We start from the raw sequence: 63,126 nt of genomic DNA, 5'->3' as shown, positions 1-63,126 counted from the left end.
ATATATATATATATATATATATATGGGTAAAACACATGAGTAATTTACATGAATAAGATACAAATTTTACCATATAAGAAGAATACAGCAATGATGAGGAAAGTGAATAGACTTTTTGAAATTTTGGATCGAAGCGTATGTTGGTTGCACCCACGCCCACCTTTATAAATAATATGCCAAAACCCTTTTCTTGTTATAATAACATGTAAATCATGCATTAAAAAGTTGTACGTATTTAATAATGTCCGTTTTTCGTAAAGAATATCAATCATTTGCTTCTCTTTAACTTTGTTCTTCACTTGATCACTTCATTTTAAAGATAAAGTGGCCCAAAATTCTTTTCTTACCCACCAATTCTCTCGTTTTTTTACTGATTTTATTTTATCATAAACTAGATAAAAAAAAAGTAAACAGTGGTTTTTTTGCCTGTGGTATTATGTTTTTGATTTTCGTTTTCATCTCTTAATTTTGTTTATTTCATAAAACTTGTGGTTCGATTATTGACACTTTTTTGTATATGTTGTGATCTCTACCGTTAAGGATCGTTATGCACCACTAGTTTAGTAGCATCACACACGGGTAAACATGTAATTTTACCATTTCTCTCTCTTTAATCATCTTTTTTTCATCTGTATCTAGATTTGCTTTTATCTGTTTTTGCACCAAGAAATAATCAAACTCCAACTGATTGTATTTTAATGAATTAACATTAGTTGTAATCTATACTATATTATAAAGCATTTCACAATAACTCTTAAAAACCATTTTTATGCATGAAATACTGTTTATTGATCTATATTAATTAAAATTCAATATTACAATTAAATTGTGCATTGAGTACAACTTATTAAAACTCTATGTTTGAATTGTATAACTAATTGCGGATAAACATAATTAAATATAGGATAAACATCTCATTTTAAAATATAAAAAATCKAAAATATAATTAGGATAATTATCGAGTTGTAACAAAATACTTAATTATTATCTTTATAAAAAATATATTAAAAACCTAAATTAAGTTACTTAAATTATAATAAAAAATTTAAATTAAAAAGTATATACGAATAAAAACTATTAAATAGTTAATTTGATACTAATATTAATATATTTTTATCAAAAATTTATATATTATTTAAAAATAAAAACATTATCGTTTTTTTTTTAACCACATAATATCAAAATTTTGCAACATGTATAAAAAAAATTAAACAAAACATTGTAATGAAAATATGTTTCTATGTATAACACGTTGTAGTTTAATATATTAGTTGGGATTATATTTTGAAATCAGTTTGTTGTGTAGTGGGGCCTACCATATACGTGTCTTATTGTTATTGATCCTTTAATTCGGTGGGTCAAAGATGTGTGTCCCACTTGTACTTTTGTCAACGTGGGAGGAATTGTAGTGAAAATACGAATCACTTGTGCAAATACATGAAAAAGTGGTCATTTCCTTAAATACATCATAATATTTTGGTCATTTATGTAATTTTTCCTTTATTTTTTCAGTAAATTTATGAGTTTTGTATTTTGATTAAAAGTGTTTTTTTATTTTATTTTAAATACATTTGTTTTTGGATTTATGATTTTTTTTAATGAAATTTACCTATAAAAAACCACGTGCGAAAACAAGAAAAACACTTTGACTGGATTTGATGGGCTTTTTTAGTTTTTAGGCTTTCACTTTAATGGGCTGTTTAGTTGGGTAACTATGATGGGCTTATTGTTTTCTTCCATGTTCCAACTTAGGACCTGTTTATCTAAACACTTACCCGGTAAGCATTTAGCGATAAATTCAACACTATCGTTTACTTACCGGATAAGATTTTATTTACTAAAACGCGTCGTATGCAAAAAATTATCTCGGTAAGCGCTAACCATGGTAAGAGTCCTCGTTCTCACTTACCGGGTAAGACTCTCGATTCTTGTCTTCGCTCTTACCGGGTAAGATTATTATCCCTTGCCATATTCATCCAGTAAAGTAAAGTGACTTGGTAAGCGCTTACCCGGGTAAGCGTTTGGTAAACGGCATCTTAGATTGTCAAAAATTCGTTCCGACTCAGGCCAAATATAAATTGGTCCCACCCAAACACTATTCTCGTAACCGGTTTTGATTTGGTCCCGATTAAAAACTCAAAGCCCGATTAAGGTACTTTGTAATTGGTTATGTATTTTTCTAAATTCGACTTTTTACATAATTCTTTTTTATTTTTTTAAAATACAAAAGTGTTATTCTAGTACACTTGAAAATTTGTAACTAGGTCAATTAAATACACTTAAAAAATACTTTCTTTGAGAGTATATGAGTCAAAATCACAAATTATAGCAAAAATTATGAACGCTTATGAGTTAATATCTTCCTCCATACACCTATGACTTGTGTATAGTTAATAGACGGTAAATGGGACAAAAAAATAGTCATATGGTTGTTGGGCATCAGAAATAAAACGATAATATTTTACAAAAATCGGGCCAGACCTACTTTTTTGACAAAAATGGTAACTGGTCACAAACCGGCTGTTCCAAAACGGTCCCAATCCTTTGCTGGTCTCGGGTCGGGCGGGCACATTTGGCCATCTCTACCTGGTATTTTACTTTCAACCATAATCCATACATACATTTAAATTTCTGAATAACTTAGTTTTACTAAAAAAAAAATATTGCTTGAATTAAATTTATAGCATTAGAAAAATATACATCAATCATTCATCATGCTTAATTATGGAACCGAAGGTATTTGATACATAATTGATGTAACCGAAAGGATTTTAAAGTTCGTCCCGACTCGAAGCAGACGAAAACGAAGGAAACTCGACTTTATTCCCGCAAGCTCGTCCATGAGGGAAAACCGGGCATTCGATGAAATTGGTAGCCGATGCATCGACACACTGGTACACTTGGTATACTTGGTGGTACCCTGAGGAGTCCACATTGCACTCTATATATGGGGCATAACCCACACCCTTTGTAATTGCATCTTTGATTTGCTCCATTTTGTGGAATTTTCCGTCAGCAGGTCTAATTCCTGCATTCATAATGAATACCATATTGATTTTAGTTTATGTGTTATACTTTATGCATTAATACTTGTACATTACTAATGGCATCTTTTTGAATTTTAGGGATTTGAGAAAAAGTTTGCTTTAACAGCTATGCTAAAATCTCTTTCAGCAAGGGAGAAAAATAGGGAGAGAACAGATAAATCTTTAAATTTGAAAGAAAATAAAAAATATAACATACATGTTGGAGATGCTATCGAGTTTCATTCACATGTTATACTTTATGTATTGGTACTTTACCTTATGCAAGATCAGTTGTACTTTTTTGTGATAGATATATATCATATATGTAGTTGTACTTTGTGCATAAATAGTTGTACCTGCATGCTCGAGAGCCCGAAGAAGGTTCGCCTTTTTCTTGAGAGAAAGTGCGGCCTCGAAGTAACCACGCTCGTCGAAAATAGATTCCGCACAAGTCCCGTGTTTCTCCCATTCGTGACGCCAAAATTTCAAGCCGTCGCCACTTGGGCACGCAAGTGTTGGCCATTCCTTTTGTAAGACGCTTTCAAGATCCGAAACCTATACGTATAGACATAATATGTGTCATATTTATTCCATTTTTTCAGTGACAGGCCGGTTTTTTCTTAAAGATCGTGGAAAGTTTCGGGATTTTGGTACCTTTGAATCATCAAACGAGTTGGTGGAATCGCAATTTGATGGATAGGTACCGTCGTTATAATTAGGCCAAAGCCCGTGGATGCTGAAATCTTCTGCTGGCTTCCCGGTTTTCGGGTAGCAACAACCCCGTCTTGAATCACAATAAGATGCTGGCCACTGTAAATCATCAAATATGCAAATTTAGTTGATATATCGTATTAAAGTTAGGTTCACGTGAGACAATATTGTTTTCGTGAGAACACAAAATAACACTAAAGCTTCATAACAAAACATTATGAAGGTACAAAAAATACTAAATCTTCACAGTGTTTTACCATGAATGTTCAGTGTTATTTATGTGGTTTTACTGGTCTCAAGAAAGCAGTTTATTCACACGATCCCAAGTGTATTGTATTATGCGAAACCGAAACATCTAATAATTAATGCGATAGTTAGATGTTGAAATTTGATCACGCATAGCAACCCACATATAGCATATACGACAGGCGATTGTCGCTAAAAGGTCCTAATATTTTGGGCATGAAACTAGACAACAATCGGTTATTAGCAACGAGGAAAGTGTCGCTAAAGTATAACCAATTTATCGGCTACAAAATATCTGCACAACCATATTTAGCAACAGAGTTGGGAACTATTTGTCGCCATGAATAACTTCATGTTTATCGCGACGAGCAACACATCTCCATTTTAGCATTTACATTGAAGTAGTTGTAAATTTCCGTCACACCGTGTGTATATACATACATTAAAGTAGTTGTTAAAAACATTGTGACGGTTGGCAAGCGTCGCGAAAAAGAAAAGGTAATGAAAACATACCTGTTGAACAAAGTAAAAGAAATCAAAATCTTTAGCAACGGTTAGAATTGTAACACATTGTATGACCAAAAATATGATCAAAAATCCCTTCCCATTCAATTTCATCTCTCTCTCTCTCTCTCTAGATTTAGTTGTAGTTGAAAGAAGACTTGGATGGGATGTACAAAATAAGATGTTTCTTGATATATATATATATATATATATATATAGAGAGAGAGAGAGAGAGAGAGAGAGAGAATATGCCTTACAAGCATTCTCTTATCCTAACGTTGCTTGTTGATATTGGAGATTGCTTCAAATATATGTGTCCTACATATACTGATATACATTGGTATCATGTGAAACCAGACTGTATTCGTGAGATTTTTGTTGAAGTCTTAAATTGGCTAGACTTGGATCAGGAGAAGTTCTCCTGTAAATATGTTGGAACCTCTCATTTCTCCTCAAGAACTCTTTTAGAGAGTGATGTGAGGGTTCCACATAGAGAGTGTTTTGTTGTAAAGTTTCGGTGTTATTTTGTGGTTTTATAGGTCTCACGTAAACCCAACCCTATATACAAATATGTAATATATGTATATGTATATGTATTCAACAAGTAATAAAGATACTCATTATGAATAAAAGTATTAAAGTATGTCCATTCACAATTGTTTTGGATGTCAACGTTTCTTTTAAGATAGGGTAATCAAGGTGTATGTTTATGTGACAAAAGCAAAGGCCAAAAGATGGTGAGGTACGTTGCGTACACTCGTTTAGAATTAATAATTACATGAAAGTGACACTTTCCTAATTGGGAAACAATTCATTATTGTTTTAAATTTATTAATTTCTCGTATACTTTTTATTTATTTTATCATTTTTTTCTTAGCCGTTAAACAGGACTTGATAGCAACGGTTTTCTAGAAGCCTTCAACAACAATTTTCATGTGAATAACCATATATATTCGCTCGTGCCAATAACAAATTAACGGCCTCGTTTGACATATCAAAACCAAAAAGGAATGTGATCATTGGCAAGTCGGGAGACAACTAAGGAACCATACGCCGAACGGGCATCTACTTGTGAACTAGGCCACAGGCTAGACGGTCGATGGTTGGATTGGTTACACGTGAAGGAGGGAAGGTCAAAAATGAAGAACGTCATGTGGGTGAAGGGGTGGGGGCCGTTTAGGTACATAACTTCAATAATAATTAAATCTAAAACGAGTTATTGATTTTCATTAAAATCTCATTTAAGTTTATATACTTAAGAACGCAACAGCCGAAGGGGATATGAGGACTTAGGTGAGGGCATTTAAGTGGTTGTACATTATGTATGACATATTTGTACATTTAAAAAAATAATAAAAATATGCCCTAAGGGGCATATGACCTCACTTACGGGTGTTCTTAACGGTCGTTAAAAAAATGTAAAATTGATATGGATGTATTTAGCGAAATCTGAGGGACGAGAAATAGAGATTTAGTAAACCACAGGGACGAAAAATGTATCTCACTCTAAACCCATATAAGACCATAACTAAGAGCTTGCTTATTAGCAGTTTAACGAGACTCACAACTTATTTGGTCAGTTATATATGACTGGTTAATATTGACTTAATAATAACCAAGCTTCTAGGAAGTAGCTTTATGTAAAAAACCAAATTTTTTCAAACCTGTCACTCCCAACTAAAAAACATGTCTTTTTATGTATGAAAAAAAACCTTTTAAACAAAAGAATTCTCAATTTATAGAGACAGACTAATCCATACAGAGTACAAACAACTTTATCCATACATGACTTAATGAAAATCAACCAAATGACCCTTAAATTTCCTAATAACTAGCTACTTTTTAGAAACAACACTTTATATACACAATTCATTTCAAATGTTAGATGAATACCACAAATGATCCCTTGACCACTGTTAGTGTTCTATGATCCAACATGAATGGTATATAAATTCTCATCCTCATTCGCTATCTAATCAGCAAGGTGGCGGCAGCGGCAGGTGGCGGCCGCAAGAGGCGGCAAAGACGATCAATTATGTGTTGGTGGTCGAGGTTTAGGAGGTATGTATAGAGAATCACCAGAGTCGATTGGGGTATGCATAAGCGGATTCCACCTATCGAATATTATTCTTCCACCTCTACCAATCCTACCATGAGAGTTATACGAGCGTGATGATGTCGCACTAGCGGTTGGTGGTACAATCCCTGCAGCGGCCAACTTTGCTGCATCCAGAGGCTTCGTGAAAAGTAGTACCGGCTCAAGTGGGTCCTGCAGAAATAACGGAACTTGAAAAATTAGAAGTTATTTCGTCGTTAGTTTGGGGAAGCACCAATTCAAGTTAGAGTATCGGCATGTATAGCGGGTGTGAACTGCATCCAATCCTCCAATGTGTCGGATGTGTTGTCGGATTTGGATAGTAAAGCCAACTCCGTAACAACAAAAAAGAAAAAGTTTTTGTTTTGCAAGCCAGACATTTTCACAAAAACAGTCTTTTTAGTTTTTATCCCTTGGGGGTAGAGACAAGATCTCTGCATACATCCCTACCCTTCTACCCCGACCCTATCTCTGCGTGCGATATATTGGAATAGTTTTTATTTTCTTCTTATAAAGGGGGCGGCTTCCTTCAACATTTAAAACTATAGCAACAAGGATAGATGTAGGCAAATTGTTGAACCGCATAAATACCATATTCAACCATTTCTGGGAAATTAACAAAAGTAGCCATTTTGGCCGACCAAATTCATCTCTTAGCCATTTCTCTCTCACATTTTCAACAAAATCACTACCCTATGCAAGTAATCATTCCTGAACTTGAAGATGGGGCATTTTTCTAAAAAAACTCAACTTAAGTGCCACTAAAGTTCCAAAGGTCAAAAGTGCCTGATTGGTTTGAGCTTGGGCCCCAAAGGTCAAAGTACCTGGAGGTCCCAGGTTCAAATCCAAGGAGGAATAAAAATCCCCTTGTGGGCTGTGGCCACAGAGGTTCAAATGCAGTGACTCAGGGCTACCCACAAAGCAGGTGGTCGTCCTAGGATTAGTCGGCTCGCATAGCGGGTTGGATATCCAGATTAATCAAAAAAAAAGTTCCAAACTTGCGAAGGAGGGCAAGCAACTTGCGGAGGTCTCAACATATTTACTTTCGTAGGTGCTCATCTTAATTTTTCATTTCCGGGAAGTTTGGGCATGTGCCATTTTATTAATGAGCCATATGATTCAAAACTCAAGATTATCTTCTTCTTCTTTTTGAAAAATTGGCCCCTCCGCAAGTTGCAACCCAGGCACTTGAGAAAGTAGTATTTTTTGGTGAGTGGGAGAGGAGTGGCTAAGAGGTGAATTGTTTCGTGGGAAATGACTATTTCAGTCAATTTCCCACTATTGTTCCATAGCAGCATTCAAGTAATGCCCTTTGATTTCACCTGATATCAAATGGGCTACATCAAACTCGCAATCTATGTCTTATTTCTTTTTAAATGATTGTGATTACTAGTCTATCTATGTACATTATCTCGTTTGTCACAATATACACACATGCGCCACGCCCAAATTTTGGTATTATTAAGAGCAAAATGCAACAAGTTTGGTTTAGTTCCTCTTTAGTGTAACGAAGAATTTATTTTCTCAATTGATGTAACAAAATTTCAAATTTTCCTTCTTGTATCAATTTTAACCGCTAGCCCATTGATCTTGTAACATTTGATCACGTAAGTAACCGTTAACAAAAGGTTTACAAAATACTTGAGAAAGGGTTATGGCCAAGTAGATGATAAACTTGACATCCACATCATCAATTGTTACAAGATTAATAGATTATCGGTCAAAATGGGTAAAAATGAGGAATTTTTGAGATTTTTGTTACATTAGTTGAGAGAGAGAATTCTTTGTTACAATGAATTGGAACTATAGGCTTGTTTGTTAACGGCTCAAAAAGCTTAATGGGACTCACAGCTTGTTCGATCAGCTATACATGACTGTTTGGTAGTGGCTTAATGATATAGAAAGTGGGTTTTTTGGTAAGCTTCTAGGGGGAGTTTTATGTAGAAAGCCAAGTTTTTCCGAACCTACCCCTCCCAATTAGAAAACATGCTCCCTCAATCTATGAAAAAACCGTACCAAACAAAACCCTCCCAATCTATACGGACAAAGTAATTCACACAGTCATCGTTATCCATATACGACTTAATGAAAACCCAACCAAACAGCCCCTAAGGCAAACATCGTTGAATTTTGATACATTTTGCCCATTTTTATGCCAAACCTAAGAACCCATTGGCATGCTTCCTAGATGCCGCTAGATTATCATCTTAATCACAATATTTTCCCCTAAATTCATCATCTTAAAAATGGATATGCAAACAAATATGAGATGTAGTAGCAATAAGAATGTGAAATAAAGAGGTTATCAGATTTACCAATTTATGGAGCCAAGTATATGGGAGAGGCCGACGTCTGAACTCTCGTTTCACGCCACCCCCAGAGGGCATTACGAATCTCGAGTCCATCAAAGCCTGATTCTGTACAGTATAAGGCTGAGGAGCTACACGATTGTGTTGGATATCATCTGAATCTACAAATTCGTCCTCGCTTGAAGCAAACTTGGACAAGAAAGATGGCAGTCCTGGTAGGGCTAAACTGTCTTCAAGAAGCTCTGATTCATTCTGAATATCCAGAATGTGACGAATCAGAATCCATTAATTACACTCCAAAGTTCCATGCAAATCAGTAACGGAAGTGCATTACGATGGTTTACCTTGTACTTCATTTGGATCCTTTGAAGGGTGACTTCACTCTCGATGACTTCTCTCTTTTTCTCTTCTCTCTGTACCAGATGATGTTAGACTCGTGAGTATTAGTAGTGAAAACCAATAAAACAACAAAAAATAAATGTTAGTAGAGAGATAATAGTGATACCTTGATTAGAGCATCGAGCAAGTTCTTCGCTTGCTCAAGGTTGCGTCTAACCTGAAGATGGCAGATTAAAGTACAACGTAAGAACATAGAGCACATTAACATGAAAGCATGGCATGAAGGTACATGGGTAAGGGAGATGAAGTTAGATGTAGGTATATACACACACACACACATATATACATACAGACGAAGGTTCAGGAAAAACCCCCCAAAATGTGAAAAACTGAGGAACACCTTGGTAACCATGTATCTGGACAATATGCATATGTGCATAATTGCATATAAGAAATTGAAGTTGTTTCTTGGTTTTATGCACATGTGTATACAAGAAAAATTACTTACAAATTATTTGTATGCACATGTGTTACCGTTCAAATGAATAATTACCAGGGTGTTCCTTGGTTTTACGTTTTTTGCGGTTTTCCCGTGAACCTAACCCTATATATATATGTGTGTGTATATATATAGGGAAGGGTTCAAACGAGAACACTTCCATTTTACTAAAACACAAGAACACCCTTTTACTATAGTGAATCACGTGATGCTATAGTCCATCACATGTGATAATGAATCAGATGCGAGCAACCTTTGGCGCAACCCTAGATCACACGCCAAGTAGCGAGTACACCACCAGAGTATTATCACTACATGTGATATTCAATGGTAAAAGAGTGTTCTCGCGTTTTCRTAAAATGAAGGTGTTCTTGTTTGAACATCCACCTATATATGTATGTATGTGTGTGTATAAGAAATAGAGTGAATGCTCTATCTTAAAACTCATAATATCAACCTAGAAAAAGAACAGAAAATTTAGTCACCTACGATATCCTAATAGACATTTGAAGATGGTAAATTCAACAAGACCTATATGTCGACTGTGAGAATATGTGGAACCCCATTAGATTACTCTCTAAAAGAGCCCTTGAGAAGAGAAGGGGGTTCCAACATGTATTGAAGAGAGTGTCCGAGACTAGCCGATGTGGGACTCTTAACATGCCCCCTCCAACTGAGTGTCGAGTCCCGGGCAAAGATGTCCCATATGGTAGACCTTGGCTCTGATCCCATGTGAGAATATATGAAACCCCATCAGATTAATCTCCAAAAGAGCTCGTATAAAGAGCTGAGAGGTTTCTATATATATACATTTTTTTATGTTTTGTGTCTAGACGATGTGGGACTCTAACACACAACAAGCGCCATGCAAACTATAACGGACAATTACAGAAAAGATGAAGGATGCCACAGGTGTCTGTTTTGTGTATTAATCTGTATTACAAAAAGATGCGAAATTATGAACCACATAAACATATGAACATGGATCAAGAATCATAAGCCATAAGGTGGTTGCAGTGCTTACTTGACGAAGCTTTTCAAATGACTGCACATTGTTTTCCCGTCTTTGCATCTGAACATGAAAAAACAAAAGACCAGATGCAGACAGATCAATTCTAGTAAGTATCAAGATAGTACACTCTGATCATCAAAGGGAAAGGTTCAAACCAAGAATGAGCACGTTAGGCACTTACTCTTCTCGTGTGAAGTCTGTGAGCTTTTTCCCTTGGTCTAAATACATTGTATGGATTGGTATCGTTGACTGGTGGAGGAGGCTGTAGCCCAAATTAACAAGATGAACATTAACTTCCCCAAAGAGGGAGTGGGAGAGAGTGCCAGCAGATTTGATGCAGTTCAAAAAACAAAATGACAAATAGATTTCCGTGGATCAGAAAGTTAACAAACTGTGTCTTTATGTGCATGAATTAGCAAAACATGTCCTTTTAGATATCCAAAAGCTAAACCCTTGTGTTAAGGGTAATTTTATAGTTGATAATCGCTCTGATCTGATATGCATATGGATGCCTGTGGACACTGGACATTCAAAAGAATTGTCGGTGAGAAAACTTTGAAGCATCTAGGCATGTGATTACTCTAGTAAGAAAGTAGAATCTCTTAAGGATGAAAAACGGAAAGATGATAACCTTGGTCTAAACTTATGCAACTAAAATGAGAACGCTTCTTTAACAATAATCAAAAACTAACCTGCAAACGGCGCAAAACAGGTTTTTGCCATCTTTCCCGCTGACAGAAAAAAGAAAAGGAAAGACAAAAGTACGCATTATTGATTATACCATCATAACGGAAATGGAAAAATCAAGGTTATTTTCACCTCAAGAATAATGATTTTTCCTAGCCACTATACTATGAGTAACAATAACAAAATAGAGCATTGTTCAAAATAAAGAAAAGGTTTGGGGAATCTGGATGCATGCAAGAAAAGCAGCATTTAACTCCTGCAATAACAAAGCAACCACATGCACGAGAACGGATATCACTAAATTTACAGGTGCGCAGATAAACAATAATAAGACCCTTCTAACACACTCGCTCACTCTTCAGGATATGCTTCTCATTCAGGGAAGGTTTTTATGGAATATTGATGAAGGATGTACAAAAGAAAAACTGGTAGGAAAATAGAAACTGGAAGTTTAATAGCTTACAGACATCAGATTGGTTACTAAAAGACTCGCTATTGGATCTAAAAGATATTGAATATTTGATTGAGATGCATCAAAAACAGATACATTCTAAAACCACGAGTATTCATGATAATCCAAAAGAATACATATTTTCCACCTAAAAAGTACGCAGGGTCAACCAGTACTTATCAATTCTTTGGTAAATAGAAATGCCATACAAATTTTCCAACAAACACTATCGTATGACATACACCAAAAGTTTGTCAAAATCTTAACACGGAGGTTGGTTATCTTTTACTATTATGTGCTACCAAAAAGGTGCTTACCTTTTCTTTCCAGTAATTGTAGATGGATTGGAACACTCCATATTTTACGTTCAGAGCTTGAAGTGCCTAATAAGTTGACAAAATAAGATATAATCAACATCTATGTTCCTCCAAGAATGAATAAAAGAAAATTTGCAGAGTTACAGATAAAAGTGTCAGCAGGAGCAGAATGCTTCAATATGTGACTCTCCAGAAAAAGTAAACTTTGTTTGCAACAACCCTGAATAAGATACACCAAAGAGCTAGTTGCAACTAGCAAATGATGTATAACTGAAGATATCAGCATAGTAACTTTGGATGTGAAAATGAAAGCCATCGCCATACACCTAGTATATCCATAAAAGGTAGCCCTGGTAATTACAAGCAATCAATGACATCTTCATGTAAGCAACTAGGAATAATTCTAACCTCAGCGGCAGCATCAAATGTCAAAAGTACAGGTATAGGTGCGCCAAGTGTAGGAGTTATAACTCCTGCTCTTTCTCGAGTTTTATGATCTAATACCTCCAACTTAAAGAAAATAGTTTCAAACCTGCCCCAATGATCAAATTAGCATGAGAAAGGTAGTGGATTTTTCATTGGTATGAATCTCCTTAAGATTGGTATGAGAAAACCTTGCACATGACCTTAGACCACTTAATTAAGACTTGAACTTACATTTCAGCTGGAAGAATCTTTCTTTCCCTGTTGAACTCCTCAAGCCAATCTTCATCCTCATTGTCGAGATCATACTCAACAAACTCTCCAATCTCAGCCCGCACTGCAATTATTCTTATATTATTAATAAAAAAATATCAATCAAGTTCTAAAATCAACAGTCCCAGTCGTTCACACACCTCCCCTTGCACGAAGATAAGATGTCGGTTGATTGAAAGTGGGGGAGTAATCTCTTTCATATGTATCCACAATAACATATTCAGGAGTAGGTATCTCAGAAACCGTTTTCTTACTAGCAACTTGATGTACCTACAGATTAGATAAATACAGATTCTCAACATGAGTCCAGCAATTTTTAGGTACTGCAGAATATCACATGCTCACTCCTTGACTAAGCAAGATGTTGATACTATTTAAACAATGTCTAGATCAAGCAATTCAATTATGGGGGTACCAGATAACAAAGCTCTACCATCCAAACCCCCCTGGTCTTTCTTTTTCTGCCTCAACTTTTGTCAAGCATAGATTAAAAGCATGGCAGCTTTACATCTTATCAACCATTCTTATTATATAGTGATGCACAATCATTTGTATAAGACAACATACATACAAACAAACATACACAGTTCTGTTGGATTAGACACTCTGTGATAAACTCATACAAGCAAGAGAGGAAGAAAGAACCTAATGACAAGCCATGCTGATGTTTTTTGCTATATATTTGTTCCTGGTAAAGTGGAACTTCTTTTTCCATGCTATTTTTGCTAATCTTCATTTAGACCATCTATGGAGCCTGGGTAAATATTTTACACTGCAGGCACATATTTTCTGTTATCTTTCATGAAGTACTTACTGAACATTAGAAACTCCAGTAGGAATGGTATATGTCCTTAGGGTGTTAACATAAAGAGTTTAGAAAAAGCAAAAGGTTGCAAGTGGGCAGCCAGTTTTGAAGCCAGAAATCTATTTTGCGGCTTATTTTGAAGACTTTAAACATGCATCTTTTTAATCTTTTGCACTTTGTTGATCAATTCATCCTAATTTGAGTTGTCCTTGTAATTCTTGACACCATTGACAAAATACATAGGTCAACTCTTGCTGATAGATGTAGAGATTAAATTTATTTTAAATCTGCCACGGATCACCGTAAAGGATTAACACATTTTTTGGCATTTCTTGGTGATACTATCTGAAGCACGTAGCCACTGTGACAAAGTAATGCCCATCAGATATTTTAAATCAAATGCATTAAATAATTGGTAAGCTTTATAGCATCATATGGCAAATACAATAGTAACTGGTTGTAAAAATTCTAAAAAGGGAGCAAACATATTTGTTGCTACCAGTCAAAGAGTCTGGCACCGAAGGCCATTGAGAAGAGTCGATTCTTTTTTTTGTAAAACAACTCTATGCCATTCAATGTAGACATTATTTCAGGCTCCATATACCGTTGCTCTGTGGTGAATTTTTGCATCTTAGTATCACTCTGAGGTTCTATCATAAGATTTGAATCTAATATCCCGCAGCAAGGTAGAGCCCCATGTGCCCTGAGTTTGACATACCAACAGCACCAGGTAACCCCAAACCCCCAAGAACCTAGTCAATCATCAAAGTCTGGTAGCATGGCTTTCTCTTAAAAAGGTGCCAAACAATCAATATTGGATAGATAGACCAAAGGGCATTTGGCCCAGTGGCATCTGGTATCCCAACCTTTCTAGAGGTCAAGGGTTCCAACCTCACCAAATGTGAGACATGTGTGTGACTTTCAATCGGTATATAAATTGTATATACTTAAAAAAAATAGATAGATAGACAATTCATGGACATGAGCGCTTAATGAGATTTACTGGGATAACTAGCCAACTAGGTCCATGGCAACGAGTACTGCCTAAACCACTTCTTGTGAAACAGCATACATCTTTGGGAACTAATTTGTAGTGGACACGGGGAAAAATGAAGATCCAAATGAACAAGACAAGAATCAATGTAAAACCAAAATGCAAGCTGAACCTGTGTCTCGTTATCAGCTTCAGCCACAAGACGAAGCATCTTAGTCCGGGTAGAAGTTGGAGTATCGTCATCTTCAAAATCTTTGATCGATTTCAATATAGGTAACTTCTTGTGAAAATCTAGAGGACGTGGCCTAAACGAAAGTCTACTCATATCAGCAGCCCATCTCCAAATTAATATCAACTATCTGCTTCCTCAGTTCTCTGCTTTCACTTCACTATAAACAACCATATACTACACATCATTCATTTATAAAAAAGCAAGTATGCTATTTATTCTTTCAATGTCAAACCTCACACTGTGCAAAACTGGAAATGCAAATTACAACGAATCTTTTTTGCAATTTTTTCTATAGTTTTATCTATTTGCAATTTTATCACGTATGATCGTTTGAAAAACAACTTTTTAAGCATCCTAAACCAAAGAGCAATTCCTTCAACAGAGGAGGCAATGATCATCATTCCAATTCAACTTTTACATATCAAACAAACCCTCAGAATTAAAAGATATTCCATTTACACGACGCTTCTATCCAGTGGCATTTGATTATAGAAATTTAAGCAAGTAACAAGCATTGAAAGCTTTTGGAAAGTAAAAAATTAGCAAAAATTTGGAAAAGTTTAATTTTTGCCCTAATTTTTTACAAGTGCAGTAACACAATTTTGCCCTAGAGTCGGGAAAAGAATTAGCATTGAAGTAAGACATCATATATACCGGAGACTTCGACTCCGGTCAGAAGAAGTGCCAATTTCCGGTGGCTGGTGGTGGTTCGAGGGCTCTTTTCAATTTTCGTCGTCCGTCGTCGTGGCCTTCCGGTTCAGTTGCCTGAGAGTTTGGTTGAACGATTGACCCGACTCGAGTGAAGTCGGGCCGGGAATTTTATTCTGCTATAGGTCTAGCCGTTGTGATCCGGACCCGAATATTCCAGCTTGGAACAAAACAAAAAATTTGTAATTTGTTTGCGGGAACAAACAAAAAAAATGTTTTTTTAATATAAAACTAGTATCGGAATCGCACGTTGTGCAGTAGCATGAGTATTTTGATTAATAATTTGAATATTGTCTATATAAATATATTAGTTGTTAATAAATCATCAATAAATAATATTCAAATAATTCGAAAAGTTAAATAAAATATAAATATATACATATATATATATATATATACCCATTAAGCAAACTCCATGAATCGACACAAATGCACCAATCCATTTTCCACCTCATCATTGCAATGTTTTAAATTTTATAATTCTCATGGTGTCACCTCATCATCCCAAGGTTTTACTTTTATATATATAAAAATATAATATAATTAATTTTGCATTATAATTTCTACCATTTGGTTTGATTGGTTTTCAACCATGGTTATAAATTTTAAAGAAGGTCATCCAAATAAAGACAACCCTATGAAACAAACTTCATATTAGACACAAATGCATCCAATCCATCTTTCTTATACACTTCATATTGTTTAAAATTTTCAATTCTTCACCAATGTGAGATATCTCAAACTCAACCACAATTCACCAACACCTCAATACTCAATTCTCATGATGTCACTTCAATACTATTGGTTCTTCCTTTAATAACCCCATATTTGACACAAAAGCATCAAATCCACATTTCTTATACACTTCATATTGTTCAAAGTTTTAAATTATTCACCAATGTGAGATATCTCAAACTCAAACACAATTCATCAACAGCTCAATACTCTTGTTTCTTACTTTAATATGTATATAGATATAATATTATATATATATATATAGATATAATAATATTATATAATTAATTTTGCACTATAATTTTTATCATTTTGTTTGATTGGTTTCTAACCATGGTTATAAATTTCAAAGAGGGTCGTCCAAATAAAGACAACCCTATGATGCAAAACCCATATTTGACATAAATGCATCCAATCCATCTTTCTTATACACTTCATATTGTTCAAAGTTTTCAAATTTTCACCAATGTGGGATATCTCAAACTCAACCACAATTCACCAACACCTTAATACTCAATTCTCGTTATGTCACCTCAATACTCTTGGTTCTTCCCTTAATATATATATATATATATATATATATAAAGATATGATATTATATAATTAATTTTGCACTATAATTTCTACCATTTGGGGTTTGATTGGTTTCCAACCATGGTTATAAATTTCAAAGAAAGTCATCAAAAGAAAGACAACCCTATGAGGCAAACCCCATATTTGACACAAAGGCATCCAATCCACCTTTCTTATACACTTTATATTGTTCAAAATTTTCAATTATTTACCAAAGTGGGATATCATAAACTCAACCACAATTCACCAACACTTCAATACTAAATTCTCATGATGTCACCTTAATACTCTTGGTTCTTCCTTTAATATATATATATATATTATATCATTTCCAGTGTTTTTTCGTTAACATGGATATCCAACTGTTTTACGGGAGTCCGGAATCACTGCATTTGAACCTCTGTGACAACGAGGGGATTTTTATTTCTCCTTTAATTTGAATCTAAAACATCCAAATACTTTGACCTTTAGGGTACGTTTGATAAACAAAATAAGATGGAACAGGACAGAACACATTTATTCCATATTTGGTGTGGCCCTTATGTGAGACTAACTATAGAGCAAGTATACGACCCTAAGTAGAACAGAAAATATTTTAAATATCTATCCTCTCTTAACCTTATACGCAACACACCCTTCTCCCCCTTCACAACGTCGCCTCCGTCGCTTCCACCATCTCCTTCATCGATCGGCGGCATATTTCAATCGACGTCGTTCTGGACAGAATCGTTTCCCTTCACAAAAGCGACGCCTCTCCTTCATCAATCGTTTAGAAGAACTTGACAGCACGAATCGTTTCATAGTCTGTCGATTCGACATTCTCCTTTCTCCATACTCTCAGGTAATCGATCTCTCTTCTCCTTCATAGTCCGAGTGTTGTTTCTACTCGATTTTGCGTAACTCGATTTAGAAGAACTCGACAGCACCCTTTCTCCATACCCTTATGTTTGCTGTTTCTACTCGATTTTGCATTCTGTATGCTATTTCTACTCGATTTTGCATTTTGTATGTTGTTTCTACTCGATTTTGCTACTAATTTATGTTTGCTGTTTTGGCCCTTTACTTTCTGTACTTATGCTGCCCTCGTCTGATAGAGCTACACATAATTGGGAGATCTCATAATCTGGGGCCAATGCATTTCTTTTACTATTCCACTATCAAACATACATTTTTATAACTATTCCACTATCAATATTCCACTATCAAGCTAGTGATTTATGTTTGCTGTTATTGTTTGCTATACTGATTTATGTTTGTTGTTTGCTATACTGATTTATGTAACATACATTGGTATTTTTAAATAGTATTTGTAAACATTTATATTGATTATTTAATGAAAAAACACTAAACAACTCACTGAGGGTAAATTGGTCATTTTAACTAGTTCTATCTTGTCCTGACAGGTCTTACCAAACGCTGAATAGCTGTCATGTCCTGTCCTGTCTGCGCACCAAACGCACCCTTAGAGTCTAAGTTCAAACCAACCAAGCACCATTCTTGTGGTTATATATGCTTGCATGAGATCTGTTATACTGCATATCTAACAATTATGTTATTTTATGATGCATTTCGTATTCTGATATGATATAATAGTTGTTTAGCGTTTGATAAGATATATTAAAACAAGAGAAGACTCGTGAAATAACCAATTTATCTTTGATGGGTTATTTATATATTTTTATTAATTTATTATTTATGTAATTTATTAAGTTATAATAAAATAAATAATTTTTAAAACAAAATAGGTTACAATAACTTTGAATGGAAAACAAAATACTGCCAAGAACTTCAAAGTCCCCCACGAATTGAATTTGATCTTCAATTCGGACTCCTAAAAAGACCCAATTCAAGGGTTGATTTCGAAACCAAATCCTCCACATCTCCTGAATTAAACCCACCAACAATTGTTTATTTCAATCATACAAACACTACAAATCAACTCATTGGTGCCACCGATATATACCCTCTTTTGTAAACTCAAATCGATGTATAAACTTTAACTTTCGCATTTTTTTACATTTCTTCTGGGGCACCGCCTCTTGTTAGGGTTTTCCACCACACTTGCTAGATGTGCTGATGGGTTATGAGATACCCGATTTGAGCTCGTTCGTGGCACCGTGGCATGAATTGGTACTTGAACGGATCGTTTGGGGATTTTTCAGTGTGTTTTTAGTGGCTGAAAAGGTATTTTCTGTTAACGTTTGTTTTCATATTTTGCTTAATCTATTGATGTTTTTAAGGGGTTCTGTCACCATGAAAGAAATAAAAACATGTATGATAAAGATCATGCCAAACCTCAGATTCTATTGGGGAAGTCTGGAGTCATATGACAAGTATAATACATATCCTCCATTTGGATTATGGGTTTCTTGTTCTTGAAGATGGCGTTTAAAAAAGGATGGATTTGAGACGAGAAGAAGAGGTAGGATGAGGTGGAAGTGGATGGAAACTGCAATGAGAATGGGGCTGTTTGATTGGTTTTTCATTAAGTTAATTCTCTATGGATAAAGCCGCCTGTGTGGATTAATATGTCTGTATAGATCGCAACGTTTTTGTTTGGGAGGGTTTTTTTCGTAGATGGTAGCAGTTTTTTGGAGGCGTATGTTTGGAAAAACTTGGCTTTCTGCATAAAGCTATCCCTAAAAGCTCACTGAAATAAGTCACTTTCTGTATCATTAAGCTACTACCAAACGGTCATGTATAACTGACTGGATAAGCAGAGTCCCATTAAGCTACGGTAACAAACATACCCTAACATTGACTGGTTTATGTTGATTAATAGACAACTATTCTTGAAAAAAGTCAATAACTTTTGCATATGCCAAACCAAACAAACCTAATTCGTCCAAATGTAAAGTTGGTAGGGTTAGATGAGATGCATGTAGACATGTTGTCTGCCCTAGAGGATAGAGCGACTGTTTTCGTGAAGACTCCTGACTGCTTTAGTTAACTTTTTCTGCATATGTTTTGCCTACTTATGTACATAATTTACAATGTCATAATCTAGAAGTGTCAATAAGAATGAATCATAAAGTGCTTGTTTGCATGTTTAGATTGCATGCTGATAACATTCCAAGGTAAATATACCATCAAATGGTTTAGATGGTGGAATTTAAACTCTCAATTATCACAAGGTTATATCTTAATCTTGATGTGGCCAAAATTTGTTTTCAATAATTACATGCTTGACGATGAGGATGTTAGAAACTCCACACTTGATTTGACACCCCCCCAGGGTGAGGTCGAGGATGACGTAACACATTGCATCAAGGTGGGGTGACTAAAGTGGAGAGTTGCCATAGGGGTGTTGTGAAGGTCCAACTAAAATTGAACTTGCAATTTTTTTATAGTGTGGTCATCAAACCAACTATGTTGTATGGAACGGAGTGCCGGGAGATAAGGAAGGCACATGAGAGGAAGATGGAAGTTGCTGAAATGAGGATGCTTAGATTGACCTGTGGTAGAACCATGTTTAACTAGATACTGAACAAGGTCTTCCAAACGATGTTGCGAGTTGCAGCCATCGTGTATAAGTTGAGGGAGGGGTGATTCAAGTGGTTTGGCCACGTTTGTTGGAGACAAATGGCGGCTCCATTAGTAAGGAGGATAGAAAGTGCGACGGTCGAGGGGACGGGAGGACATGGAATGAGCAACTGAAGTTAGACATGAAGCCTTAGGCATTTATGAGGACATACCTTTTACAGGAACTCTTGGAACCTAGGATTAGGGTAGCGAACTAGAGGTGGGGACTTGTAGCTAGAGTAGGAGGTAGGGAGCTGCAGAGGTAGAGGGTGGGAGATAGGGTTGGTAAGTTAGACCAGGGGTACATGGTTTTCTTAAATTGGTTATGCTTCTTTTATACCGACTCTATTTGTATGTTTTTGCTTTCTCTTGACCAGTTTTTCAAATCTTCATATTGTATCTCTTTGGCACACTTTTCACAAGTCGGGGATCTTGTTAGGTTAGGTCTACGTACATCTTACCCTCTCCAGATCCCCACCTCAGGTGGGATGGGTTCGTTTGCCCAAAATTTATGAGGACATTGTAAAACGCATTTTTAATTTAATTTAATTGAAATAGTGAGCTAATACTTTACTTGAATAATTAACATTTCAGAATTTTCATTTTCATAATAATAATCTCATTTGGAGTTGAACATATGTGGACTCTTGAATATACGACGAATTCGCCATGTTATTTCCTGATTAATTTTGTTTATTTGTCTTCAAACTCAAATGGGATTCGTTTCGTCTGATGGTTTTACATGTAGGGGCTGATTGGTTGGTTTTTCATCAAATCCTGTACAAATAAAGCTGTTTGTGTGGACTAATTTGTCTGTATGGATTGAGAAGGTTTTTGTTTGGGATGATTTTTTCACATACTGAAGGAGCGTGCTTTGTAATTAGGAAGGTCAAGTATGGAAAAAAACTTGGCTTTCTGCATAAATCTCACCCTTAGAAGCTTATTGAATAAGCCACTTTCTATATCATTAAGCCACTACCACACAGTCATGTATAGCGGACCAAAAGCTCATTAAGCTGCTAACAAATAGGCCCGTAATCCTTCCCTAACACGTTATCATTATCTCATTTGATTATTTCACACTCAGGACTTGCTTCAATTCTGTAAAGTTTGATCATAAAGATTGAGGTTTGTTCAGTGACATTCCATTTGTAAAGACCGGGAGACTTGTTTTATGATTTTTGTGTTTTATTGGTCCATTATTATGGCAGAAGTATGCATTGTAAAAGTAGTAGGAGGATCTTGACTAAAGTTGGTCTACATCACTCACAAGAAACCCATCAACACTTTCTTGTTTTATCAGAAAAATTAGCAAATGTTTATTAATTTCGTTCACATAAGGTTTAAAGTTATTTTTTTCCTTGGTTTTATGCTTAAAACAATTTTCTTTCGTAATGTTATGTGAAAGGACGAGGACTGATTATAGTAGGGTTAGGTTCAAAGGAAACCACAAAAAATGGAAAATGAGGAACATCATAATAACTATTCATTTGTCTTGTATGCACATGTGCATAAAAGTAATTTATCTGGTATGCACATGTGCATAGAAACTAGGAAATGTTTTCAATTACTTTTATGCACATGTGCATATGGCACAAATGAAGGGTTATCAGGGTGTTCCTCAATTTTCTATTTTTTTGTGGTTTCCTTTAACGTGAGTTGACTTTAGTATATGCATATATACATACATGTACTATATAGAGGGTGGTTCAAGGGAAAACCACCAAAAAATGAAAAACTGGGGAACTCTTCGGTAATCATTCATCTGGACGGTATGCACATATGCATACAAGTGATTGAAGTTGTTTCTTGGTTTGTATGCATGTGTGCATTTATGCCCATGTGCTTATGGACAAATTACTTGTATGCACATGTGCATACCATCCAGATGAAAGCGGGTTACTAGGGTGTTCCCCAGGTTTTTTTTTTTTTTTTTTTTTGCGGTTTTCCCAGAACCTGACCCTATATATATACATTTTGCCCCATTAGTTCTCATTCCAGCATTTCATATTGTTTTCATGGGACGTATTTTAGTTCATGAAAGAGGGAGAAACTAAAATATGGTTGGTGATGTGGTGAACTGTAGGCAAACCAATAAGCAGGTGAAGCTATGAATCGACATTTAGCCGATGTTATTGATGAACGAAGCGACAAAGATGGCCTAATTGTTGCTTCTCCTGGACGAGATGTTACAACTGTTGAAGGGGATAAAGATTTTGAGCTTCATGACGGTATTGAATTCGAATCTCACGAGGCAGCTTATTCATTTTATCAAGAATACGCTAAATCCATGGGATTCACCACGTCAATTAAAAACAGCCGTCGGTCAAAGAAGTCGAAAGAATTCATCGATGCTAAATTTGCATGTTCTAGATACGGAGTCACCCCAGAATCAGACGGTGGTAGCACTAGGCGTCCCAGTGTCAAGAAAACCGACTGCAAAGCAAGCATGCATGTTAAAAGAAGAAAGGACGGAAAATGGTATATTCACGAGTTCATAAAGGATCACAATCACGAACTCTTACCAGCCTTAGCTTATCATTTTCGAATTCATAAGAACGTAAAGTTAGCCGAGAAGAACAATATGGATATTTTGCATGCGGTTAGTGAACGAACAAAGAAAATGTATGTCCAGATGTCGAGACAATCTGGAGGGTATAGTAGCGTTGGCTCTTTAAGAGATGACTTAAATTACCAATTCGACCGAGGCCGTTACTTGGCTCTCGAAGAAGGGGATGGTCAAGTTATGCTCGAGTATTTTATGCATATCAAGAAAGAGAACCCGAATTTCTTCTATGCAATCGATTTGAATGAAGACCAACGTCTAAGAAATTTGTTTTGGATTGATGCCAAAAGCAGAAACGACTATACGAGCTTTAGCGACGTTGTTTCTTTTGATATCAGTTACGTTAGAAACAGCGATAAAATGCCGTTTGCTCTTTTTATCGGGGTGAACCATCATTTTCAAGCGATTTTGCTCGGATGTGCGTTGGTTGCAGACGAGTCCAAGACAACGTGTGTTTGGTTGATGAAAATGTGGCTCAGAGCGATGGGAGGAAAAGCTCCGAAAGTTATTATTACCGATCAAGGAAAAGCATTGGAGGCAGCCACGATGGAGGTTTTTCCGCTTTCACGGCATTGCTTTTCGCTCTGGAGTATCCTCGAAAAAATTCCCGAAAGTCTTGCTCATGTAATACGACGGCATGACAAATTCATGAGTAAATTTAGCAAGTGCATTTTTAAGTCGTTGAACGATGAAGAGTTTGATATGAGATGGTGGAAGCTCGTTGGTCGATTTGAGCTTCAAGAAAATGAATGGTTTCATTCTTTATACGAAGATCGAAAAAAATGGGTGCCTACTTATATGAAGGATACTTTTTTAGCCGGGATGTCGACGCCCCAACGTGCCGAAAGTGTAAATTCTTTCTTTGACAAATATATCCACAAGAAAGTTACGTTAAAAGAGTTCATTCGACAATATGGTACGATTCTTCAAAACCGGTATGAAGAGGAAGCCATTGCCGACTTCGATACTTGGCACAAACAACCAGCCTTAAAATCCCCGTCACCATGGGAAAAACAAATGTCATCGGAATATACTCACACAATTTTCAAAAAGTTCCAAGTCGAGGTTTTGGGAGTCGTTGGTTGTCATCCAAAACGAGAACGGGAAGACGGGTCTATCACGATATACACCGTGGACGATTGCGAAAAAGCCGAAAGTTTCATGGTTACATGGAACGGGATGAAATCAGAGGTTTGGTGTTCGTGTTTGCTGTTTGAGTACAGAGGTTATCTTTGCAGACATGCGATGATCGTTCTTCAGATTTGTGGGTTTTCAAACATTCCGTCTTGTTATATTTTAAAAAGGTGGACAAAAGATGCAAAGAACAATCAGTCAACGACCGAAGGAATGGAACGGATGCAAACCCGGGTACAACTATATAACGATCTATGCAAACACGCCATTCAATTGGGTGAAGAAGGATCTTTATCTGAGGAGAGCTACGATATTGCATTTCGTGCTCTTGTGGAAGCTTTAAAGACGTGTGTAAATGTGAACAACAAAGAATGTAGCAACAACGCTCTTTCTATCCGTGATGTAGAAGAGGAGAATCTTGGAGCTGTTTCTGCAAAAACGAGTAAAAGAAAGAGTGCAAACAAGAAAAGAAAGGTTAGTGACGGGTTTTTGTTGCCATCTTACGTACGTGCTCTATAATTTTACGTTCGGTAACTTGTAATTGTTGTCTAAATTATGCAGGTACAATCAGAACCTGAACCTGTAATGCTCGAGGTCCGAGACAACTTGCAGCAAATGGTTGGTTTTATTCGAATTCTTTTTTCTTTCCCGTATATATGCTTTATTGATTAAGGGGCTGGTCGTTGGTTTTCCGTTAAGTCCTATATGGATAAAACTGACAGGGTAGATTAATCTGTCTGTATAGATTGAGAAGGGTTTTGTTTTGGAGGGTTTTTTAATGGATGGAAGGAGTGTGTTTTTTAATTGGGAGAGGCTAAGTTTGGAAAAAAAGCTTCCCTTGGAAGCTTACTGAGTAAGTCACTTTTTATATCATTAAGCCACCACCAAACAGTCATATATAGCTGACCGAATAAGCTATGAGTCCCATTATGCTCGTTAAGCTGCTAACAAACAGGCCCTAAGTTATACTAAGGTTGTGTAGTTTTCACACCTCGGTTATGTTTATACTGTTGTTGCTTGCGTGTTCCTATCTAGTTTCTCAAAATTTAGCATATCTGTCATTCTATTTGTATTATTATTGCTTACTCGTATCTACTTTTTCAAAAATTTAGCTTATCTATACTTCTCTTCACACACTTTTCACCAGCTGGGAGTCTTCATGGAAACAACCGCTCTACTCTTTAGGGTGGAGGTCAGGTCTACGTACATGTTACCCCCAAATCCCACCTCCGGGTTCCGGGTGGTATATACCGCGCTCGTTTGCTTTACTACACAATAATGCCAAAATAGGGAATCTTTGTGGACCCAAATCACTGTAAGGTCTTATGTTTCGGAACATAAAAGAATGAAAGATGGTCTTATGTTTCGAAATCGTACGGTTTGTGTTTGGATTAAAACCAAATTTTAACTTGAATCTATGTTGCTAATAGGAAAGCATGAGCTCAGATGGAATAACTCTTCATGGCTATTATGGGACCCAACAAAATGTGCAGGGACTGGTATTATAGTTTATGATTATTTAACGGAAAATTGTAGTATTATATAATATATATATATATATATATATAGAGAGAGAGAGAGAGAGAGAGGGGTTCAGGGGAAAACCCAAAAAAACCGAGGAATACCCTAATAACCGTTCATCTGTACGGTATGCACATGTGTATACAAGTAATAGAAGATGTTTCCTGGTTTCTGTGCACGTGTGCATGTTATGTACATGTGCATACTGGAAAAATTACTTACACATTACTTGCATATGTGCATACCGTACAGATGAATGGGTACTAGTGTGTTCCTCGATTTTTCTTTTCTTTTTTGTGGTTTTCCCCCGAACTTGATCCTATATATAGGGTCAGGTTCAAACGAGAACAATGACCAAATAAGAAAACACGAGATCCGCCAAATCACATGTGATTGTGCATTAAAATCACATGTGGTTTACACGACCTTGTGTTGACCGTATCGCATTTTAGTTTAGTGGAAAATCACATGTGATTTGGTTGTTCTCGTGTTTTCTTATTTGGTTACTGTTCTCGTTTAAATCATCCTCTCTCTCAATATACATATATTTGAAGGGTTGGGTTCCGGTGAGATGGAGAGTTATGGTCAGAAGGATAAGAAGAGATCTTCACTCTTGGATCGGTCATAATTGAATGTCAACATTAATGAGATGCACTAGATCAATTCTCTTTTAAAGCGCAATTTATGAGTGGACATGAGATCAAAAGTGATCAATTCTTACGCTTCTCACATAACTTCTCTTCTCACACGATCCTTCGCCAATATTTGAAATGGTTAATTGGTTTAAATGTAGCTGCAGTTGAACTTGATGGAGCCACCTCATGATGGTTACTATGTTAATCAACAAAGCATGCAGGGACTGGTATATATGAACTCTATTTGGTACACATTCATATTATTCAAAGGGAACATGTGTGAGAATACTTTTAAGGTTTTTCTGTTCGATATTTTCGTCAATAGGGTCAATTAAATTCGTTGGCACCGACACATGACGGGTTTTTCGAGGCTCAACAAAGCATACATGGTCTGGTACGTTGTTTTAACTACTCTGAAACGTATAAAAATCCGTACATGTTTGATATACTGGTTTAGTTATATGATATGTACGTATATATGTATGTAGGGGCATTTGGATTTTAGACCACCAAGTTTCGGTTATGGTATGCAGGATGAAGCTAGTTTGCGAACCAATCAGATGCACAACAGACATTCATGATTCAATCCTGTCCAATCCCTCAAATATTCGAATTTATGTCGAATACATACATGTAGGGTCAGGTTTAGGAAAAACCGTAAAAAAAAATAAAAAACTGATAAGTAACACCCTGGTAACCATTCATCTAGACCATATGCACATGTGTATACAAGTAATTTGTAAGCAGTTTGGTTGGTATGCACATGTGCATAACATGCATGCTCAGAAAAACCAAGAAACAACTTCAGTTATTTGTATCACATGTGCATAACATACATGCGCAGAAAAACCAAGAAACAACTTCGATTATTTGTATGCACATGTGCATACCGTTTAAATTAATGGGTACCAGAGTGTTCCTATTTTTTTTCATTTTTTTTGGGTTTTCTTCTTAAACTTCCCCCATATATTTATGTATGTAAGTAGTATTGTATTGACATCAATCAGATTTATTGATAGAGAAACTACTTTTGATTGATTTGCTTTCTTATTTATCAACAATTTTGTTCTATCCAGCCTTTTTCTAATAAAGTGGGACCCAAAACTTAATTGTTCAAAGATGTGGGACGTTGAGGTAGGTTTAAACGAGGAACAATACTTAAATAAGAAAACAACCAAATCACAATGCATAATCACTAGGGGTGTGCATCGGGGGGTCAGACGAGTTCAGAAGGGGAAATTAAAAACCCGATCGGATTTCGGATATAGAAATCAAGCCTCATTTTTAGATTTCAAATTTGGGATTTTTCAGATTCTGGTTGGTCGGGTTTGGGTTTAGTTATAATGCAAAATATATATATATATATATATATATATAACCGATTTTGATGATGAATTCAATCAATTTAGAGGATTGATAAATCGATAATATGCTTAGAAATTAGAAGAAACACGATCGACTAAGATTTTTATAACTTTTAAAAGATAATTAGATAGATAAGTATATTTATATAATATTTAAAATATATATGTATATATATTTCGGATTTTCGGACGGATCAGGTGGCCAAAAATCAAAACTAACCCGAACTTAAATTTTCTCAAAAAGTCAGTTTTCAGATTTTCGGGACATTCGGGTTTTACATAAATACATTGTTTTTGGTTTGGGTTGGGATTTCAAATAATTCGGGTCTTACACACTCCTAATAATCACATGTGATTTTCCATTAACGGTCAACAAAGGGAATTTAGGTACTCTTCTTGTATAAACTTGACTTCAGGGGCTTAATGTGGCAAGTAGTAAAGTAGAGGGGCTAAATTCAAACAAAGAAAGGGACCAGCGAGGAAGCCGGTCCAACACAAATCCCGTCGACGCCATTACTGATACCGAAACCTTGAAATACATCCATCATAGTGGGGAGGAGCCGCTTCCTTACACATAACCAGAATCGCCTGAATCATCGTCGGTTTTTCCCTCCGATCCAACCTGGAGATCGAGAGAGAGACGGCAATCTTCCATCGCCGATCACCCCTCTCTCATCTCCAATTTCAACCGGAGGGATACATACTACTACTCACATCATAAAAATCTGCGTCTTTAATTTGCTAACTGTACATGTTCGTATGGTATACAGATAAATTTTTTGGATGCGAAGGTCGAATGCTCGTGTGGCAGAAGCAGTCGATCGCCCTCATATCAATAAAGAGAAGAAGAAAATGGATAACTCCATAAAGCTTAAATTTCGCCCTAATCAATCTCTGCGATCCACAAATCTCTTCTCCAGAAACCAAAAACAACCGCATCTTACCAAATCGAATATCTATATTATCGGATTCCTGACCTTTGTTTTTGTGTCTTCTTGTTATTTGTATTTTAATTCCCGTAATCCGGTACAGAAACGGTATCGAATCATCATTGATGGAGGGAGCACGGGGAGTCGGATTCATGTGTTTCAGTATGTGATTAAGGATGGAGCTCCTGTTTTTGATCTTAGTGGTAAGAAGGGGTTGGCTTCAATGAGGGTTAGCCCTGGATTATCTGCGTTTGCGGAGGATCCCAAGGGGGCGGGTGCGTCTGTGTTGGAGCTATTGGAGTTTGCAAGGGAGAGGATTCCAGGAGAGAAGTGGGGGGAAACAGAGGTCAGATTGATGGCGACGGCCGGGTTAAGGATGTTGGATTTGAGTGTACAAGAACGGATTCTAGAGTCTTGCAGGAATGTCTTGAGGACTTCTGGATTCGCCTTTCGCAATGATTGGGCTTCTGTTATTTCAGGTATGATGAAAACTGTATGTGGGATTTATGATTCTTGTAAAAGCTATTGGGGTTTTGAACACCAGAAAATAGGATAGAAAGCACAACGATTAATCAACCTAAGAACTTTGAAAACACACAAAACACAAAGATTTATGTGGTTTCACCACCAGTATGGTGATGTATGTCTATATGAAAGGAACTTTTATTGATTAGGAATATCCAAACACCAAAGAGAAATTACAAACCGAACACTAAATTGTGTATAATATGTCTGAATATTTTCTCTACTCAAACTAGGGCTTCTAAGCTCTCAATTTCGTTCTATATCCGATGGATCTCGAGGGGGGTATTTATAGTAATCCAGGTGGAATCCCAATTTGATCTTAATTCTAAAGTCTAAGAAAATCATAATTATCTTTGCACACGGCCAGGCTTAGTTAAGGTGCAGCCGTTCTTGAAGACCCAAAAGTATCTGTTCACGAAATAACACTACGCTTGCCCGTGGTTGATCATAAGGTGTGGGCGTGTCAGAACACCCAAAAGTTTTTGTTTTGCAAAGTAACATTATGCACCGTGCTTGAATATAATGTGCGGCCATGCCAGGAACTCGAGAATTTTCTGTTTTGCATATCATATCACAATTTTTCAACAAAAGCTTTTACATTCCATGGATTTACTTGAATCACCATTTTCGACTAGTATTTGCAGGTCTAGAATAATCTTTCCTTTGTGGTCTGTTTTAAGAGATGTGGATATGATGAAATTATGTGTATTTTGTCTGTATGATGGGACTTAAAAAGTATGCAAATTTTTCCCTTAGGTTCTGATGAGGGAGTATATGCATGGGTTGTGGCTAATTATGCTCTTGGAACTCTTGGAGATGATCCTCAGGAAACAACAGGGATAATTGAACTTGGTGGTGCTTCTGCTCAGGTTTTCGTTCTTCTTCTTCTTTTTGTTTATCTTTGTAATGATACATTATTTGTGTTATGATTATTGTTTCCTGAAAAGAGTCTTTTAGATGCTATAATATAGCAAGAAAGAATATATCGTTAGTACATAAAGACGTTCAAATCTAAAAGGCTCAAATCTGTAGATTGTGTGGTTATCTTGTGTTATAGTTGGGTGATAATTGTAGAGTTGAAAGTTTTGATTGAATTCTACATGGTGCATCACTTGTTGGTTGTACAATAAAGCTAGTGGCATATATATTGGCACATTTGAACGGTATGATTGGGATGAAGATTCTTGGTGATATGAACCATTTGAAAAATAAACGTATTTCTTTTGTAGAAGATCCTTTACGAGATCAATTTGGATTGACCTCAGTTTGGTTATAACTGTAGTTCGAGGACCATATGTGGATGGGAATTGTTTTTAGAAGACAGCTACTTATGAATCTTTATTTTCCTGGTTTATGGCCTGTTTGTTAGCAGCTTAATGAGCTTAATGGGACTTACAACTTATTGGATTAGCTACACATTACTGTTTGGTAGTGGCTTGGTGATATAGAAAGTAGCTTATTTAGTAAGCTTCTAGGGGGAAGGTTTATTGGGAAGGTTTATTGGAAAGATTTATGCAGAAAGCCAAGTTTCTTCAAATCTGCCACTCTCAGTTAAAAAACACTATTCTTCCATCTATGAAAAAACCATCCCAAACAAATACCTTCCTGATCTATACAGACAAATTAATCCACACATACATATTTATCCATAAAGGAGTTGATGAAAGACCAACCACACAACCCCTTACACACATTATGTCGAGTTTGGGTTCAAACTAATCAATTGGTACAAATAACTCGTGGAAGATTGACTGTGCTAACTGCTAGTTTCCAAATATGAGATATTGATCCTAGTCACTATGGGTGTCTTTTGTCTAAATGATGCATTTGAAGGAATAATGCAATTATGCATATTAAATATGGAAGTGTTCAGAATTGGCTAAATATACAATGGTGACATGTTGTGACTGTTAAAAGTTCAGAAGTATATTACCTAATCTGATTGTGACTAGAATCACTGCACTAAAATTTTCAGGTAACCTTTTTCTCAAGTGCAGCAATTCCCCCTGAATTTTCACAGACGGTAAAGTTTGGAAATGTCAGTTATAGTCTTTACAGCCACAGCTTGCTCGAGTTTGGTCAGGTAAACATCTTTTACCTGTGTTCATTTGAATTTAATATGCAGTGTATTGGTCAGGTAAACAGCTTACTCTTTTTGATTGATTACAATGTGCCTTCTTTGCAGAATGTTGCATTTGACTTGATTCGTTGGTCAATGTTCGCAAAAGGTTCTAATCCAGGTTGGTATATGTGTTTTTTATCTCCTACGTAGGTTTTGTTTGTTAGTAGCTTAGTGAGCTTAATGGGACTCATAGCTTATTCAGTCAGCTATACATGACTGTTTGGTAGTGGCTTAATGATATAGAAAGTGGCTTATTCAGTAAGCTTCTAGGGGAGCTTTACGCAGAAATCCAAGTTTTTTTTTTCCAAACTTGTCCCTCCTAATTAAAAAACACGCCCCTTCCATTTATAAAAAAACCGTCTTAAACAAAAACCTTCTCAATCTATTCTGACAGATTAATCCACACAGACAACTTTATCCATACAGGTTTTAATGGAACACCAATCAAACAGCCTCTATATAGACAGATAGTTGCATTGTTGCTTCTACGTTCTTTCGTAATTCTCTCATTGTGTTCTGATGTATAAATTCAATGTTTAAAAATTGTACAACAATCTTTATGGGCTTGCTCGCCGTTCATATTTGTGGCACACATTGCTCTTCTTTCTAGAATTTTAACAAATTTCAGTTTATGTTTTTTCAGAATCCTTTGGTAACAAGGAACCAGTTGATCCATGTTCACCAAAAGGATATAAACACAATGCGATGATCGGGAATTACACTCCTGGTTCTTTTGTTGAAATGAATGAACAATCATCCGTTCTACATTCAAGTGGCAACTTCTCTGAGTGCCGATCTGCCTCTTTAACGCTGTTGCAGAAAGGCAAAGGTACATGTTTATTTATTTATATATATATATATAGAGAGAGAGAGAGAGAGAGATTAAGGATCGTGTGAGAATAGGACTTAAGGCGGGAAGTGTAAGAAGGGATTTGGACCCTTGATCACTTTTAATCTCAAATCTATCCATGAATTGCGCTTTAGAAGGGAATCGGTCCCGTGCTTCTCATTAGTGTTGATCTAGTGGAACTCTTCAATTAGGATTGATCCAAGGTGGAGATTCCTTCTTACCTTCTCACTGTAACTCATTCTCACCGGAACCCAACCCTATATATAGGACGATAATCAAATGAGAACCACAAAAAGGTTACAAACCTATAAGAACCGATATAAAAATATCTTTTTACATTAGTTTTTTGATCAAAAGCTATAATTTAACATATTGTTTCACATATGTTTGTGTTCACCTTATGAAAAAAATTGCATATGAAACTTTTTTTTAATTCACTTAGTGAAACAAAAAATACACATAAAAAATATTCATATGGTGAATCAGATACATGTGAAACTATCACATTATGAAAAAGCAATATCTTAAATCCTAGCATTTGATGAAAAAAATCATGTAACAATGGTTCTCACGGGGTTTGTAACTTTTTTGTGGTTCTCATTTGATTCAACCCCTATATATATACACACACACATATAAATAGCGTAACACATCCTGTTGTCGATTACCCTCATTTATTGTCTGTTGTTATGATAAACAGAGGATTGCACCTATGACCAATGCTACATTGGCTCGACGTTTATGCCCAAGCTTGAAGGAAAATTTTTGGCGACGGAGAATTTCTTCCATACATCTAAGGTTACTCTAATATTCCTATTTATTCATTTTGTGGGTCCCATGTCAAGGAAACGGGACCCACAATCATATCTTCAATGTTAAATGGCGAAAAATGAACAAACCCTCATCTCTTAGGTGCGTTGGTATCCAGACAGATAGGACAGGACATAACAACTATTCAATGTTTGGTAACACAGAAATGGACATGACAGAACAAATAAAATGACCAATTTACCCTTAATGAGTTGTTTATATATTGTGATTAATTTATGTAATTTGTTAAATTATAATAAAATAAATATTTTTTATAACAAAATATATCATTAGAAAGTTTTCGTCAAGATGATTAAAATGACACGAAAATAAAAAGTTTATGTAGTTTTCAATTTTTATTTTATACCTTTTCTATATTATTATTATTATTTTTTATTTATCAATATTTAATAAATTACATAAATTAATCAAAATATAGAAACTGTATAAAAATTAATATTTTGAGGACTGTAAAACGAAAGTTTAGAGAGCATGAAATACAATAAATTAAATGTAAGAGGGACACGTATTTCATGTTTTAGAAGAGATTGGGTTTTATTTTGTAGTTATATTGGTAAAATGTAGGTCTATTCCACCTTGTTCCATGGGGTGCAGGTGGATTACTCCCGTTCTACTCTGTTCCACATAAAAGTCCTACCAAATGTGGAACAATGATCCATGTTTTGTCCAATCCAACATACCAAACGCACCCCTATCAATATCATGAATGGTGTTTTGAAATTTGGTGATGTTTGTGGTTTGTTTTGTTGCAGTTCTTTGGGCTGTCACCAAGAACATTTCTTTCAGAGCTGATGGTGGCTGGAAAAAAGTTTTGTGAAGATGATTGGTCAAAGTTAAAGAGGAAATACCCAACATTTAAGGATGAAGATTTGCATCGTTACTGCTTCTCATCAGCATATATCATTGCTTTACTTCATGACAGCCTTGGAATTGCACTCGATGATAAAAGGTAACATTTCAATCAGAGCTTGTTCTCCATATATATAGAGGGAAGTTCCGTTAGGAACCCGTACAGCACTCCATGTGTTCGTAGATGAATATTCATCATGAATGTGTTACTCATGACAAATATGGAGGTGCTATTCATGATGAATCACAATTTCATAATAAATATGTTACAACATTCATGATGAATAACACATTTATATTACCGATGAGTATGCCATGTGTCACACTCTGGGTAGTCCCCAGGTTCCTAATCAATTTTAGGTTCCTAAGGGTATATATGGTACCTAGACAGGACAATACAGAATAGGATAGAATAGGACATGACAGTTGTTTAGCGCTTGGTAAGATAGGACTGGATCAGGACTGATAAAATGATCAATTTACCTCTAATGAGTTGTTTATATCTTCTCTATATCTTGATTAATATATTTAATTTATTAAATTATAACAAAATAACTTTTTTTATAATAAAATGTATCAGTAGAAAGTTTTTGTCAAGACGATTAAACTGACACCAAAATATGAAGAATTGATAAAATGTGAAAAGTGAGACGTATTTAATGTTTTAGCAGAGAATTATGTTTTGTTTTGAGGGTATATTGGTAAAACATAGGCTTGTTCCACCTTGTTTCATGGGATGGCGGTGGAACACGCCCGTTCCACTTTGTCCTACCAAACATGATCCATGTTCTGTTCTGTATTGTCCAGTTTACCATATGCACCTAATGGAACCTGCCCATATATCTATATATGAAGTATAAAAATGGGGAGTGTTTTGATGGGATGGTGGGTTGAACAGGATTCGATACGCTAATCAGGTGAGCGACATTCCACTGGATTGGGCATTGGGCGCCTTCATCTCACAAATCATGAGCGAGTTAGATGTGGGGCAATTGTACCCAGTGAAATCAATACTGGGCGTGGACTCTTGGACGTTAGCGTTTGTGATATTTTTGTTGATCGGTGCTGCATATTTTGGGTCGAAATGGAGGAATCCCCCGAATGTAAAGACAATATACGATCTAGAGAAAGGGAAGTATATAGTTACCCGAATAGGTAGACACTCATAATACACGTTTGTTTTCTTCTTGTCGATGAATTAGATATAGTTGAATACGATATGGAGAGAGAGATGTCGTATTTGCATTGCAGCAGAAGATAGTGAGTACCGGAAAACCGATGTAATTTAGCAGAAATGTTACTGTCAATTTTTTGTTATATATTGTTGGGTTAGGGGTTGTTTGGTAGATGCAGAATGATTAAATCGTGATACCACGGGGTGCTTGATTTTTGAAATGCATCATCACACTTTGTCTCAATATTTTGATGTTGGTGTATATTTGGAAAATATGCTTCATTTTGTTGGTTGTATGTTTTGTTATCGTTATGCAATCCAAAAAATGATTCAACTCGGGCTTTGGGGAAGTCTAGTTTGAAAAAGTCGAAATTTTCAAGCTCGGTCCTTTCTTTCACTCATTGAAAATGGGTTTGGGAGTCCCGAACCCATATCTACGATGGACCACAATATCTAGAGTCGGACCCACATTGAATGAAACGTGTCATCGTTTTATGGTTCCGTCATAAGGGGAAAATTTACGTTTATGAATGTGCCAAAACTGAAATGTTAACACAAGACTTTAATTTGTGAGATGGTAAATGCTTATGTCATTGTACAAAAGGCTTGGGTTCAAGTCCCATTGTTGTCAAATTTGTTACTTTTAGCTTAAATTTTGTTGTCTTTTTAATTAACTCTTCAGTTTTAAAAATATACGTAGACCCAATTTAAAAAAAAAATCTGAATATCTTTGAAAATATTACATTTGACTAACTATAATAAAGGACTACCGAAAGATAGGGCTTCCCGGAGAATTTTGTTCGTCGGGCCTGTTTTTTGCTCCTAGAGGTGCTGGTGTGAATCCAGTTCGTGACGACCAACGAGTGAGATTAACTACCAAGAAGGGGCGCTTCAGGAGACTGATAGTTGACAGGTAGGTCAAGCTGCCTACACCTGTCTGGTATGATCATTTAGCGGCTCTTTCTGTCTTCCACTTGTCACGAAAAATTATGCCTTGGAGAATAAATGACCGAAAGATCAAACTCCAATGCACTCCTGGAAACTAGAATGACGTCACGCCAATTTGTTGCTACTACAGTTCCAAGTGACTAATAATATAATCTATCATTATTGGTTTGAATTCTGTAACAATGGTTAGTGATGTATTGTTACAAATATTTAATTTTATATAATCCACTTTGTTTGAAAAAATTAATTTAATGGAAATCCAACAAAATGGGTGAGTATAAAGAGACCAATTCATCAACTACATTGAAAGAGACATGTTAAAGAACCAACCTACTTGTACATTTACAAAGTTAATATGTCAAAATGGAGCATCTTGTTGTTTTCATTTAAAATACCTAATTTACCCTCCAATTAAGTAATATTTATTTTGCTTAAATCAAAGAATAAAAATAAAACAAAATTGGTTTTTAAAATAAAAGGCTTTGAATCTTTTTTATGTATTTATAAATTATAGGATTTTTATATATTAACTTTAAAGTTGGTCAATTTGAATCCTCTCATATATATATATATATATATATATATATATATAGAGAGAGAGAGAGAGAGAGAGATAGAGTTCGTTTCAAATACAACTCATCACATTTGTACAACTAATTCAACCCAATAAATTGAGAGATTTATGGAAATAATGAGTCTATTTATTATGATTTGAATATTTATGGAAGATGAATATGGTTTATTAAGTATGATCAATACTTTATATTAGAAAATAATCAAAACTTCCATGAAATCACATATTAATCAAATGAAATTGACGGTTGAGATTGTGTTGTATTGGTTGCACAAATGTCAAATGTTGTATAATAACCAACCTCTCTCTCTCCCCCCTCTCTCTCTCTCTCTCTCTCTCTCTATATATATATATATATATATAAGGTTTTTTTAACTGTTAACTTTAAAGTTTTATTAGAAGTATTTACAAAAAAAAATTACAGAAGGTTTTGAATTTTATCTGAAAAGAAACATAAATTTATCTATCTTATATGATTAAATATACCCTTTATTGTAAAACTTGACTCGATAATTATGTATAAGTAGGAAACCCACAAATTCTAAAATGAAGATCAAAAGTCAAAATCTTTAAAAAGAAATTACATTCACTTCAACAGCTTTTTCATTTTGGATATTACAATATCAATTATGTTATTAAAATATTCAATACAGTTAATAAAATATTATTTATCTTTTCTAAATATTTAATTTCAAGAATTCGAATAAAAATCATTGCTTTCATAAATAAATTATTTTTTAAGAGTTCTCTAAATTTTGAAGAATTTTATCATCTCTCTCCTACTTTTTCAATTCTGAAGAAAGTTTTGAAAATTTTGTTAAAATAAATACACGTCAAAATCTCCATTTTAAATAATCTTTAAATGAAGGATGTAGTTATTATATTTGTAATTTTAACAAAATAACCAATAAAAAATGTCATCACCTAACTATTTTTCATTTTAATAAATACAATAATAATTAAGGGGGTGTTTGGGATTGCTTATAAAAAACAACTTATTGTATGACATCGGTAATAAGCACTTACGAGTATTTGAATAAACAGCTTATATCGGTGTCAAACCAGTAATAAGAAGTTTTTGAAAAAGTTAAACCATTTTAACTTATTATAAGTTAATAATGACTTTTGTAAAAGGAAAAAAAAACATAAGTTGTATCTCAACAGGTTATTTAAAAATAAATCAAAATGGAAGATGAAACTTCAAGATCTTGAAAAACAAGAACACATTCAACTTCCGTAAATTCTTTATTTTAAAGATTATAATATTGATTATATTATTAAAATAATTTATTCATCTGATAAAATATTGTTTATCTCTCTGAAAATTTAGTTTCAAAGTTTATATTAAAAAAAACAGATTTCTCTCATTGTAATCATTTTTAGAAACTTCTTCAAATTTATAGAATTTCATCATCTCTCTTATACTTTCTCTATTTTACGGTTGCGGTTTTAAAGAAAACTATTGGAGCAAAAAACATGCATAAGAACGTCTCCAACGGTTTCTTGAAAACATAAATTTTACGGATTTTTACGCTAACAGATATCTCATAACTTTCTCCAAAATAGAGAAAGTAGAAGAGAACCATTGAAATTAAATGTATATGAGAGATAAATACTATTTATATTATATTATAAAGCATTTGACAAAAACTCTTAAAAACTATTTTTTATGTGTAAAGTACTGTTTATTAATCCATATTACTTAAAACTTAAGATTACAAGTAGATTGTGCGTAAGTACAACTTATTAAAGCTCCATATCTGAATTCGTGTAACTAACTTCAGATAAACATAATCAAATATATGATAAACATCTCATTTTAAATATAAAAAATCTAAAATATAATTAAGATAATCATTGAGTTCTAACAAAACACTTAATTATTATCTTTATAAAATGTTATATTATCTATACTATATTATAAAAATTTGACAAAAACTCTTAAAACCATTTTTTATGCATAAAGTACTGTATATTGATGCATATTACTTAAAATTCAAGATTACAACTAATTATGTATAAGTACAACTTATTAAAGCTCAATGTTTGAATTCATGTAACTAACTACGGATAAACATAATCAAATAGAGGATAAAATCCCATTTTAAAATATAAAAAATCTAAAATATAATTAGGATAATTATCAAGTTATAACAAAATAATTAATTATTATTTTTATAAGAAAACTATATTATTAAACCAAATACAAATTATTTCGTTATTGAACCTAAATTAAATTATAATAAAAAAATTGAGTTAAAAAATTATACAAGATATGAGGAATTTTAGATATTAAGTTTGATACTAATATCGATATATTTTTGTCAAATTTTGATTTTAATATTTCAATTTATTTTTTGTATCTGTCGATATAACATGGTTTTATGCGGTTTTGAGAGAGTGATAATATTTTTATTTTTGAATAAAACATAAATTTGAAGATATCATAATTAAAAATTTGAAAAAAATAAATTGATATCAGTATGAAAAAAACTATTTAAAAATTCTAGTTTTTTTGTACATTTATCTAATTCAATTTTTTTATTATAATTTAATTTAAATTTAATAATGAAACAATTTATTTTTAGTTTAATAATATAACATTTTATAAAGATAATAATTAAGTATTCTGTTAGAACTCAATGATTATCCTAATTATATTTTAGATTTTTTATATTCAAAATGAGATGTATATCCCGTATTTGATTATGTTTATCTATATTTAGTTACACAAATTCAAAAATGAAGCTTTAATAAGTTGTACTTATGCACAATTTACTTGTAATCTTGAATTTTAAATAATATGCATCAATAAACAGTACTTTATGCATAAAAAATGGTTTTTAAGAGTTTTTGTCAAATACTTTATAATATAATATAGATAAATAAGCTTGTTTTATATGTTGTGTCTTAAATAATATTAGCTTATATGGTATGCATTACCAATACTTCTAAAAACTTGTCAAAAAACAATCATAACTCTAAGCATTTTAAAATGAGTTAAGTTTTATAAATTCGAACAAATTCAATTATTATAAGCCAGAAAAATCTTCTCTAGAAAAAAAAATTCAGAAATTTTTGCATCCTGCTGCATTGCAACGGGTAGAAAACTAGTGTGTGTGNATAAAAAATAATTTTTAAAATTTTTTATCAAATATTTTATGATATAAAATAGATTTTAATAAATAATATTTTTGAAATATTAATTGGAAAAGGGAGTGGGTCAAAAGTCAGCTGTCATAAAAGTTGCAGCCGTTAGAAACAAATGCCCTAACGTCTCCAAAAGCGTTAATTTAGGGGAAACCAAAATCTTACCTTTTTTTTCCCCAATATATAAATCAATCGATCTTCCCCTAAATTCTTTCACCCATTTGCTTTCAAAACAACGCGGTTTTGAGCAAATCGGACAACAACAACAACAACAACACTGTTAAAACAGAGAAATAAAACAACCCAACAAAAAAGCTCTCCCCACCTCCATTTCTTTGGCCGGCAATCGCTTCTGATTCCCTGCCATCATCTCACATTTTCTTTCTTTCATCCTTAGGTAATGCATCTATTCCTTTTGATCGATTCGTATATATGGTTTCTGTATTGGTATTGATTTCAATTTGGTGGAATTGGATGACACCCTTTTAATTGGGCTTCTAGGGTTTTGTTTTGTATACGTCGATCGTGGTCAAAATCGACATGTGGGATTGTTTTAGTTTTATGTTTTAATTCGGTCATGGCGTTTTGTTATCACGATTAGATTTTGTTTGAGGTTGATTAAAATTGGTATCTGGTGTTGGTTTTCATGATGATATTGGTCTGCATTTATATGGTTTGTGTAATTTTATGCTTAATGATCGATCCCCTTTTCCATTTTCGATTCTGAATTTAAGCAATGGCATATGGGATTTAATTATTTATGCTTATTATCCTTCAGATTATATGGGTTTCGCCTATTTCCAAGAATTTACTAGTTTTTCTATTCATGTTTTTTGGGGGTTTATGAAAATAAAGAAGATTAAGATATGGATTTTGAGTTTTTATGTTTTTTTACCCAAAAGTTTTTAAATTTAAGAGGTTTAATGACCATTTGGAATTCGATATTCTGAAATTGGTATACGGGGTGTTATGATCATGTGAGTTTTAGCGAAAAGAATGGTGTTTGCTTTTGTTTCTTTTCTTATACAGAGGTTTGAGTTCTAACTAAATGGGTGATCACTTGGTTCTGGATGTAAATCTGGTGAAGCCTGTGGGCGGAGAAAACGTAAAAAAGACCGAGGAGATGGTGGGCCCCTCATCTTCCACAGACGTAGCTCGTGCAGTGGATGAAAACGGGGCCTTGGATGATGAAGAAGCGCCTCTATTAACAATAGCAGAGTGTCGTATTTGCCAAGAGGAAGATTCAATCGATAAATTGGAGACACCATGTGCTTGCAATGGTAGTCTTAAGGTAATCCATTTCCGGATATATTTTTTTATAGTATACACGTGCTTTAGAGTAGGAGGTACAAGATCAGATTAGAACCATATGTATTTCTGAGAACCATGAGAACCAGTATATGCGTTGATGCATATGCACTATATGAACTTCAACTAGTATATGCATCAATGCGAGTGGCGAAAGATCGTGTGAGAAGGAGAGTTAAGGTTAGAAGCGTAAGAAGGGATCTGGACCCTTGATCACCTTTAATCTCAAGCCCACCCATGAATCGCGCTTGATATGGGGATTGATCCGATGCATCTCGGTGCATCTCATCCTAATGTGCATCCAAGGGTGGAGATCGTGTTTTACGCTTCTCACCTTAACTCTCCTTCTCACCGATGCCTAACCTTAATGTGAATATACACACACACACATAGAGAGGGAGAGAGGGAGGTTCAAGGAAAACCCCAAAAAATGAAAAACTGAGGAACACCCTAGTAACCATTCATTTGTACTGTATGCACATGTGCATACAAGTAATTGAAGTTGTTTCTTGGTTTTTATGCACGTGTGCATGCTCTGCGTACGAAACAAGTTACTTGTATGCACATGTGCATACTGTACATATGAACTGTACCAGGGTGTTCCTCAGTTTTTCTTTTTATCGTGGTTTTCTCCTGAACCTGACCGATATATACGTGTGTATATACACATAGTAGATATGCATTGATGACACATTTGACAAAATACTATCTTGATAGTGTATATGCATCAATACATAGTAGATATGCATTGATGAATATACACATTTAACTCCTTTGTGTCCACATCTTTGTCTTTTTTGTGATTAAGTTTGATGTTTGTGCAGTATGCTCACAGGAAGTGTGTTCAACATTGGTGCAATGAAAAGGGTGACATCACTTGTGAGATATGCCACCAAGTATGCTACTACTACTATTATCAAAATTCTCAAATTTTAACCTTTTCAATTTAAGGTCCCCATGACAATTAGACTGGGACAGGATATGACTGAGTGAGAGAAAAATGTAGTTTTTTTCCCACTAAATAGGTAGAACAAAAATCGGGGAGATGGGTCAAGATAGTTAAATTACTAAATTACCCATGTCAAAATAAAACCTTAAAACTTTTCTCAATTCTTTCACCTGTCCAGCTGTCTTGTCTGGTCTTGTCCTGTATGCTTACCAAACGCACCCTCAGGGACAAGTTGTCTAATTTATGTATCTATTTTCCCGGATATTTGTTCATATGATGATTCCTTATGCAGCCTTATCAACCTGGCTATATTGCTCCTCCTCCCCGACCTCGCTTGGAAGAGACCACCATTGATATCGGGTAATCCATTATTCTCTTTCTCGAATAAGAATCTATGTTAATATCATATTTTTTTATGACTAGTTGTGTACCCGTGCAATGCGGCGGGAGCCATTAATTTTAACGATTTGGAAGTTCCACTGGTTTTATAAAATAAGATTTAACGATGATATAGGTTACACTTGGTCTTTACATATTAATACAATTTGAATAAATAAGAGTTATGGTTCCAATTACAGACTATCGATGAAAAAAATTGTATGACAGTTTAATATTCAATATATTTAAAATCCAACATATTTAAACAACTCCACAAATGTATTTGATTTACACCAAGAGCAAAGAACCAAGAAACGTGAGTTTTAAGATAAACACTCAAAAACAATAAAAAAAACTACAAATTTGACAGATCATAAGCCATGAAAAGACAAAAAAAGATGGGTTTTAGAATGAAATTTCAACTGTTTACCCTCTTTTTTGCCTAGAAACTCATATTAAGGTTGAATTAATACATGTATATATATATATATATATATTCAAAAAACCCAAAAACATATTATACAGTGCAATTTGGACAGCCTAACCGCAAAATATATAGTATATATATAAATAAATAACTATAAAAGTATAAATCGTAAATATTAAAAATATTTTTTCACAGTATATATAATATATAATAATATAATTAAGTCAAAAAGTATTCAATATTGGACTCATTTCGAAGGTATTAACGAGACGATTATAATGATGTAACTTGTTAAAATAAAAATGTATTTTTTAAACATATTTTAATTGATATACGATTATTTATGTTAATTTGATAAATGTTTAAAATGAAACATTTAAAAGTAAAAGACGTAAAGTAAATTAATTAATTAATTATAGGGGTATAAAATGTAAATTTAAAATTATAATTTTAAAAAAATTGGTTGTGAGAGGGTGAGCTTATGTGAGGAGAGGAGGGGGTGAAAAAGTTAGTATAAAGGTTATTTTGGTCATTTATAATTTTAAGACTTTAAGACTTTTACTAAATTTGCTTAATAAGATAGTATAGATATAGATAATCTAAATTGTTTTGAATCTTTATCAGGGGAGGATGGCAAATCTCAGGAACGCCAATGGATTTGAACGACCCACGTCTCTTGGCAATTGCTGAAGCTGAACGCCAATTTCTGGAAGCCGAATACGAGGATTACAATGCATCAAATGCCAGTGGAGCTGCATTTTGTCGTTCAGCTGTTTTAATTGTAAGTCTTGGGAGCCATATTTATGTAACAGGATTTCACAAGATGGAAATTGAATGATGAAAAAGTAATTGATTTTGGTGCACTAGAGAGAGATTAAAACTTGCGACGACTTCTAATGTTTTGCAGTTAATGGCTCTTTTGCTACTACGACATGCGGTAATTGTGCCGGATTCTGACGGAGATGGAGATGAAGATGCATCTACTTTCTTGACCGTAAGTATATATGGTTTGAGAAAACACACACACACACACACACACACACATATATATATATATATATATATATATATGAACTTAGGTTTTGGGGAAAACCACAAAAAATGGAATACTGAGGAACTCCCTAATAACCATTGCATATGTTCGATATGCATGTGTGCATAAAACTAATTGAAGATGTTTCCTGGTTTTTATGTATGTGTGTATTTTATGCACATGTGCATACATACATTACTTTTATGCACGTGCGCTTATCGTACAAATGAATGAATGGTTATTAAGGTTGGATTTAGGGGAAAATCGCAACAAAACGAAAAACTGAGGAACGCCTTAATAACCATTCATCTGTATAGTATGCATACGTGTATACAAGTAATTTTTCCGGTATGGACACGTGCATAGAACCAGGAAACATCTTTAAATACGTGTATGCACATCTGCATACCATACAGATGAATGGTTATTAGGGTGTTCCTCAGTTTCTCTCTCTCTCTCTCTCTCTCTATATATATATATATATATATATATATATTCTCATTGAAATATGTCTGATTGATTATGGTTGTTTGGCAGCTTTTCTTGCTTCGGGTTGCTGGGTTTCTTCTGCCGTGCTACATCATGGCCTGGGCCATCAGCATCTTGCAGCGTCGAAGGCAAAGACAGGTTTGTCTCCACACTTTTCTTTCTATTAAGCAAAAAGGCAAAAAGCTCCAAGCTTTTGATCAAATTTGAGTCCTTTAAGTTTAGGGTTTATGGTTTATGGAATTCCTAATTCCATTCTTGGTCCCCTTCCCTAATTTATTGGCCTAAATCATCAGCCACAAACACCTTTCCGTTCATCGCGTGGGACGCTCGGGTATTCTGCTAAACTGCATTGTTTGTTTGTTTATAACAGGAGGCGGCAGCATTGGCGGCATCACAGATTGCATTTGTATTGCAAAGAAGAGGCTTGCACTTTGCCATAGCACAAGCCCCGGCCCCGGCTGCCGTTGCGATTCCGGTCGTGACTCCACAGGAGAATAATGTTTGATTTTGATTGAAATACCAAAAAGGGGAGGAAAATATAAACAACTCTATTGCCTGTTGTAACAGTTTGCTCATATGACTTTCCAAACAGTCTTTGTTTTGTGATGTGTACAGAGAAATGAGAATTATTTGTGATGAAGCTTTTTATTTTAAATTTCATGAATCTTTCAACATCTTTTATACACCAAAATCAGTTGCCCGTATTCCATCAAACGGTTTCGAAAACGATCAAGAATTCTAGGAGAAAACGACAATAGGAGCTTGTTTTTCGTTGATTCAAGGTAAAGATACGAAACCGAGTCTTGTTATTTTTATGTCAATGGCTTCGTTTCTTAGGGCAATCGAACCGAAAATTTAGTTTAGGCTCTATGGGTATAAGTATTTATCTTGTTTAGGCCATGGCCGCCATTCCGAGACAATAACGTGAGAGGGTACTTTTTGGGTAAAAAGTTGAATACTGAAAACCTCCACTGGTGCCTCATATGGAACTTGCCTTCAAGTAGGGATGTACAAAAAATCGTCAACCCCGTCCAACCCAACCCGCCAACAACTCAACCAAACACAACCCGTCAAAACGCTGAACTGTTAATCATGAGGGTTGGAAATGGGTTTGCTTAGCTCAACCCAACCCAACCTAGACCAACCCGCTCCACCAACCCACCGTTGATATATATTATTTCGATAATAGGGGGACATTCAAGGGATAAATGGGTAGGTCCAATCTCAACTACAAATCAAAGTTTAAATTGAAAAATTAATAATTTTAAATAATAGTATTTTATGTGTATTCTTATCTCTCCTCTTCCTTCAACATGAACATTCCACTAAAATAACTACCGGCTACATACGATACATCAATTAAGATCATTCTCCCTCTATATACCCACTTACGTCCATTGTGATACTCATCGTATACACCTTATGATACTCTGAGATACACTCTAAACAACAAAAACACAAATGTGATACAAAGGAAACAACGGAACATGTTCAAAATAACACACTGTGGAGAGTTATGGAGGGATTAATTGGTTAGACATGTTCTAAAGATAGACCAGCGTTTGGTTCACACAATGTTTTCTAAAGAAGTGTCTGTCAAAGGAATTCACGGATGATTAGGGGCTTCAAAATCTGATTTCTTCACATCAAATCGACAATTTAAGGTTAGTTTTTCACGCTTAAGTTCAATTCTTTGTTATATTTAATGATTAGAATGGTTTTGAAGTTGATTTTTAGGTCACACAAAAAGGAAACTAAAGGTTGCCATTGGAGGAGAGCAGTGTGTATGTGTATTCAGCCCTAATTGAGTCTCAATGTGATATATCTTTATTTTGAAACATTAGAACCTAAAGCCCTACAAAGAATGGGACAAAAATAGGTGTTCTAAACCTTATTAGTTTTTCTGTATTTTTATGTATTGAATATAAATATTGTAGCTTTAACTACTTTGTTTCAACATTTGCAACTTTTATTCGTTGCAAATAAAACATTACATGTGTTATCTAAAAACTCAAAAAGGATTATGGCGGATTCATTGACGTGCCCGATTCTGCTTGGATAGCTTGCAACTTCACTTACTTTATGGCCTTGCCGCCATTCAATCCCCGTCGTTCCATTTTAGCTCACCTCCAACCGGAAGACCATTTCGTGTCCTAAGGAGGAAGGGGGGTGTTTGAATTAAATATGAACAAAATGATAAAGTTGTCATCTATGTAACTTGAAGTTGATACAAAACCAATACTAATTGAAAAAAGTTGGTACCACATATAGTTGATTGGTGCACCAATATAAGATTTTGTGTACCAATTATAATTGATTGATATGTCATATGCAATATAAGATTTTGTGTATCAATTATAATCGGTTGATATACAATGTTGAGGAGAAAAAAACTTGATACCATATCAAGTTCACCCCTATAAATAAGTTATTAAATAGATGATGCAAAAATACGATTAGAGATGACCAAAAATCGGTCTGGCGTGACCCCAAATCGATCACTGTGCTAGAATTGCTTTGTGTGACCGAACCCGGTCCCGACCAAAAACCCATGGCCTGGTCTATATGTTTTGTAACTGGTCCTTACTACTTAAAACCGGTCCGAGATGGGCCCAAACTGGTCCCAAATTTTTTTTTTTCAAAAATCAATTTTGAACGTAAAGAAGTTTGTGTTTGAAGATTTTATCTTATAGATAATGTCTTATTGAAATACACATTAAAATATCTAACTGGGTCGTTCAAACATGCTTTAAAAATATTTTTGAAAATATTTCTGCACAAAAATGTTATAGATGTTTTTATAATTATGATTTTTACGATTTAGTATTTTAACACTTACAAAAACTTGAAAAACTTCAACTTTCTTTGAAGTTTTTGGTAAAATGAACTTGAAAATGTTGTAAAAACCTATTTTTTTTTATTAAATAAATCGGACCTATATATAACTGGTCCCATGTCATAAATTTTCTAGAAAAATACAACCTATTAATAACTGTTGGACGGGGTCCCGGTCCCTACCGGTCATGGTCGGTCCTGGACCTGGTTCTCCGTTGGTTTCGGGCCAAATCAGGCCCATTTGATCGGTTAAAGACGATTGGATGAAAATTTTAAACTAAGCCCATTGAGTTAGGCCCAACATATTATTGAGGCCCAAATAATCTTAAACCTAGGGCATCCTTCATATACATCTCATCGTTCTCCCAGCTTCCTTCTCTTCCAGCCTCCCCTCAAAATCACACAGAGAACTGTCGGCCGGAAAAATGGTGCAACGGCTCACTTACCGTAAACGGCACAGTTACGCCACCAAATCGAATCAACATCGGGTTGTTAAAACCCCTGGTAACTTTCTTTATTTTACGTGCTCTATGACCATAATTCTAGCATTGGAGGAGTAATCACTTGAATGTTCTGATTTAGGATTTATGATTGAATTTATTTTTTCATGAAATTTTACATTTGATTGTTGTTGTCTGTTTGTGTCGCTAGAAGTTTTATATGGTTATTTGGTGTTTTTGATAGGTGGTAAGCTAGTATATCAGACTACCAAGAAGAGGGCAAGTGGACCGAAATGCCCTGTTACTGGAAAGAGAATCCAAGGGGTATGTATGTTTGTCTTAGTTTAATGTGGCTTATTAGTGTGTGTGTGTATATATATATATATATATATATATATATGTATATATGTGTGTGTGTGTGTGTGTGTGTTTTACCAGATTAAAATCGTGCTAGCACTTGTTAATTTTTAGTTAGATTTGCATAATAATTACAATCGTTTACTGCCGCTTCAAAATGTTAACCATTGTAGCCTGTTTGTAAATCTAAATTCTTGGTTATGTGTACCATTTTAAGGGGCTGTGTTGATTAATATGTCTGAATAGATTGGTAAGTTTTTGTTTGGGACCTTTTTTTCTTAGATGGAATGAGTGTGCTCTTTTACGAGCATATTAAGTAGAAGAATTTGATGTAGAGTTCCATTTTATTGATTCTAGACTAGTCAAAATTCTTAACATCATGCCTGGTTAAAGTCCTTCTGAAGGCCAGATAACTGAATTAGTAATATTTTGGTGTTTTTTTGAAAAAATGTTTGGAATTTTCAATTTCTATGTAGTGTGTGATTGTATTATGTATGAGTGTTTCCATTTTTGACATTCTCCTATGGATCCTTACATGAATTAAGCCCTGTAGGCTGTAGGTGTATTCTGAAGATGGTTGGGGATTGTAAGCCATTGTTTACAAGTTTATTGTTGTGCAACTGCTAGTGAATGTGAGACATTTGGTGGATGTTGACTGTTTGGATCCTTTTCTACGATTCATTTTCAAATGGGTGTGAGAAAATGAAGCTAAAAGAATGGACTATTATGTTATTATGATGATGATTATCATATTCTACAAATGGAAGATAAATTTCATTATCTACTTGGACTTAACTTCTTTATGGTCTTATAAGTTATAACATGAAGAGAGGTGTTTATATTATCACTACTGATATTTGTTATTAAATCAAAAACCTAAAGAGGGAGAATACTCTGATTTCTTCTTCTAACTAACAGTAGCAATTATGGTAAATAAAGAGGTAAGAGTTTGAGATATAGCACCTCAGTTTATCGTGGTTTGGTCTTCTTGTCCTGCATTCACTACTTGAGTTCTTTTTCCAAACAACTTCTTTCATGCACAAATGCTATTAAACTTCCACAAACAAATGCAAGATACAAGTTTTCTGTGCTTGTCATCAAGAAGGAACAAGTGAATATTTCTAATTGATTGCTCTGTAAAAGGCTAATGCAAAGTGTTTATGAAATAGTGGTTGTTAAACTAGACAATCATTTTCAGCAAGGATGTTTATAGAGTTTTCAGCTTTATAATAAAGAGATGTTCCCATTTTTCATAAGTTGTCAAACTTAGAACCTTTCTCCATTAAATTGTTGTAGCAATCAGTACTGAGAACCATTGTTGTCTAGTTTTTTACTTTGTAGGTACTTTTGTTTTTGGCATTCATTGTGAAATGAATTTTTGCTCATCAGTCTCTTAGCTTCAATTTCTTCCAAATGATATATGATTGCTGTAATTGAACTTTGGAAAATTGTTACTACTAAATGGGCTTTTCTTACACTGTTTAATGATCCATTATTTGTGTTTGAAATAGGCTATATACTTGGGAATATATGTAAATGAGTTTGTTTTTCTTTTTTATTGTATGAATATCTGTAAATACAAATGCAATTGCCTTACCAGCTATAAACTCAGTTGCTGTTTTGTTGGTTTTTCATCAAGTCTTGTATGAATAAAGTTGTCTGTGTGGATTAATCTGTCTGTATAGATTGGGAAGGTTTTTGTTTAGAAGACTTTTTATGTAGATGGAAAGAACTTGCATTTTTAACTAGGAGGTGCTGTTTTGGAGAAAAACTTGGCTTTCTGCATAAAGCTTCCCCTTAAAAGCTTTATGAATAATCCACTTTTTATATCATTAAGTGCCAGACAATCATTAAGCTGCTAGCACAGTTCCTTAGTCTTATAAAATGCGATCATTGACCACACATGTCATTTATGCAGATTCCTCATTTAAGACCTGCTGAATACAAAAGGTCAAGATTATCTAGGAACAGGAGAACCGTCAATCGTGCTTATGGAGGTGTTCTTTCTGCAGGTGCCGTAAGGGAAAGGTATTTCCTTCGCACAGTCTTTAGTTTTTCAGTTTTGTATTTGCGCAATTCATTGTTTTGGGGGTTCATAGTTACTGAACTTATTTGTTGGATTCTTGTTTAGAATCATTAGGGCCTTTCTGGTTGAAGAACAAAAGATTGTGAAGAAGGTGTTGAAGATCCAAAAGGCAAAAGAAAAGACTGCCTCCAAGAGTTAGATGTCGAGGTCGAGGACTCTGCAACCCTCACGAGAGTAATTTTGGGTACAGCCGGCACTATGAAGTGTGAATTAGATTTTATGGTGTCAAGATCTTCGATCTGTAATCGGGTAAGCGGGTTGTTTTTAAGTTTGGTTACGTTTACTTCATCTACAATCAAAACTTGTTAACTTTATTAGGTTTTTGTTTGGTGTTTAATGGTTTTCTGAATTCTGTTCTGGATTCTTTTGGTATTGCATTTACTCTGAAATCAGCTTATCCTAAATTCAAGTTCCAATTTTGAAAACACTCATGGAGACATACATCGTATATATATAGATTTAGGGGAAAACTGCAAAAAAATGAAACTACTGATGAATGATTACATTTCTTAGTTTTTCATTTTTTGGGAGTTTTCCCAATATATATTATGGTTGGTTGAGAACATAGACAAAAATTTATACATAAGAATTGTTAGTGTTAGAAAAGTGCCATATGTCCTCAAAGTACATGAGGTCAATGATATGTTCTTGACGAAATTCGTATAGTTTTCTGGTGGTTCAACTCTACATAAACCTTGTTATTTCGGTGTCACTTTAGTTGTTTTGACAAAAAATTTATGATGATATTTTTATTATTTTATTTATAATTTTACAAAGTACATTAATTGATCAAAAAATATAACCAATTCATTAAGAGTAAATTGGTCATTTTATCTGTTCTATCATGTTCAGTTCTGTCTCACCAAACGCTGAACAATTGTTTTGTCATATCCAATTCTGTCTTACCAAACATATGTTTAAGGTTTTTGAGTTGTAAATTATGTGTGATGAAAAATCTGAAGTGAAAAATCAAAATTGTGCATCTTATGCATTTGAAAAAGAAAATATCTTATAAGTGAGATATGTTTATATGACACTTCTTAAAAATATCTCACATTTTATTTTGAAAATGTCGTTAAAAACTAGTTAGGATGTACAGATACATTCTAACATCTTATTGAAATACTTTTACATATGACATACAAATTGCAAGGGGGGGCCTGTTAGATTTTGAATGGGGTCTCATGCACGCCCTCAATCTTATTTTGCAAGGAAAAAAAACATTATGGGTACCCATTGACTGGAAATTGATGGGTGCTCTTACATATTAGAAAATACAATGAAAATCAACAAAAAAAAAACCAAAGAAGTCTTTCGAAATCAACAAAAAGAACAGAAAATGTCTCTCAAAATCAACCGAAAAAGACCTCGAAATCAGCCGAAAAACATAAAAAGTTCCGCAAAATCGTGGAATTCAGCTAAAAACACATCGAACGACTTTACATGCATTTGATCCACCTTAGAAATGCCTCCGCTCGAAAAGATATTGGGTTCGTCACTGCACAATTGTTTGACCTTATAAATCTAAGGCATTTAGACATACTTGATGTCATTTAAAATCAATTTGTTGCGGTACATCCTTATTTCCCTCTTTGTAGCGGGTGAGGGTGGGGGTGAGGGTGTAAACGAACCAATCGAATGAAGACTTGTTCGTGGTCATTCGTTTAACTTAAACAAACAAACACAAACATTAAATGAACGGAATTTTTTGTGTTCTTCATTCGTTAAGAAAATGTGTTTATTCGTGTTCGTTTATTAACGTAAATGAACGAACATAAACATATAAACGAACAAACACGAATATCTGAAAAGCAACCATCATTATTCATCATTTTGTTCCCAAAAAATAAATAATAAAATGAAAAACGATAAATAGGAGAGATCATGTCTAAAAAATGATAGATTTTAGGAAACATGATACTTTCCTTGATTTTAGAATTTGATAAGCAAAATCTTATCATCCCATGTGAAATCTATTAAATGATATATAAATTTAGATTTGAAATCAAAATCTAGGATTCTCTTAAAATCATTATATTTAATCTTATAAACTTAAACAAGATTTTAACTAAATCCATTATGTTTTAACGAGCATAAAACTATTTTTTCAACAAGTCAAAAGATCATGGATCTCAGGGACTATGAAGGACCCGAGAGGTTTTATGTATCCGCTCAACTGACTTTTGTAATTAGAACGTTTTTTTGGTGGTACGAAAAATGCAAACCTTAAACTGTGAAATGTGCTCCACGAGATATGAAAATACAAGAAATATCAACCAAAAAACCAAAAAAAAATACCTCAAAATCCCTTGAAATCAACCAAAAAATCAAAAAAAAAAAAATCTTCCAAAATCAACTAAAAAATCGGAAAAATCTGTTGAAATCAACCAAAAAAACTGGAAAAAAAAATCCTCGGAAATGGTAGAATTCAGCTAAAAACACATCGGACTTACACCTAAACCGTAGTCTTCTGTCTTGCTCAAAAGGTCGATTCCATTCGAAAATATAGATCTTACTCCCAAATCAAGACAATTGACTTTTCATTGAATCAAATCGTACCGACTTTTCAAAAGAATCAAAACTGTAACTTTACAGACCTTTCATTCACCTTACAAAAAACACCCATGACCCACTCTAACACATATCCTAGATCCACATTATTAGATTTAATTAAAACCATATTTAAAAACCTATATAACTTTATATTTGTTGGAAAGATGATGAAAGTAGCAAGGTTCTAAAAGAAAAAAAAGGGTAATATTTTTTGAGGGGACAAAGTTGTAAAAAGTGTTAAGAAGCATATGCACATGCAAATTGGCTATCTTTACCAACTCAATCACTCTATCCATCTTCACAACTCTTTCCCTATTTATACACCAAATGGCCCCCCTCCTCTTCATCACCCCCATACTTCTTCTACACCACTTTTCCCACTTCATAAAACCACCACTATTTGTTCTCAAAATCCTCTTTTGATCATAAATTCTTGCAAAAAAACCTCCCTTTTATCATAATTTCTTGCAAGAAAGGAAATCCTTTCTTTTTTGGTGGGTATTGGTTTGCTTGCTATATAAAGAGTTAAGATGATGGAATCAGAGAAAAGGGTTTCTTTATTTGGAGACAATGTGGATCTCATAGATGCGTCGTTCTCGACGTACCTAAACGACAATGCGACGATGCTTAAACTTACTCAACCGTTGCAAGTCAACGCGAAAAAGAAGGTGGAAGATGGAGAAATCGGGATTTTTGGGGCCGAAAAGTACTTCAAGGGTGCCATGGATGAACAACTTCCAAGAACTCCTAAGCTCATCCAGCCTGCAAACGTGAACCCACAAGCGAAAGATGAAGACCCGGCTAAACCGAAAGGTGAATCGGGTACTCGGAGTGTTCGGTCTGAATCGAGTTGGAACAGTCGGAGCGGTTTGTTGGTTAATAACGGTGGGAATCAAAGAGTTCATAGGTCTAGAAGGGAGAAAAGTAGCACGGTTAAAAGCTTACTGGCCTCCCTTGGTTGCAACTGTAACGATAAGGCTTCGGTTACGATCACCGAAAACCGGGTTCATGTTGTGAAACCACCAGCGAAATCCAGTGATTTTGACGACAAGAAAAGAGATGATTGTTTCGCTTTTCCGGTGTTGAATGCTCGTGTGGCGGTTAAAGCCGCTATACCCGAAGATGCCGAAGGGGACGTTACTCGCATTAAAGCAAGGCGGAACTCTTCAGAGGTTTTCAGTTCTCCGATTTTGGAGAACAGGAAGAAATCTTTTAGCTTGGAGAGGAAACTAACCATGTTGAACTGGGATGGAGTGACTCCGAGAGCCGAAAACATCGGTATTTCGAATAACGCGGAGGGCAACGATGCAGCTAGTGATGCAAGCTCAGATTTATTCGAGATCGAGACCTTCTCAACTAACGGGAATAACTCGTTTCTTGCTCGACAAGTTTCGAACGGGAGGTCAAGCAACGCAACGCTCCCGAACGGGTACGCCTCGAGCGAGGCAAGCATTGCATGGAGTGTCGTTACAGCCAGCGTCACCGGTTTCTCGATCATATCCGATTACGAGGATACGAGGGCATTCAAGACTCATAACATGGAGAGGATGATCAAAGGTACCAGTATTCTTTCCGGGTGTAACAGTCATAAATCAGTGAGAGTTGCCGGTGAACACTTGGTGGTAAGCGGCGGTGATAAGGCGGGCGTTACGGTCGGCAACACCACGAAAGAGCGGTGCCGGTTGGATTCTGTTGTGCCGGTTGTGAAGTTCCAGGCGGAGACCAAGCCAATGAGTTCACATTCTCCACGTGCTTCACACCACTTGTACATTCAACAGCAATAGAGAGTTGTACATTTGTGTGTCCACATATCAGTTGGATTGTTGATAGATTTTATTCCCAAAGTAAAATGTGTTACGCAGATATTTCAGTTGAAGATGAGTTTCATTATGATGGCATAAATGATGGAAATCGAATAAAATAGTCAATCTTATGCCTTATTAATCAAATTTATTTTTTAGTCGCATTTCAGTCTTTTATCAAAATAGTCAATTTATATACAAATGTTTAACGCATTTGTGTAAAGATGGATTTCGGGAAGGAAAAAAAATCCTTACCTAAAATATATATACATTTTCATTTTTTTCAATCTGAAAATCGAGTTTACGTAAATGCGTAAGACATTTACGTAAACTCTTGCTAAAATGGAAATTCAATTGAAACTAAAAAGTGAAGTTGGTCGGAAGGATTGACTATTTTGGTCAGTTTCCCGGTAAATAACATAACTCTGCCACAGTATGTACAAATCTTTTAGGGTGCATCTTAGCATCTAGTATGTAGACCGGACTGTACAAGATTGGACTGGGTGTGCGAGAATGAGGTAGACGAGTAAAAAATATATGCAGCGTTTTTTAACTTGACATGAGTAGCTTAGTAAAATTAGTAATCTTGTTTCATCCCCTTGTTCCACCTAATTTAGTGTCCCACGCTGTCGTTTCATGTCATGTCCTGTCTGAATCTAAATGTCGCACCAAAGTGGGACAAGTTTTTTTTCTGTCATGTCTCGTTTTATCCCAAATAACAAACACATCCTTGTTGCACAAGGTACAATTTTTTTGTAGAATATAGAGATACGGGTTATTCTAAATGAACCTCTCACATCATATGGCTAAATAAAGCCTTCCTACCAATTCCGGGATATCACACACATCATCATCAAGTTTATCCTTTTACATTTTCCAATACATAGTTTGACTAAAAAAAAAGATGCATTCAACAACACCCAAAGATAAACATCTACAGAAGTAGTTGAATCTCCTAATCAATCATCAAGTCATCAACCACATTGATTTGTGCAACAATGGTCCCAACCATTATTGTAAAGCTAAAACCTAACTCTTTTGACACAACCCGCATACATTCATCTTCGTTACATAGATTCTTCGTATATCTTTGCATATATACGAAGAAAAACCCGACAATAAATGAAAACAAGAAAACCCAATCAGGGTTCATGATGATTGGATACATAGAGGTTGTTTAGATTGTTTTTTCATTAAATCCTATATGGATAAAGTTGTCTGGGTGGATTAATCCATCTATATAGATTAAGAAGATTTTTGTTTGGAAGACCTTTTTTCATAGATGGAAGGGACGGGTTTGGAAAATAAAAAAAAACTTGGCTTTCTGTATAAAGCTCACCTCTAGAAACTTATTGAATAAACTAATTTATATATCATTAAGTCACTACCAAACAGTTACATATACCTGACCAATAAGCCGTCTCGTTAAGCTGCTAACAAACATGCCCATACTTTGGCCTGTTTTACAACCAAACCAAGGGCGTAGAAAGGCATAAAGAATAGAAATTATAGTAGGAAATGATTGGCATATGATTTAGTGAAGTGAATCATATGAAGTTAAACAGAGACCATACTGCCAGATTCAAGAGTAGAACAATAATTGTAGCCCCCAGCACTGTGGGATGAGAATAATCAAGAACAAGAAACAAAATCTAAAGCAAAATCTTCCTTCATCCAGGACCACTTTGGTTTTGACGTTATCAAGTAGAATCCCATCACTAACTGCTTGAATTCCAACAAAATAAACAGTCTAGATATGGATATGGTATCCAATGAGAGTGTAATGCTAATGGTAATGTTGCACAAAAGAATTTTATGTAAAATGATTTTGAAAAAGAATGGGACATTTATCTACTACCACCCGTCAATTTCCGGTCTTTAAATAGCCAAAAATAAGGTATTTCGTCAGTGGTGAACTAAAAACAATCAAGAAAGTGGTCCCTGATGGAAACTCGTGTTAATTCGAAAGTGAAACATGGATGTTTCTATATATCTGCAAGATGATACAAAGATAATGTTTTTATCCACCAAAAGGTTGTCGAATTTGGATGTTCCTGAAGAAGATGCAAAGATAATGTTTTTATCCATAAAAAAATGTCTAATTTTGGGACATTCCTAAGAAAGATGCACATGTGAAATCTATAAGAACATCAATCATTCTTTTTTACGGATCTTTGTGACTGAAATTTTGTCTCTGCAGGGGGGTAAAAGGCAGAGGGATGAATATGGGTACTCTAGTTTTTGTAGTAAATTTACAAGACAATAAATTTGAATATGTGTGTATATGCATGTAGGGTCAAGTTCAGAGGGAAAACCGCAAAAAATAAAAAACTGAGAAACACTCTAGTAATCATTCGTCTGGACAGTATGCACGTTTGCATGCAAGTAATTTGTATGCAATTTGTTCTGTTTGCACATGTGCATAACATATATACGTGCATAACAACCAAGAAACAACTTCAATTACCTGTATATATATGAGCATACCATCCAGATGAATGGTTACCAAAGTGTTCCTCATTTTTTTATTTTTTTTTTGTTTTCCCTTGAACCTCCCTCTATGCATGTATATGGAAAAATAATTGCCCTGGAAAAAAACATTCCATCATGGAACCGAATGTCTTTTTGCCATGAATTACACAGATAAACTTAAAATCAAACAAACCCCGTATATCCCACTCGAAATTAAGGCACAAAAGCATAAACACATGATTGAAATTTTTGAGAACTTGTATTGTAAATGACAATTTCTCTCCCCTTAATGTTTTTTTGTAGCCAAGACAAAAGTAATAATGCTACCAAGTGAAAATTGTGTTTTGACATCTCTCGTCCACATTTATGTTGACCCGACCCTTTTCCAGTCAATAGTTCGTGAACAAGGTTATCAATTATATAAAATATGGCAAGATAGTAAAGTGTAGAGAGTGGATGATACCGGGTGGTGGATGATGCAATCTTTTATCTCCAATGAATGAATGATAGGCAAAGATGAATGTTGAAACATCTTCCTGCAGTTATTAGTCCTCCTGATCATAACATCAACACAGCTCATATAGTTAAAGCCTGTAACTTTCCATTTGGAAATTTAGGACCACTAGCCATTTATATGATTGAAGTTGATGGTGTAGAATTGTACGAATAATGATTTGACTACATGCTCTAGTAACATGCAAAATGATTATGGGGAGAGAGATTTTACCAGCAAAACTATTGAAAGTAGGGAACAGGTAGGGAAGACCGTAAAAAGACCTGTAGCCGTAGGTAGTCATTTGACCCACTGGCATCACTCGTTCTTAAATAGTAGTTGGCTGAATGGAGTTAACACAGAGGTGTTCGTATCCCAAAATAAGGGCCTGTTCATTAGCAGCTTAATGAGCTTAATGGACTCATAGCTTATTTGCTCAATTATACGTGACTGTTAAGTAGTGGCTTAATGATATAGAAAGTGGCTTATTCAGTAAGCTTCAAGGGGGGAGCCTTATGCACAAAGCCAAGATTCTCCAAACCTGCCATTCCCAATTAAAAAACATGCTAATTCTATCTATGAAAATCCACTCCCAAACAAAAACCTTCCCGGTCCATACAGAAAGATTAATTCACACATATAGCTTGATCCATACAAGACTTGATGGAAAACCAACCAAACAGCCCCTAAATAACTTGAGTTAAAATATGTGTAGTAACTCCCTTTGACAACCTGTCCGACATCGATAGAAAATAATATTTTGTGAGCTCCTATAAGCTTTAAGTTGTGAGCTACTAATAACTTCCACCATAATTTAAAGTTGATTAAGAAGTTATTTGGCCAATCTACTGCCTTGAGTTTCAAATGTTACTATGGTATTAGAACAAATTGCCTCTTGAGGTGTAGTGAGTTGTGTATATGATGCATCTCTTGGGATTGATTCTAGGTGTTACAAAAGTTAGCTATGATGATGAATATGATGCAACTTTACTTAAATAGGTGGATGGGTTACTTATACCGTTGTACTCTTAAGTCTTTAAATAGTGTCTCCTTTATCTGCCTCTCTCACTGCCATCTCCCGCCAATCTCAGTCTCTCAGGTGGTCCACAAACAACAAGACGACCATCCTTTACCGACACCTGCACCAGCCCACCATTGTCTCCCTATTATGATATATTGTAGCTTTATTTCCTTCTCATATAGTAATAGTTTTTTCTCCAATGTACACACAAAAGACAGATGGGAAAGAGACATTTGATCCAGAGAATTCCATCCCATCCCTTCCCAGACCTCCATGATGCCATCCCATTAGCAGGATCAAAACAAAAACAAACCCAGTAAGAGGCTGTTTGGTTGGTTTTTCATTGAGCCTTGTATGGATAAAGCTGTCTGTGTGGATTAATCTGTCTGTATGGATTGGGAAGGTTTTTGTTTTGGAGGATTTTTTCATAGATGCAAGGTGCATGTTCTTTAATTGGGAGGGACAGGTTTGGAAAAAAACTTGGCTTTCTACATAAAGCTCCCTCCTAAAAGCTTACAGAATAAGCCGCTTTCTATATCATTAAGCCACTACCAAACAGTCATGTATAGCTCACCAAATAAGCTGTGAATCCCATTAGGCTCATTAAGCTGCTAACAAACAGGCCCTAAGTGGCTGTGTCTCACCTAGAGGTGGGGGTATGAGGTGGGATGTATGCAGACCCGATCTCTACCTCGACAGTAGAGGGGCTTTTTCCCTGAAGACCACCAGGTTGTGCAATGTGTGCGAAAAGAAGTAGTAAAGCTTGTGCAAAGAAAATGCAAAGAAAGAACACAACTTGAATATACGTAAGGCAATGCTATAAAATGGAAATGGGTTAGAAGTAAGCAACAACAACCAAAACAGACAGACAAACAACATAAAAATATAGACAGAATCAGGAACAAGAAAGCATACTCAAAATGGGAATAACTAACAGGATCAAAACATAAAGTCCTATATGAGCAACCCCAGTAACAATCCAGACACCATGTGAACCAAACGAATTGTAATCGGCTAATTGCAGCTTAAGCTTTGGTTGCTAAGGGCCTGTTTGTTAGCAGCTTAATGGGAGTCACAGCTTATTCGATCAACCATATATGAAAGTTTGGTAGTGACTTACTTATATAGAAAATGGCTTATTCAATAACCTTCTACGTGGGAAGCTTTATGCAGAAAGCCAAGTTTCTTCCGAACCAGCACCTCCCAATTAAAAAACACGGTCCTTCCACCTATGAAAAGCCATCCCAAACAAAACCTTCCCGACCTATATAGATAGAATAATCCACACAGACATATTTATCCATACGGGACTTGATGAAAAACCAACCAAACAGCCCCTAAGAAGACTCATAGAGCAATTTTAGGCAATAAGAACCGCAAAAAGCGGAACAAAGTAGGCAAGAGAAATGACACAAAGCAAAGTATTGTAATGCCAGCATGTTACATACACTAGCTGAGTTTTAAGTTGGACAACACTTACAAGCCCTCAGAAAGGGGAATCTATTATAATATGTATATACAAAAAATACATACTAGGTAAGTAGTAGATATAAACTGAACATTTATGACAATGACAGACAAATAATTGCAAAACTTAAAATTGATACCAATTTACTGGCACATATTTTGACCAATAACCGACAATATGTGAATTTCATCAATCATCCTTGTCAAATTTTGTAGGCTTTACTTCGAAACCCCCACCCGCTCTCTTTTCGAGTGTGTAAGGCATGTAAGTCCCAAGGATTTTATCCCACATGATAAAGAAAGGCTGTGAGAAGTTGTATTTAGCGCCATAAAGCTGGTGGTGTACATCATGATAGGCAGAGTTGTTCCGAAAAAAGACATGGAAAGGATTCCCCGGAAGCCACAATCCACAATGGTCATCAACTGTTTTAATGGTTGCAAAGGAGAAGAAGAAGATAGAGGCCCAAGGGGACATGCCTGAAAGGAGGAAAGCCAGAGCTCCACCAATTGTGTCCAGGAGAAGCCCCTCTACTGGATGGTTATAAAGAGCCCCAAAAGCATATGGAACAACAAGCCGATGATGTAGTGAATGAATATGTCGGTACAAGAACTTGTTTTGATGCATTAAACGATGCATAAAGTACTGCCAAGTATCTAAGACCACCATAGCAGTAAAGAATTGTCTAACAATATCGACCAGGGAATGCCCTTTACTGTTGGCAGCATCAGCATCATTACTGGTAACCTGAGTCAGAAAAAAGGAAAACACATTATAATTCATTCAAACTATTGACAACAATTGCAAGTACAAAATGCACACCAGTCTTACATTCACATTACTGCAAGAATGCAATTAATAGTTCTTTGAGAACAATTGGAAATTCTAAATGCATGCCAACCTTACATTAGGCAGAGCCCCATATCACAAAGCAGGTGGTCAATTGAAGAAAATATTCGAATTTCTCACCAAAACCCCATCTTCACAAGCTCAGTAATATCATATCAGTAGAATTGAAAGCTAGATACAACTTGGAATTTCCATGATTGCTACAAGTGAAACAATAACATTTCAAATTCTTTGTTCCGAAACAAAAAAAACCGAGTTATAATATTTACAGAAGTATTATGCCCTTGTTGTTTCCTAAACCATCATCCATCAACGGTTTCCTCTCCTATTAACATTCACCCAATGACCCAATGATATTTACACAAAAGTATTCCAAAAGGCCTCATGAATGCAAGAAAATAATATTAAGCGAATAAGCTGCAAGACCTTGTCCAATTTAGAACATGGGCCAGGTTATCTAAATCCTTTGTCATGACACAAATACAAATTTACATGTTTACTCAAGGAGATTTTCCTATTCAACATATGCATTCTGCCTATTTAAATTCCATGCCACTTCATCCATTAGCAACTCTCACATAAATATTATGTTTTTGCTACGTGTCAAATTCCCACTTCATATATCAAAGAATACTTCCTTGCTAAATGATACACTGAAAAATGGGTGTCAAATAATATATACGAAGACGGCATAAAGCATGTAAAAAATAATACGGGCTAAAATACATAATTAAACCATTATTCCAAACATTAAGATGTGACACCAAGTACTTGCTTGTATATGTTCTAATCATCCAAAGGTATAAAACTAGGCTGAGACCAATGATGCCAATCTTCTGAAATAAAATTCGCAAGGATTTCTGAGGCCTATGCAACACCCAAAAATACTCGAAGAGTTCCAACAAAGAAAACGGGTTGGAGGAGGGCACGATATAGTGTTCATTATAGTGCCAAATGAGGAAATCAAGTTGCTATTATGTTTCCCCATCATTTCCAAGTAGAATCCAGAACTGAGTTGAGAGAAAAAATAAGAAAGAACGTGCAGTAAAGCAAAGCATAGTCGCAGAAACATTCCAGCAATTTTGAGGCAGCGGTGCAAGCAGACAAGATAGACCAACATATTGAGGTTAGTTTCATTTCATGTGATTTATAAACTGAGATCCATGCATGTCAATACTTTGACTTATATTTTGCAATGATGCACGCCCATACTAAATATTTTACATATGTTCTATTATTCAAGTATGATGTTATTATGATAGCATGAACATTGGTATGAAAAGCATGAGATGCTTGATCATGATTTGTGAATACGTGGACTTTTGAGATGTTACGCATAAAATGTTTTATACTTGTGGGTCATATGTTCGAATGATGTATGATGCATGGACCAGTACATGTATGGAAAGGAATACCTTTTACTGGTTGATTAATTTTTGACACACACAGTACTCGACGTTGATAACTTTAATTATGATTGATGTGATTTGCATGCATGCACATGACAATGTTATACACACTAACATTCAGATTGTTATGACATGATGTGGAGTTTTATTATGATGTTGAAATGATTAACGAGAAATGTTCTGAAAACCATGAACTAGTTCGGGTTTAAGCTAACTATTAGCATGTATCGTAGGAGACGTCAAGGTTGGAAGTTCCAAGGGAATGGAGAAGGTCTAGCTAGACTTTCTAAGACGTTATTTGATATTTATGAATGATGCTGAATTGTACTCGACTTTATGTTTGATGTATTATTTCCAAGAAAAGGCGACCGGTGTACCAATGCATGATGCTTACACAACTAGAACTGGCACTAATAAGTTCAGATTTAAGGGGCCAGAAGTGGAGATTTGATGGAAATATTTTATGATTAGAAGATGCAAATCTTTGTTAACAGCCACAGATGGAATATACAAGAAGAGAATATTGGCGCATAAGTGGAAGGTGGGTAGCTAGGGCTTTCAAGCTTCGCACATCACACCTCGAGATCTCTATGATATTATAACGCCCACATGACCGCAAATTCATCACCTCATTAGAGCAACTGAGTCCTCAGTCACTGCACAATTATGATTCATTGACCGGCAATTCTATGCATCCAAAAGGTAATAGCTAAGAGGAAACTCAACGCTACATCTCTATATACACAGAATGATAGACTAATTAAACTTAGAAACAAAAAAATTGAGAGGTTCACATACTTAAATGAACAGCTGAAGCACCTAATACCATTAAATAGCAACCGATTTTGAAGTAATCAATTAACTCTCTGAATTATTGTGATTCCTAACCACTTGATGCTAATTGCATACCAAATCACAGCTAGTAACTTGTCACTTTACCAAAAAAACCAATGATCGACACTTCTGTTACTCACGTTATCTATATTGATACTTCTATCAAAATTATCAGGTATCCCCAAGAGCAACCTTGTTCTGGACGCTAGTAGACTAGCTTCTTCCACTACAACTGATTGAGGTAGATACAATTTACCATCCAGTTCATCCACCAGCTACTTGTCATCAAAGAG

The 63,126-nt window shown here is 35.0% G+C and overlaps 8 protein-coding genes across 15 annotated transcripts in view; 5 read left to right on the top strand and 3 right to left on the bottom strand.

The window, feature by feature from the left end:
- Positions 1-2,700: 2,700 nt before the first annotated feature.
- Positions 2,701-4,614, bottom strand: LOC112522448 (intracellular ribonuclease LX-like). Its single transcript, XM_025131561.1, has 4 exons — positions 4,497-4,614; positions 3,681-3,836; positions 3,383-3,581; positions 2,701-3,028 (listed from the first exon to the last, which is right to left on the bottom strand). Exons 1-4 carry the CDS (start codon positions 4,599-4,601, stop codon positions 2,772-2,774), a joined length of 717 nt encoding a protein of 238 aa, XP_024987329.1. The 5' UTR covers positions 4,602-4,614; the 3' UTR covers positions 2,701-2,771.
- Positions 4,615-6,215: 1,601 nt separating this feature from the next.
- LOC112522447 lies at positions 6,216-15,715 on the bottom strand. Its single transcript, XM_025131560.1, has 13 exons — positions 15,578-15,715; positions 14,864-15,080; positions 13,033-13,162; positions 12,854-12,956; positions 12,605-12,728; positions 12,197-12,262; positions 11,434-11,472; positions 10,923-11,003; positions 10,754-10,801; positions 9,397-9,447; positions 9,236-9,304; positions 8,898-9,143; positions 6,216-6,756 (listed from the first exon to the last, which is right to left on the bottom strand). The coding sequence occupies exons 2-13, from the start codon at positions 15,014-15,016 to the stop codon at positions 6,517-6,519; spliced, it is 1,350 nt and encodes a 449-aa protein (XP_024987328.1). The 5' UTR covers positions 15,017-15,080; positions 15,578-15,715; the 3' UTR covers positions 6,216-6,516.
- A 2,999-nt stretch (positions 15,716-18,714) lies between these two features.
- On the top strand, positions 18,715-27,031 carry LOC112523536 (protein FAR-RED IMPAIRED RESPONSE 1-like). Of its 6 annotated transcripts, none has more exons than XM_025133175.1 (7): positions 18,715-19,123; positions 22,548-24,635; positions 24,723-24,779; positions 25,592-25,660; positions 26,482-26,544; positions 26,643-26,711; positions 26,806-27,031. In XM_025133175.1, exons 2-7 carry the CDS (start codon positions 22,572-22,574, stop codon positions 26,896-26,898), a joined length of 2,415 nt encoding a protein of 804 aa, XP_024988943.1. In that variant the 5' UTR covers positions 18,715-19,123; positions 22,548-22,571; the 3' UTR covers positions 26,899-27,031. The 6 variants fall into 6 exon arrangements, with proteins under 6 accessions (XP_024988943.1, XP_024988941.1, XP_024988945.1 ...); XM_025133173.1 differs by having other exon boundaries at positions 26,476-26,544; XM_025133178.1 differs by lacking the exon at positions 18,715-19,123 and having other exon boundaries at positions 22,607-22,692; positions 22,835-24,635; positions 26,476-26,544.
- Positions 27,032-28,238: 1,207 nt separating this feature from the next.
- LOC112523319 (probable apyrase 6) lies at positions 28,239-35,205 on the top strand. 2 transcript variants are annotated; one of them, XM_025132872.1, is made up of 8 exons: positions 28,239-29,089; positions 29,892-30,004; positions 31,111-31,218; positions 31,321-31,375; positions 31,901-32,086; positions 32,808-32,905; positions 33,691-33,887; positions 34,686-35,205. In XM_025132872.1, the coding sequence occupies exons 1-8, from the start codon at positions 28,465-28,467 to the stop codon at positions 34,954-34,956; spliced, it is 1,653 nt and encodes a 550-aa protein (XP_024988640.1). In that variant the 5' UTR covers positions 28,239-28,464; the 3' UTR covers positions 34,957-35,205. The 2 variants fall into 2 exon arrangements, with proteins under 2 accessions (XP_024988640.1, XP_024988639.1); XM_025132871.1 differs by having other exon boundaries at positions 31,886-32,086.
- Positions 35,206-39,835: 4,630 nt separating this feature from the next.
- Positions 39,836-44,876, top strand: LOC112522753. Of its 2 annotated transcripts, none has more exons than XM_025132055.1 (8): positions 39,836-40,030; positions 40,721-40,924; positions 41,766-41,837; positions 42,183-42,250; positions 43,320-43,476; positions 43,603-43,689; positions 44,266-44,355; positions 44,588-44,876. In XM_025132055.1, the coding sequence occupies exons 2-8, from the start codon at positions 40,757-40,759 to the stop codon at positions 44,720-44,722; spliced, it is 777 nt and encodes a 258-aa protein (XP_024987823.1). In that variant the 5' UTR covers positions 39,836-40,030; positions 40,721-40,756; the 3' UTR covers positions 44,723-44,876. The 2 variants fall into 2 exon arrangements, with proteins under 2 accessions (XP_024987823.1, XP_024987822.1); XM_025132054.1 differs by having other exon boundaries at positions 40,663-40,924.
- Positions 44,877-47,420: 2,544 nt separating this feature from the next.
- LOC112522896 (60S ribosomal protein L34) lies at positions 47,421-50,348 on the top strand. The gene is made up of 4 exons (XM_025132224.1): positions 47,421-47,556; positions 47,737-47,816; positions 49,768-49,877; positions 49,981-50,348. The coding sequence occupies exons 1-4, from the start codon at positions 47,478-47,480 to the stop codon at positions 50,072-50,074; spliced, it is 363 nt and encodes a 120-aa protein (XP_024987992.1). The 5' UTR covers positions 47,421-47,477; the 3' UTR covers positions 50,075-50,348.
- A 2,670-nt stretch (positions 50,349-53,018) lies between these two features.
- Positions 53,019-54,362, top strand: LOC112523582 (protein PHYTOCHROME KINASE SUBSTRATE 2-like). The gene has a single exon (XM_025133248.1). It carries the CDS (start codon positions 53,019-53,021, stop codon positions 54,270-54,272), a length of 1,254 nt encoding a protein of 417 aa, XP_024989016.1. The 3' UTR covers positions 54,273-54,362.
- A 5,321-nt stretch (positions 54,363-59,683) lies between these two features.
- The window catches only part of LOC112523189 (sphinganine C4-monooxygenase 1-like), a 4,110-nt gene continuing 667 nt past the window's right edge, over positions 59,684-63,126 (bottom strand). The window contains exon 2 of the mRNA XM_025132684.1: positions 59,684-60,488. Within this exon, the coding sequence (XP_024988452.1) occupies positions 59,934-60,488 (555 nt within the window). The 3' untranslated portion in view covers positions 59,684-59,933. The remainder of the gene's footprint in view (positions 60,489-63,126) is intronic.

This window comes from Cynara cardunculus (assembly GCF_001531365.2).
Source record: "Cynara cardunculus var. scolymus isolate 2C chromosome LG 12, CcrdV1, whole genome shotgun sequence".
Lineage (NCBI taxonomy): Eukaryota > Viridiplantae > Streptophyta > Magnoliopsida > Asterales > Asteraceae > Cynara > Cynara cardunculus.
Note: the sequence above shows the minus strand (reverse complement) of the source record. Positions and strands in the feature narration are given on the sequence as shown.

Coding starts and splice junctions, on each gene's coding strand:
- LOC112523536 (XM_025133173.1), top strand. CDS start 22,572: ATGAATCGACATTTAGCCGATGTTATTGATGAACGAAGCGACAAAGAT. Junction 25,661..26,475: donor AACAAAATGTGCAGGGACTG/GTATTATAGTTT, acceptor GTTTAAATGTAG/CTGCAGTTGAACTTGATGGA. Junction 26,712..26,805: donor AACAAAGCATACATGGTCTG/GTACGTTGTTTT, acceptor ATATGTATGTAG/GGGCATTTGGATTTTAGACC.
- LOC112523319 (XM_025132871.1), top strand. CDS start 28,465: ATGCGAAGGTCGAATGCTCGTGTGGCAGAAGCAGTCGATCGCCCTCAT. Junction 29,090..29,891: donor TTGGGCTTCTGTTATTTCAG/GTATGATGAAAA, acceptor TTTTTCCCTTAG/GTTCTGATGAGGGAGTATAT. Junction 32,087..32,807: donor GCTGTTGCAGAAAGGCAAAG/GTACATGTTTAT, acceptor TATGATAAACAG/AGGATTGCACCTATGACCAA.
- LOC112522896 (XM_025132224.1), top strand. CDS start 47,478: ATGGTGCAACGGCTCACTTACCGTAAACGGCACAGTTACGCCACCAAA. Junction 47,557..47,736: donor TCGGGTTGTTAAAACCCCTG/GTAACTTTCTTT, acceptor TGTTTTTGATAG/GTGGTAAGCTAGTATATCAG. Junction 49,878..49,980: donor GCAGGTGCCGTAAGGGAAAG/GTATTTCCTTCG, acceptor ATTCTTGTTTAG/AATCATTAGGGCCTTTCTGG.
- LOC112522753 (XM_025132054.1), top strand. CDS start 40,682: ATGGGTGATCACTTGGTTCTGGATGTAAATCTGGTGAAGCCTGTGGGC. Junction 40,925..41,765: donor CTTGCAATGGTAGTCTTAAG/GTAATCCATTTC, acceptor ATGTTTGTGCAG/TATGCTCACAGGAAGTGTGT. Junction 44,356..44,587: donor AGCGTCGAAGGCAAAGACAG/GTTTGTCTCCAC, acceptor TGTTTATAACAG/GAGGCGGCAGCATTGGCGGC.
- LOC112522448 (XM_025131561.1), bottom strand. CDS start 4,601: ATGAAATTGAATGGGAAGGGATTTTTGATCATATTTTTGGTCATACAA. Junction 3,582..3,680: donor ACTCGTTTGATGATTCAAAG/GTACCAAAATCC, acceptor CTATACGTATAG/GTTTCGGATCTTGAAAGCGT. Junction 3,029..3,382: donor TCGGGCTCTCGAGCATGCAG/GTACAACTATTT, acceptor TTATGAATGCAG/GAATTAGACCTGCTGACGGA.
- LOC112523582 (XM_025133248.1), top strand. CDS start 53,019: ATGATGGAATCAGAGAAAAGGGTTTCTTTATTTGGAGACAATGTGGAT.
- LOC112522447 (XM_025131560.1), bottom strand. CDS start 15,016: ATGAGTAGACTTTCGTTTAGGCCACGTCCTCTAGATTTTCACAAGAAG. Junction 12,957..13,032: donor TTATCTTCGTGCAAGGGGAG/GTGTGTGAACGA, acceptor GAATAATTGCAG/TGCGGGCTGAGATTGGAGAG. Junction 10,802..10,922: donor ACAGACTTCACACGAGAAGA/GTAAGTGCCTAA, acceptor TTTCATGTTCAG/ATGCAAAGACGGGAAAACAA.